General features: G+C 45.7%; 2 protein-coding genes across 5 annotated transcripts; both read right to left on the reverse strand.

Annotated features, from left to right (window-relative positions):
• Positions 1-8050: 8050 nt before the first annotated feature.
• LOC106590468 (D(3) dopamine receptor) lies at positions 8051-56145 on the reverse strand. Of its 2 annotated transcripts, none has more exons than XM_014181529.2 (8): positions 55692-56145; positions 51378-51713; positions 50781-50893; positions 39275-39411; positions 36210-36457; positions 32321-32386; positions 17778-18147; positions 8051-9613 (listed from the first exon to the last, which is right to left on the reverse strand). In XM_014181529.2, the coding sequence occupies exons 2-8, from the start codon at positions 51669-51671 to the stop codon at positions 9417-9419; spliced, it is 1425 nt and encodes a 474-aa protein (XP_014037004.2). In that variant the 5' UTR covers positions 51672-51713; positions 55692-56145; the 3' UTR covers positions 8051-9416. The 2 variants fall into 2 exon arrangements, with proteins under 2 accessions (XP_014037004.2, XP_045566975.1); XM_045711019.1 differs by having other exon boundaries at positions 39266-39411.
• Positions 56146-62566: 6421 nt separating this feature from the next.
• Positions 62567-70514, reverse strand: si:ch211-161h7.8 (thiosulfate sulfurtransferase KAT). 3 transcript variants are annotated; one of them, XM_045710496.1, is made up of 4 exons: positions 70454-70514; positions 63386-63508; positions 63089-63251; positions 62567-62944 (listed from the first exon to the last, which is right to left on the reverse strand). In XM_045710496.1, exons 1-4 carry the CDS (start codon positions 70497-70499, stop codon positions 62890-62892), a joined length of 387 nt encoding a protein of 128 aa, XP_045566452.1. In that variant the 5' UTR covers positions 70500-70514; the 3' UTR covers positions 62567-62889.
• Between the last annotated feature and the right edge of the window lie 1575 nt (positions 70515-72089).

The following is a 72089-nucleotide window of genomic DNA, read 5'->3' on the forward strand; positions in this document are numbered from 1 at the left end:
CAGTAAACTACACTAAAGGGAGATGGAGGGGGGGAGAGATGGAGGAGGGGGAATGCATTTCATGGGTTAATGGGCGAAGAGGGTGTATAGGCATTCCACAGTTATAGAGCATGTCTTGATGTACATAGCTAGAGGGCTCCCAGCAGGATAGCACTGACTGCCACTGTAGATAACCCTAGTCTAGTCAAGGCTACACTACTGCTGCACAACAGCACCATGATCACAGCACAGCGCCACGGCAACTGCGCTATGGTTACCATGCCATGGTTACGAACATGGAGCAGCTCCAGCATACTGATTTGTTGTAATTTTTTTTTAAGTTCTGCTTTTTTATTGAAGTTCCGCCAAGTTCTAAACTTTGTAGAGTGCAGTGACTATGTACACTGAATGTATATGTGGAGCTGAGTAGTTACTGTTACTGTAAATATAGCTGTGTGAGAGAACTTAGAAGAACATTTACTATATTCAAAGCCGTATATAGGCATGCAATGGTTCCCAGTCCACTGCTCTGTTTCTATTCACAACTGTTACAATCATTAAAGAGGAAATCTCTGGGACCGTAATCCTCATCTCACACCATTATGCCAGAAATCTGCACATACTTTATATGCAGACACAATTTACGTTAACTGTGTGACTGTTTTTGTGAGAATGTGTCTGTGTGTGTATGTATGAAGAACACAGAGTATGGGTGTGTGTGTGACTGCATGTGTGACTGCTCTGTGACAGTGGTGGGAGGAAACAGTGAGTGCTAGTGGGTGGAGAGAGGGACACAGTGAAATGCAAAGGAATAAAAGTTATCCCACACCTGCATTCCTTTTATCACCATTAGAGGTGCCATAACTGTCCTTCAGCTCTATTTATTTGCCCAAGGTTGGATGCTAACACACACACACACACACACACACACACACACACACACACACACACACACACACACACACACACACACACACACACACACACACACACACACACACACACACACACACACACACACACACAGTTTGTCAAGGCTCTGAGTTTTTGTTGGATGATAGAGGGAGCGAGATAGAGAGCATGTGAAGAAGAAAGAAGAGAAGCGAGAGCAGAGGGAGGGAAACAGAAGAGGAAAGGGAAAGAGAGAGGTGGAATGGGAAGGAGAGAGAGAGAGGAGGAGGGGAAGGGGTGTGTGTGAGTGTCTACATAGCTGGCCCAGTCTAGATAGCTTTAGCCTCAGTCTACACAGCGTGGAACGTGAGACACTTCACACAGTAAAGTTAGAACTACAGGAGAACATCAGACCACCCAGGAGTCTGAACAAACACTCAGTCAGTAGAAACACTCAGTAAGTAGAAACACTCAGTCAGTAGATACACTCAGTAAGTAGAAACACTCAGTCAGTAGAAACACTCAGTCAGTAGAAACACTTAGTAAGTAGAAACAGTAAGTAGAAACACTCAGTCAGTAGAAACAGTAAGTAGAAACACAGTAAGTAGAAACAGTAAGTAGAAACACTCAGTCAGTAGAAACACTCAGTAAGTAGAAACACTCAGTCAGCAGAAACACTCAGTTAGTAGAAATGTAGAGAGAAACACACACACACACACACACACACACACAATTTCTAGCAGACGCACCATATTTTCCACACATTATGGCAGCACATGTTGCAGAATGTAGATATCAATATTCAGATATCAACATGCAGATATCAAAATCAAATTTGATTTGTCACACGTGCTGAATACATCAGCTGTAGACCTTACTGTACTGTGAAATGTTTATAATCCAGTTTTAAGAAAATTGAGTTAAATAATAAAATTGAGTTACCAAATAAACAAAAGTAGAAAAAAAGTGACACAATAAAAGAACAATAACGAGGCTATATACAGGGGATTCCAGTACTGAGTCAATGTGCGGGGTGCAAGTTAGGGGGGGTCACTGCAAATAGTCTGGGTGGCCATTTGATTATTTGTTCAGCAGTCTTATGGCTTTGGGGTAGGAGCTGTTAAGGAGCCTTTTGGACCTAGACTTGGTGCTCCGGTACTGCTTTCCATGCAGTAGCAGAGAGAACAGTCTATGACTAGGGTGACTGGAGTTTTTGACAATTTTTTGGGCCTTCCTCTGACACCGCCTAGTATAAAGGTCCTGGATGGTAGGAAGCTTGGCCCCAGTGATGTACTGGGCCGTACGCACTACCCTCTGTAGCGCCTTACAGTCGGGTGCCAAGTACATTTACATTTACGTCATTTAGCAGACGCTCTTATCCAGAGCGACTTACAAATTGAGTAGTTGCCATACCAGGCGGTGATGCAACCAGTCAGGATGCTCTCAATGGTGCAGCAGTAGGAACTTTTTGTGGATCTGGGGACCCATGCCAAATCTTTTCAGTCTCCCGAGGGGGAAAAGGCATTGTCGTGCCCTCTTCATGACTATCTTGGTGTGTTTGGACTGTGATAGTTTGTTGGTGATGTGGACACCAAGGAACTTTAGATTCTTGACCCGCTCCACTACAGCCCTGTTGTTGTGAATGGGGGCCATGTTCAGCCCTCCTTTTCCTGTAGTCCACGATCAGCTCCTTTGTCTTGCTCACGTTGAGGGAGAGGTTGTTGTCCTGGCACCACACGGCCAGGTCTCTGACCTCCTCCCTATAGGCTGTCTTATCATTGTGATCAGTTGTGTCATCAGCAAGCTTAATGATGATGTTGGAGTCATGCTTGGCCACGCAGATGTGGGTGAACAGAGAGTACAGGAGGGAACTAATCCTGCACCCCTGAGTGGCCCCCATGTTGAGGATCAGCGTGGCAGATGTGTGGTTGGGATATGCACGTATGGTCACTGTGGTGACGACGTCGTCGATGTATTTATTGATGAAGCCTTTGACTGATGTGGTGTATTCCTCAATACCATTGGATGAATCCCGGAACATATTCCAGTCTGTGCTAGCAAAACAGTCCTGTAGCATAGCATCCGCGTCATCTGATCATTTCCGTATTGAGATGAGTCACTGGTACTTCCTGCTTTACTTTTTGCTTGTAAGCAGGAATCAGGAGGATATAATTATGGTCAGATTGGTCAAATGGAGGGCGAGGGAGAGCTTTGTATGCGTCTCTGTGTGTGGAGTAAAGGTGGTCTAGAATTTGTTTTCCTCTGGTTGCACATGTGACATGCTGGTAGAAACGGATTTAAGTTTGCCTGCATTAAAGTCCCTGGTCACTAGGAGCGCCGCTTCTGGATGAGCATTTTCTTGTTTACTTATGGCCTTATACAGCTTGTTGAGTGTTTTCTTGGTGTCAGCATCGGTTTGTGGTGATAAATAGACAGCTACAAAAAATATAGATGAAAACTCTTGGGAGATAGTGTAGTCTACAGCTTATCATGAGGTACTCTACCTCAGGCGAGTAATACCTCGAGAATTCTTTAATATTAGACATCGCTGTCACGACTGTCTAGGACCAGTGGAGAGGTGGAATCAGGAGCAGGAGACAGAGGGCCGCAGCAACGGTGTTTTAATAATATGATTTACACGCAATAGCCGTAGGGCACCAGGCGCGTGGCGAAGTCTGCCAGGGGAAAAACACCTTCCCAAAATACGCGCACTGGAAACGAAAAGCGCACGGGGCGCAGCCCGGCAATAATAATCTATACTAACAATTTATAAACACAACTGTCCTGAGTGGACAATAAACAATCCCGCACGAGAACCCCAACTGAAAATACACACTAAATAACCCCCCACTAATGACAAACACAAAACAGGTGCGAGATAGACAGACAGACAAAACCAAAAGACACAGAAACAACGATCGGTGGCAGCTAATAGGCCGGCGACGACGACCGCCGAGCGCCGCCCGACCGAGGAGGGGCGCCACCTTCGTTAGATACTGTGACAATCGCACACCAGCTGTTATTGACAAATAGACACACACCACCACCCTTCATCTTATCGGACGTAGCTGTTCTGTCCTGCTGATGCATGGAAAACCCAGTCAACTGTATATTATCAGTGAAACACAAGATATTACAGTTTCTAATGTCCCGTTGGTAGGATAGTCTCGAACGGAGCTCATCCAGTTTATTCTCCAGTGATTGCACGTTGCCCGATAGAACGGATGGCAGACGCGGGTTACCCACTCGCCTACAAATTCTCACAAGGCACCTAGATCTGCCCCCCCCGTATCTCCGTCTTTTCTTCATGGGAATGTCGGCAATTTGGGCCTGGTCCGGGAGAAACAGTATATCCTTTGCGTCAGACTCATTAAATAAAACACCTTTGTCCAGTTTGAGATGAGTAGTCGATGTTCTGATATCCAGAACCTCTTTTCAGTCATAAGATTAGGTAGTAGCAACATTATGTACAAAAGAAGTTACCTATGCGAAAAAACACAGAAAATAGCACACTTGGTTAGGAGCCTGTAAAACGGCAGCCATCCCCTCCGACGCCATTCTGTTCACCATGCAGAGGTAGATATCAATATGCAGATATCAGTATACAGATAACATGCAGATATCAATATGCAGATATCCATATGCAAATATCAATATGCATATGTATACACACAAACACATATGGTCTCATCCTCTCTATTACATCAATATGCTTTATGCTCTCTCTCTCCCTCTCTCTCTCTCTCGGACGCACACATGCACGCACAAACACACAGACGTACACAATTAGTCTGAGGTGTGAGGTGATGTGTGGGTTGTGGTAGGGGAACAGGTGCAGATCTCTCTAAGTGGAGCGAGTGTCACTGGTGTTCTTTCCACTGAGACACACCTGACTGACTGGCTCCACTCTCCATCTATCCCCTGCTAGCCTCTCTCTCTCGTTCTCTTTCTTTCTTTCTCTCTCCTTCCTTTTGTCTTTGTCTTTCTCTTTGTAAAAATATTTAGCTCTGTTCATATTTCCTCTCCTTTTGTATCTTCAGCCCTCCATCCATCTTCTCATTTTTTTCTATATCTCTACATGTTTCTGTGGTTCTCGCAGGGCTCAGCTGGGGTACAGCTGTGATACTGCCCCAGATCCCAATCTGCCTCTCCCTACTAGACATACCGCTCATGATCTCTCTCCACACACACATCAAATCTAATTTTATTCTTCACATGCTTCATAAACAACAGTTGTAGACTAACAGTGAAATGCTTACTTCCCAACAATACAGAGAGAAATAATAGAAAAGTAATAACACGTAATAATAAATACACAATGAGTAACAATAACTTGGCTCTGAGTGGATGTGCAGGGATACGAGGTCATTGAGGTAGATATGTACATATAACTAGGAATAAAGTGACAGATAGTTAACACTAGCAGTAGAGTATGTGATGAGTCAAAAAGAGTTAGTGCAAAAAGGGTTAATGCAGATAGTTAAATAGTTAACCAAATAGCTACCCAGACTAACTATTTAGCAGTCTTATGGCTTGGGGGTAGAAGCTGTTCAGGGTCCTGTTTGTTCCAGACTTGGTGCATCGGTACCGCTTGCCGTGCGGTAGCAGAGAGAACAGTCTGACTGAGTCTTTGACCATTTTTAGGGCCTTCCTCTGACACTGCCTGGTATAGAGGTTCTGGATGGCAGGGAGCTCGGCCCAAGTGATGTACTGGGCCGTACGCACTACCCTCTGTTGTGGTCAGATGCCAAGCAGTTGCCATACTAAGAGGTGATGTAGCCAGTCAAGATGCTCTCAATGATGCAGCTGTAGAATTTTTTGAGGATTTGAGGGCCCATGCCAAATCTTTTCAGCGATCCAAACATCTCTGTGTGTGTGTGTGTGTGTGTGTGTGTGTGTGTGTGTGTGTGTGTGTGTGTGTGTGTGTGTGTGTGTGTGTACAGATGACAAGCAGCCCATGAGAAGTGCTTCATTTAGCTTTTATTTACCACAACACAGAGAAGCTTTTCCTATCCGTTACAGCCCCGCCCACTTCGCCATTCACACCCGTGTCCGATTCGCTGGCACCACAAAGCCCCGCCCCCTAAGGACGCCACAATTAAAGGAACTTTCCAGGTCGCTATTAATCACTGAAATGAAAGCTAGACAGTTAGGGAGCATGGATAGAGGACTAAGTTTAAACGATGGATAGAGGACTATGTTTTGCCAATTTTGAGGGCAAGGAAATATAACCAAATAACCAAATATAGCCCTCCGGACCTCGTTGAAGACTGAATGCGGCCCCCAGGGCAAAATGAGTTTGACACCTCTATTCTGAAGTCTTGTCAATTTCTTTTACAGTGGCACCATTTCAAAATGCATCCTCTGTGATCCATAAGTGTTCACATCGATTTAAACGACTCCAACAGCAATCCAAACATCTCCCACATCCACAGATATAAAATGTGTTCATAGTGATTCAGATGGACGGAGCCTTTAAGCGACTGAAATATAAAACAGCCTGATAACGCTGACAAGCATGCAGGGGCGGGTGACTGTTGGAAGAGGGGTGGACGATGTCACTAGTAACAGTAAATACTGCTGCTCTGAATATATAATGGCCCAATAACCTCAGTGACCATTTGAACAAATGACAGTGAAGTCATGACCCTTGCTACAGTAATAGCTGTGAGTCATCAACTGGAGTAGTGTGTAAGAAATAGAACAGGGTCTGTGTCTCAAATGGCACCCTAAGTCTGGTCAAAAGTACTGCACTATAAAGGGAAGAGGGGGCCATTTGGGAGGCATGCTGTATCTGTGATTGCGTTAGGAGTTGTAGACTCATATCCACTGAGGCAAAACCCTGTGGTGTTGATTGACACATGACGTCGGCATAAGTGGCCTCTGGTGGCCAGTATAGATGATTGGTCATTACACTGTTCCAGCATCATCAAACGGAGGATTGTGACTCTGGTCTGATCTGTGTAGCTGAGTATTAGTGAAGGTCTTTCTTCATATGTCACCAGTTAACCTGTCTGGGCTAGGGGGCAGTATTTTCACGGCCAGATGAAAAACGTACCCAATTTAAACAGGTTACTACTCTGGCCCAGAAACTAGAATATGCATATAATTAGTAGATTTGGATAGAAAACACTCTGAAGTTTCTAAAACTGTTTGAATGGTGTCTGAGTATAACAGAACTCATATGGCAGGCAAAAACCTGAGAAAATTCCAAGCAGGAAGTGGAAAGTCTGAGAATTGTAGTTCTTCTTTTGATTCTCTATCGAAGCTACAGTGTCTGTGGGGGACGTTGCACTTCCTAAGGCTTCCATTGGCTGTCTAAAACCTTCAGAAAGTGGTTTGAGCATTTTCCTGTCACTGGGCAGATAATAGGAGCTCAGTTACTGAGTGGTCTGCCTGGGAACAAAGGGATTGGATATGTGCGGTCACGAGAGCACGCTGTTCCTTCTTTTTCTTCTTGAATGAATATGCTATTTTCCGGTTGGAATATTATCGCAATTTTACGTAAAAAATACCACAAAGATTGATTTTAAACAGCGTTTGACATGCTTCTAAGTACGGTAATGGAACATTTTGACTTTTCGTCTCTCGTTCCGCGCTCGCGCGTTATGCCTTTGGATAAGTGATCTGTACGCACGAACAAAACGGAGGTATTTGTACATAAATATGGATTATTTCGAACAAAAACAACATTTCTTGTGGAAGTAGCAGTCCTGGGAGTGCATTCTGACGAAGATCAGCAAAGGTAAGAGAATATTTCTAATACTAATTCTGAGTTTAGGTTGCCCCGAACTTGGCGGGTGTCTGAATAGCTCACCGTGATGGCTGAGCTATGTACTCAGAATATTGAAAAATGTGCTTTCTCCGTAAAGCTATTTTAAAATCTGACACAGCGGTTGCATCCAGGGGTAGTCCATCTATAATTCTTTAAATAATTGTTATATATTTTGTCAACGTTTATGATGAGTATTTCTGTAAATTGATGTGCACATTCACCGGGCATTTTGGTGGGAATACATTTTCTGAACATCACGCGCCAAAGTAAAATGCTGTTTTTGGATATAAATATGAACTTTATCGAACAAAACATACATGTATTGTGTAACATAATGTCCTAGGAGTGTCATCTGATGAAGATCGTCAAAGGTTAGTTCTTCATTTAGCTGTGTTTTGGGTTTTATTGACACATGTCCTTGCTTGGAAAATGGCTGTGTGATTATTTTTGTCTATGTTCTCTCCTAACATAATCTAATGTTTTGCTTTCGCTGTAAAGCCTTTTTGAAATCGGACAATGTGGTTACATCAAGTAGAAGTGTATATTTAAAATGGTGTAAAATAGTTGTATGTTTGAAAGTTGAATTATGACATTTTGTTGTTTTTGAATTTGCCGCCCTGATATTTCACTGGCTGTGTCCCGCAGGTGGGACTAGCGCAGGTGGGACTAGCGTCTATGGGCTAGCGTCCCACCTAGCCCATAGAAGTTAAACTAGCGTTATATTTGATCCAACAAATGTCTAAAACACCAAACCCAGGACAGAGTATAATCCCTTGTTTCTTGAAACAAAGATCGCATTAGGCAAGAACAAACCGTAAGAGGACATTCAGGTTCTTTTTGATGGCTGTACATTGTGTCCAGCTCCTGTGCCATATAGATGTGCAGAACACTTATTTTTATTTCCTTTTCATCATTTGTCCAAATTTTAAAAGTATTTTTTCCATCTCTGAATCATCAGTATTGTAGCGTCATTTTTATGGTTTGAATTTCGCTCCCATCCCCTCCCTTCATGTCTCCTGCCCCCTGTGTGCAGTATAACACAGGTGAAGGAGGTCCTTTCCCAGCCAACTGGAAGCCAAGCCAGATGTAGTACTTGTAGTTCAGCTCAGGTGTGCTGGGCCTGAGGTACCGTCAGGAGGCAGCCAGAGAGTCCTTGCTCAGATGTGCTCCCGTGTGTTGAGAGGTCCAGTGTGCTGAGAGGTCCAGTGTTCTGAGAGGACCAGTGTGCTGGGAGGTCCACTGTGCTGAGAGGACCAGTGTGCTGGGAGGACCAGTGTGCTGGGAGGACCAGTGTGCTGAGAGGTCCAGAGTGCTGAGAGGTCCAGAGTGCTGAGAGGACCAGTGTGCTGAGAGGACCAGTGTGCTGAGAGGACCAGTGTGCTGAGAGGACCAGTGTGCTGGGAGGTCCAGTGTGCTGGGAGGACCAGTGTGCTGAGAGGTCCAGTGGAAGAGAATGGTCAGACATGGTCTTTATGGACCTATCCTCTCGGCAGGAGATGGTTTCAATGAAGACGAGTCATTGACCCTGAAGATGGACGGTCATGGCTCATGTATCCATGCTCAGGTGTGGCTGGCCTGAGGTCCAGTACAGCTCAGAACCCTGGCCTGACAATGATCTCGATAAAGGACAGTCATTGCCCTGATAATTGGTACTCAGGCTGAGGCCATGGCTCATGTATCTTATCCATACTCAGGTATGCCGGGCCCAAGGTCCAGTCCAGTACAGGTCAGGAGCATGGCTATGACCCGGTCATGGTGGACCATGGTGTTCTCAACAGCTGAGGATCTTGATGAAGGCGCGTCTGAATTCGATGTTGAAGGTGGTGTATATGACGGGGTTGAGGGCACTGTTGACGTAGCCCAGCCAGGTGAAGGCGCTGTAGAGCTCCGGGGGAATACGACACGTCCTGCAGTGGGTGTTCAGGATGTGGGTCACGAAGAACGGCAGCCAGCAGATCAGGAACACCGCTGGAAGATGGAACGAGAAAAGGATGGAGAGAGAGGGGGAGACAGAACAAGAGATCAAGTGTGACAGAGGGAGAGAGAGAGGGAGCATGATGGAGGGAGAGAGAGGGGGAGACAGAACAAGAGATCAAGTGTGACAGAGGGAGAGAGAGAGAGGGAGCATGATGGAGGGAGAGAGAGGGGGAGACAGAACAAGAGATCAAGTGTGACAGAGGGAGAGAGAGAGAGGGAGCATGATGGAGGGAGAGAGAGGGGGAGACAGAACAAGAGATCAAGCGTGACAGGGAGAGAGAGAGAGAGAGGGAGCATGACGGCAGGAGAGAGAGGGGGAGACAGAACAAGAGATCAAGCTTGACAGAGGGAGAGAAAGAGCATGGCAGAGGGAGTGAAAGAGTAAAAGTAAAAGAGAGAGGGAGTACATTAGTAACATTAATAATAATAATAATAATAATATGTTTTAACACACATCAACTTCAACACCCTAGCAGAATTCCAAGTAGATCAATACCCCTATAGATGTGTTATGTTGTAGGATCTTAATTTGACCAGTTTTGTCACAGGAGTAAAATAATCCTGCAGCAGGAGGATTTTAATATTCTCATAAAATTGATCATATAAAATGGGAAATTTGTTTTGATAGGCAACACTAGGCTATATTTTAGTTGTAGCATGAGGCTGCATTTCGGATACACTTGTATGTCGTAATGGAGATCAATATCTATCTTGTGTTATTAAGTTATATGAAAGGACAGTTGTTGATGTGTATGGCTGCATTTCAGATTTAAAAAAATACATTTGAATGTCGCAGTAGTAGAACCTACAGTAGCAGGACATGTATTCTACTTGGTGCTTCAGCATTTGAGCGAGAGAGAAAGAGAACTGCAGGTTTTCAGTGAATTTATGTAAATCACTTGGCTCATTAGAATTTTCTGCTGCGCAGGAAGATTCTTAGCAACAACAGAGTGATCAAATTAAGATATGATATCTGTAGATTTTGAAGAATCAGATAGATTTAAGCAGTGTAGTACTTGGCTCGCTTACACCTTCTCATAGTTTCAGATCCACAGGAGTTCTTAGAGTGTAGAGTGTTGGGGGGGGAGTTCTTAGATGGTAGAGGCAAAGATTTGTATAAGTAAACCAAGATAGACCACAGCCTGTCGTTTCCAATGGGAACAAATGAGTCATAGTGGGCAAAATAAGCAAGGAGGTGGGCAGAGCCAAACACGAGCTAGCGAGATCCTATTGGCCCGTTCTAACACACGTGTATATTTCCGTTAGAGAACGCCTACTTTGTGAAGTGCACATGTGCAATAACTGAATTCGCCTTGGCACTCCTTCTAAACAACGCTAAACAAGTCTACAAAACTTAGTCCACTCTGTTCATAGCATATTCTAGTTTTGGGAGCAGAAAACTGTATTGAGATCAAATGTTTTATCGATGAGAACATTTGCAGAATGTCGGACATCTCCTTCCATCTTCTCCCACTGCCGGCCACTGGCCTTCCTCTCACTGCCATATATGGTAGTGAGTGGAAATGCCAAGCGGATGCTTCACATTTATACATACGGTGAAATATCTGTCTCATTGTTCTAGCTGTGGTAGAGGGGTGGGAGGAGGGTGTGCTTAGAGGGTAGAGGGGTGGGAGGAGGGTGTGCTTAGAGGGTAGAGGGTTGGGAGGAGGGTGTTCTTAGAGGGTAGAGGGGTGGGTGGAGGGTGTGCTTAGAGGGTAGAGGGTTGGGAGGAGGGTGTGCTTAGAGGGTAGAGGGTTGGGAGGAGGGTGTGCTTAGAGGGTAGAGGGTTGGGAGGAGGGTGTGCTTAGAGGGTAGAGGGGTGGGAGGAGGGTGTTCTTAGAGGGTAGAGGGGTGGGAGGAGGGTGTTCTTAGAGGGTAGAGGGTTGGGAGGAGGGTGTGCTTAGAGGGTAGAGGGTTGGGAGGAGGGTGTGCTTAGAGGGTAGAGGGTTGGGAGGAGGGTGTGCTTAGAGGGTAGATGGGTGGAGGGGGTGGTTAGAGGCTAGAGGGGGTAGAGGGTTGGGGGGAGGGTGTGCTTAGAGGGTAGAGTGTGCTTAGAGGGTAGATGGGTGGAGGGGGTGGTTAGAGGGTAGAGGGGGTAGAGGGTTGGGGGGATGGAGTGCTTAGAGGGTAGAGGGGTGGGGGGGTGCTTAGAGCAGGGATGTCAAACTGTCAGCGCACAGGCCATATTGAAAAAAATAATGAATTTACGGGCCAGATATAGCTTATTATGTTTGTTTTTACAAACAAGGTGCATACAACTGGCCCAAACTGGCTGTTGTTTTGTTTGGACAATTATGTCCCTTTATAATGTCCACTGATGTATATAGGATGCTGTATATAGCATTGTAACATATTAATAGAGAGAAATCATTTGTCCAGCCTTTGCTGCTATGCTTGTGACAACAATTTTGGACCCCCTTGTGGCCCCCCTAAATGTGGAGTATGACGTTATTAGACAGTGGCAACGATGATGATTATGAACATGGTCTTTTGCCTGCTAATGCCCGCAATGCAGTGAAAAAAACAATATGACAACAATAACGTCTAATGTAACTGGCCCCTCTAACAGTACAACTGGCCCCAGCTTGGCCCCCCCAGTTGAAATGGTCTAGAACCGCCACTGGCTTGCAGATGTGCATAATATGCTTCAACCCTAATCAAAAAGTTGAATGAAAAAAAAAACGTACAGTAACTTTTAAATGTAAAACCTGTTTTTTTACGTTGTCGCACTGCATGGATCACGGGTGCAGTTGAGTGCAGCATTACTACGTGGGCCACTCAACATCTATAGTAGTTGAGGAGCCAGCCTAGGCTATTGCTTAAATGTTGCTGTAATAGGCCTACATGTTTCCCATTTGTATTGTGTCTTGTTGCAGGTTTAGTTTTTGGGTTATTCATTGTCAAGCTTTAAAAACTGAAGGCAGACTGCAACATTTTAGTAGCCTTGTTACGACTGGCATGTGTCTGAACACTTTCCCTCTGCTGCGCGCTGTAAACCGGACACGAACTGCGCAATTGACGCTGAATTCAGCAAAGTGAGCGCATCAGGTTGTAATTTCATAAAGTAGATGACTCAACTGTTGACTTATTTATACTGGCAGTCGCTTGTGTGCCCTATTCTCCTTTAGTAGTAACTTATGCTCGCATGTGAATAATCCTTGATCTTATAACTTTTTGACTACCAATATGACATTTTCTGTAGGCAACAGCAATGACCCGTTGGAACCGAAACTTGGCACGGACATTTAGCCTACAACACGTTTTAACTTTCGGTTCGGTAGAAGATCCGGCCAGTGCTATTAGTGATGATATGATACAGCGCACTGACTGAGTTCTTAGGGTAGTGGGCTGGGGGGGTGTTGGAAGGGAGTGAGTGCTTAGAGGGTAGAGGGCTGGGATGAGGCTAAGGGTCGATGTGGAATTTAGAAAGTGTCTCCCCCACAGTTCAAAGACCAATCCAATTCTCTCATGGCCAGAGAAGCTAGGGAGTGTGTGAGGCCGAGGACATCTGCTCTGTGTGTGTGTGTGTGTGTGTGTGTGTGTGTGTGTGTGTGTGTGTGTGTGTGTGTGTGTGTGATTCCTCTGTCTAATTAAGTAGACACCTCTGATTAGCTTCAGTGTCACTCAGTAGGGCCTGAACTCACCAACATGTCAGCTCTCACAGTGAACAGCCTGGACCAATGGCCGTCAACACCACCGCTAATCATTACTGTGTGTGTGTGTGTGTGTGTGTGTGTGTGTGTGTGTGTGTGTGTGTGTGTGTGTGTGTGTGTGTGTGTGTGTGTGAAAAAGAGATGTTTGGTAGCAGGTGTTTGGTCTCATAGAGTGGATATCTATCTTTGGATCCACCCATCCATTTTACATTTGAGCTTGCCAATGGTTTGTTCTGATTGACTAAAGACTCACTAAAGCTGCAGACTAGCTAGTGCTAGGCACCCAGCAGTGAAGAGAATGAATTGTAACTGATATCTCACATAGGCAATATATTGGCTTTGTAGTGCACTGCAGACATTGCTCTATTGTGCTGTAGAGTATAATGGTGTTATAATGGCGGTAATAGATCTGCGAGGGAAAGTGATTCTGTCCTCTGATTCCCATGGCCGTAACCTCAGTATTGTACAACAGTGTTCACAGTCTATCATCCCCCACACTGTTGAAATAGAAAGACTCAAAACACCATCGTTGTGTCGTAAAACCATGAAAAGTAGTGCATCTAAACCGACATCTGGTGTTATGATACAATGAATGTACTTCAAAACAGAATGGAAGTACTCTGAAACACCCAAAATGGCTCTTCAATCTGAGTCATTGTGTTTTTTAGAGAGTGTTGTGAAAACCCTTTCTGGTGTTTCAGTGCATGTAAAAGGCAGCACAAAAACACTAAAATAAATGTCTCTCATACAATCCAATGCTTTTAAATTACATATGATTTATAGCATAAATATTGAATGATTGTAAATATGGAATGTTCTGTCAATATTTTCATTATGATTGTAAAGAAGACAATGCGATGTATGCTTTTCCTAAGGTAGACTTTGGCACTAATTATAGGCTACAGTTTCCAGGCAACTTTGCGAGATTATAAATCATGTTACAATCAAAATGTTTAGGGCTATGGAAGTTATAGCAGAGGTAACATTTATAAAGTGGGCCTTCATCACTGCTATTCTTGTGAGAAGGTGGATGTGAACCCGGTTATCCTGCTTGTCAAAACCCTGCCTTAGTCCACTCAGCCAGTCTTCCGGGTTCCACACAACTAAACTGGTGTGCTGAACCACACTTGTTACACTGAGCACATGGGGCTTCATTCAGACTTGGCATAAGTAGACTTAACATGGACTGAATAAATGTTTTACTAAAGTCCATTTTTATTTATTTATTCATTCCACGTTAAATCAACTCATCTCAAGTCTGAAAAGGGCCTAGGGAGAATTTTCATTTGTGAAATTCCCCCTTTATTTTTTCAGACCTTCATATCAGAAGAAAAATGTATAGATTAAAGGCAAAATGTGAACTTCAGACATTGTGCTTCTGTAGTGTTCAGAATTCCCCCAGTCTGAGGCATGGAGGAAGATGGAGGGCATTCACGGCAGGTTTGCCCTCTAGCATGGTCAAGTACAAAAACAAGTTTGCAGGCACCTCCCCTGTATTTAGGTCCTTCACCAACTCAGACAGGTGAGAGCACACCAAATGCTCAGCTGAAACAACCCAAGAAAGCATGGGTCAATGAAAACGTGAGCACAAAATGTTATCACATTGAAGAACGAAACAGAAAAGGAATTCAGTCAAATAAAAACATTAGGTTTGTGTAACATTTCGGCCATGGGCCTCCCGGGTGGCGCAGTGGTCTAATGTGATAACATTTTGTGCTCACGTTTTCATTGACCCATGCTTTCTTGGGTTGTTTCAGCTGAGCATTTGGTGTGCTCTCACCTGTGCCACCAGAGATTCTGGGTTCAAGCCCAGGCTCTGCCGCAGCTGGCCGTGACCAGGAGGCCCATGGTGCGACGCACAATTGGCCCAGCGTCGTCCGGGTTAGGGAGGGTTTGGCCGGCAGGGATATCCTTGTCTCATCGCGCACTAGTGACTCCTGTGGCGGGCCGGGTGCAGTGCACTCTGACCAAGTCGCCAGGTGTACGGTGTTTCCTCCGACACATTGGTGCGGCTGGCTTCCGGGTTGGATGTGCGTTGTGTCAAGAAGCAGTGTGGCTGGTTGGGTTGTGTTTCGGGGGACGCATGGCTCTTAACCTTCGCCTCTCCCGAGTCCGTACAGGAGTTGCAGCGATGAGATAAGACAGTAACTACCAATTGGATACCACGAAATTGGGAAGAAAAAGGGGTAAAATGATTTTTTAAAATAAAATAAAAAATAAACATTTTCGGCCACAAATGCTAATAGTCCAAGTAAAACAGCTACATTGATCTTGATGCTACATGTACTGTAGTTAACTGACACGTAATGTATTTGCACCTTTCGTGCACTTTTTTTTTAATGCAAACTGTCACGTCCTGGCCAGTATAAGGTTAATTGTTTTTGTAGTTTGGTCAGGACGTGGCAGAGGGTATTTGTTTTATGTGGTTCGGGGTGGTGTGTTTGTGTAAAGGGTGTTTGATTTAGTATTTCCGGGTTTTTGGTTGATGGTCTATGTGTTTGTATTCTATGGTTAGTCTGGTGTGTGTGTTTCTATGTTTGGTTAATTGGGGTTGGGACTCTCAGTTGAAGGCAGATGTTGTCTATCTGCCTTTGATTGAGAGTCCCATATATTAGGGGTGTGTTTGTGTGTGTGATTTGTGGGTGATTGTTCTGTGTTGAGCTTTGCTTTGCCAGACTGTTTGTTAGTTGTTCGTTTTTCCGGTTTTGTTATTTTGTATGTTCATTTTTGAAGATAATTAAAAATCAAGATGAGCATTCACGTACCTGCTGCGTTTTGGTCCTCATTCACCGACGACAACTGTGACAGCAAACGAAGGCCTGCTTTTTAGTTAATACTAGCTTCGTGAGTTGTATCTACTGTTTTGATGTATACCCCACATGCTATATGCTAAACTAATTAGCCACTGCCATTTTAGCCTGCTCTGGCTTTGGCCTACAGCATCCTACTTGACATTCATATTAGTATCTTGATGCTATATTTGCATAGCTTAATCACATATTATTTTTACATTGTTATTTATATTTAACTGTATTAATATTATAGCATTTGATATCCTAATTATGCATTCATGTACATTCATTATTGCTTGTCATTATTATTAGCCATCTCTTTCCCTGCAGAAAAACACTGTCTGGCCAATCCTAACCACAGCCAGGATCACAGACTAATGCCAACTCAACTGTCAATCATATCCTCTAACTCAACTGTACTGTGATTCAATTCATCTGTACAACCTTCCATGTACCATCACCTTAATATAAAGACTCAGGTCTGGACATTATCATAATGGATGACTGGTGGATTGCATTGAGACGGGGCTGAAGTTTTGTATGACTGCTCCTGCTAACATTAGCAGTCATTGTCTGTATTTTTTAATTCCATGAATGTGAAATATAATGTCACATTTCTGTTGATTTTGGAAGAATATGATAAATACCTTACAGATCAATGTAAAAATGAGACCTGTTAATGTTTTGTTGTCATTTGATCATTTGCTAATAAGAAAGCATTTGAAGCTTCAATCTCGTCTTGAAAAACACATTTTGTACTCATTATTATCCTGGACAAACTTATTAACAAAACTGTATTTTCTCGTGTCCTTTGTTTGAGCATAATACTGTCCATTTGACCTTTTGGAATTACTGATGAGGCGTTTATCAGCACACCATATAAGAGCAGGGACTCCCATTCACAGTATTTGGAAACACCAGAAGAAGGGATCTAATTCTGCACTAGACAGGACTCAAAACACCAGAAGAAGGGGTCTAATTCTGCACTAGACAGGACTCAAAACACCAGAAGGGGTCTAATTCTGCACTAGACAGGGCTCGAAACGCCAGTGTTTTCAACCTTTTGTGCGTTAGTGTTCCCAGTCCCTGGCAAGGTGTTGCGCAACTCTTAATTAAGTGGTGTTACAACACACCATGTCATGTTTCAGAAAGCCTCAGGATGAACGTTTCAGTACACCTTAAATCTGTCCCAATACCCTCAGAACCATGTGTTTCAATACTCCAGAAAAGTCAAGGTTTCGTTTCTAAGGTGGTGGCAGCTCAGTTGCCAATAGTTTTTGTGTTATAGAGCACTACATTTTAACAGTGCACTACCATTTGACCTTTTTGTTAAAAAAATACATAATCACTCACTAGATCCCTAAAGTGCATTCCATCAATGCACATCACAAGAGGTTGGTGGCACCTTAATTGGGGAGGACGGGCTCTAGGTAATTACTGCCCAGGAATGGTATCAAACATATGGTTTCCATGCCATTTCCTTTGCTCCATTCCGGCCATTATTATGAGCCGTTCTCCCCTCAGCAGCCTCACTGATACACATGTAATGTCCTTTAGCAATAGCTTAACAATTTTTTTTCTATGTTCTACTAATTACTGGTCCATTCTCATGGTCAACGTGTTCTCAGTCAAATCACATGGTAGAGTTAATAGAGCTAAGTACATTATACAGATGGTGATAGGCCTAATACAAACAGTAGTGCTACTCACCAAGCACAATGGCCAGCATCTGCGTAGCCTTCTTCTCCCTGTTCTGCATGCTCCTGACTCGATGTTGTTGTTGGCTGGTCAGGGACTGGGAGTGGGGGGCGGGACGGAGTACCGTGTGAATGCGTCCATTGGACAGCTCCTTGACCTCGCAGCTCCTCTGCACAGGAATAGTCTCTTTCTCTTTGGCCACCTCTTCCTCGGCGCAGTCGTGCTCAGTGTGGCAGCAGGAGGCGTGGCTGATGCTGCAGTAGTCCTGGATGTCCACCGGGGGCAGCAGAGTGTTCTCCACAGGGGCCATCCGGGGACGCTTACGCCGCAGACACCCTGACAGGAGGTGAGCTTTAGGGGGCCCTGCCGGCTCTATACACTCCTGAAAGGAACACAGTCAGTCACATCTGAAGGTGCTGAGCAATGACCTTACTGTTGATCCGGTCCATAGGCAAAAATACTGTTGATCTGGTCCATAGACAACCTTACGGTTGATCAAATCAAATTTTATTTGTCACATGCGCCGAATACAACAGGTGTAGACTTTACAGTGAAATGCTTACTTACAAGCCCTTAACCAACAATGCAGTTTTAAGAAAATACCCCCAAAAAAGTAAGAGCTAAGAATAATAAATAATTAAAGAGCAGCAGTAAAATAACAATAGCGAAGCTATATACAGGAGGTACCGGTACAGAGTCAATGTGCGGGGGCACCGGTGTCGAGGTAATATGTACATGTAGATAGAGTTATTAAAATGACTATGCAGCGTAGAAGGGCGGGGGGGGGCAATGCAAATAGTCTGGGTAGCCATTTGATTAGATGTTCAGGAGTCTTATGGCTTGGGGGTAGAAGCTGTTTAGAAGCCTCTTGGACCTAGACTTGGCCCTCCGGTACCGCTTGCCGTGTGGTAGCAGAGAGAACAGTCTATGACTAGGGTAGCTGGAGTCTTTGACAATTTTTAGGGCCTTCCTCTGACACCGCCTGGTATAGAGGTCCTGGATGGCAGGAAGCTTGGCGTACGCACTACCCTCTGCAGTGTCTTACGGTTGGAGGCCGAGTAGTTGCCATACCAGGCAGTGATGCAACCCATCAGGATGCTCTCGATGGTGCAGCTGTAAAACCTTTTGAGGATCTGAGGACCCATGCCAAATCTTTTCAGTCTCCTGAGGGGGAATAGGTTTTGTCGTGCCCTCTTCACGACTGTCTTGGTGTGCTTGGACCATGTTAGTTTGTTGGTGATGTGGACACCAAGGAACTTGAAGCTCTCAACCTGCTCCACTACAGCCCTGTGGATGAAAATGGGGGCGTGCTCGGTCCTCCTTTTCCTGTAGTCCACAATCAACTCCTTTGTCTTGATCACATTGAGGGAGAGGTTGTTGTCCTTGCACCACACGGTCAGGTCTCTGACCGCCTCCCTATAGGCTGTCTCATCGTTGTCGGTGACCCACTGTTGTGTCATCGGCAAACTTAATGATGGTGTTGGAGTTGTGCCTGGCCATGCAGTCATGAGTGAACAGGGAGTACAGGAGGGAACTGAGCATACACCTTTGAGGGGGCTCCAGTGTTGAGGATCAGCGTGGCAGATGTGTTGTTACCTACCCTCACCACCTGGGGGCGGCCCATCAGGAAGTCCAGGATCCAGTTGCAGAGGGAGGTGTTTAGTCCCAGGGTGCTTATCTTAGTGATGAGCTTTGAGGGCACTACGGTGTTGAATGCTGAGCTGTAGTCAATAAATAGCATTCTCACATAGGTGTTCCTTTTGTCCAGGTGGGAAAGGGCAGTGCGGAGTGCAATAGAGATTGCATCATCTGTGGATCTGTTGGGGCGGTATGCAAATTGGAGTGGGTCTAGGGTTTCTGGGATAAGGGTGTTGATGTGAGCCATGACCAGCCTTTCAAAGCACTTCATGGCTACAGACGTGAGTTATAGTCAATGAACTAATCACTGATCATAATCTTGATGTGACTGGCCTGACTGAAACATGGCTTAAGCCTGATCCCGTGCATCCCCCGTGCATCCCGCAAAGGCGGAGGTGTTGCTAACATTTACGATAGAAAATTTAAATTTACAAAAAAAAACTACGACGTTTTCGTCTTATGAGCTTCTAGTCATGAAATCTATGCAGCCTACTCAATCACTTTTTATAGCTACTGTTTACAGGCCTCCTGGGCCATATACAGCGTTCCTCACGGAGTTCCCTGAATTCCTATCGGACATTGTAATCATAGCAGAGAGTATTCTAATTTTTGGTGACTTTAACATTCACATGGAAAAGTCCACAGACCCACTCCAAAAGGCTTTCGGAGCCATCATCGACTCAGTGGGTTTTGTCCAACATGTCTCTGGACCTACTCACTGCCACAGTCATACTCTGGACCTAGTTTTGTCCCGTGGAATAAATGTTGTGGATCTTAATGTTTTTCCTCATAATCCTGGACTATCGGACCACCATTTTATTACGTTTGCAATCGCAACAAATAATCTGCTCAGACCCCAACCAAGGAGCATCAAAAGTCATGCTATAAATTCTCAGACAACCCAAAGATTCCTTGATGCCCTTCCAGACTCACTCTGCCTACCCAAGGACATCAGAGGACAAAAATCAGTTAACCTGTCACGTCCTGACCAGCAGAGGGCGTATTGCTTAGTCTAGGTCAGGATGTGGCAGGGGGTTTGTGTTTGTTAAATGTTGGGTTGATGATTGGGACTTCCAATTGAAGGCAGGTGTGTATAGTTGCCTTTGATTGGAAGTCCTATATAGGTGTGTGTGTTTGTCTTTGGGGTTGTGGGGAATTGTTCTGTGTTGAGCCTATGCTTTGCCAGACTGTTGGTTGTTCGTGCATTCTCGTGAGTTCGTTTTGTTGTTTTGATGTTCATTTAGTCTGTAAATAAATACACACATACCTGCTGCGTTTTGGTCCTCTTCTCTCCAGTACGACATTTTTAAGGATGAGTACGACTTATTCTATGACAGAATTCCCCACCAACAAAGGACCAAGCAGCGGAAGAAGGCTGGCGAGGACTGGGAGACACAACGGGTAAGGGAGACCGAGAGGCACCCCCAATAATTTTTTAGGGGGGGCACAAGGGCTGTTTGACGGGGCAAGAGCTGCCCGCCAGTCAACAGTCGCCGTCAGAGCTGCCCGCCAGTCAACAGTCGTCGTCAGAGCTGCCCGCCAGTCAACAGACGTCGTCAGAGCTGCCCGCCAGTCAACGGTCGTCGTCAGAGCTGCCCGCCAGTCAACGGTGGTCGTCAGAGCTGCCCGCCAGTCAACGGTCGTCGTCAGAGCTGCCCGCCAGTCAACGGTCGTCGTCAGAGCTGCCCGCCAGTCAACGGTCGTCGTCAGAGCTGCCCGCCAGTCAACGGTCGTCGTCAGAGCTGCCCGCCAGTCAACGGTCGTCGTCAGAGCTGCCCGCCAGTCAACAGTCGCCAGAGAGGCCAGACTGCGCTGAACTGCCGGAGTGGCCAGACTGCGCTGAACTGCCGGAGTGGCCAGACTGCGCTGAACTGCCGGAGTGGCCAGACTGCGCTGAACTGCCGGAGTGGCCAGACTGCGCTGAACTGCCGGAGTGGCCAGACTGCGCTGAACTGCCGGAGTGGCCAGACTGTCCCCAGTTGCCAGACTGCCCAGACTGTCCCCAGTTGCCAGACTGCCCAGACTGTCCCCAGTTGCCAGACTGCCCAGACTGTCCCCAGTTGCCAGACTGCCCAGACTGTCCCCAGTTGCCAGACTGCCCAGACTGTCCCCAGTTGCCAGACTGCCCAGACTGTCCCCAGTTGCCAGACTGCCCAGACTGTCCCCAGTTGCCAGACTGCCCAGACTGTCCCCAGTTGCCAGACTGCCCAGACTGTCCCCAGTTGCCAGACTGCCCAGACTGTCCCCAGTTGCCAGACTGCCCAGACTGTCCCCAGTTGCCAGACTGCCTGGAACGGCCTGCACCTGAGCCACCTCCAGGATAGGTGGGTTGGGGAGGGAGGGTGTAGCACAGTGCCGTCGTTGATGGCAGCCACCCTCCCTTCCCTCCCTTATGGTTTAGGGGTTATTGTTTATTGGGTTTTTGTTGGGGTATTGGGGACTTTCTTGTTTTTCTTTTTTAGGTGCATCCTGGAGTCTGCACCTTGAGGGGGGGGTACAGTCACGTGCTGACCAGCAGAGGGCGTATTGCTTAGTCTAGGTCAGGATGTGGCAGGGGGTTTGTGTTTGTTAAATGTTGGGTTGATGATTGGGACTTCCAATTGAAGGCAGGTGTGTATAGTTGCCTTTGATTGGAAGTCCTATATAGGTGTGTGTGTTTGTCTTTGGGGTTGTGGGGAATTGTTCTGTGTTGAGCCTATGCTTTGCCAGACTGTTGGTTGTTCGTGCATTCTCGTGAGTTCGTTTTGATGTTCATTTAGTCTGTAAATAAATACACACGATGAGCATACACATACCTGCTGCGTTTTGGTCCTCTTCTCTCCAGTACGACATTTTTAAGGATGAGTACGACTTATTCTATGACATAACCACCTAACTGAGGAACTCAATTTAGCCTTATGCAATACCCTAGATGCAGTTGCACCCCTAAAAACTAAAAACATTTGTCATAAGAAACTAGCTCCCTGGTATACAGAAAATACACGAGCTCCGAAGCAAGCTTCCAGAAAATTGGAACGCAAATGGCGCCACACCAAACTGGAAGTCTTCCGACTAGCTTGGAAAGACAGAACCGTGCAGTATCGAAGAGCCCTATCATCCTATTTTTCCAACTTAATTGAGGAAAATAAGAACAATCCGAAATTTATTTTTGATACTGTCACAAAGCTAACTAAAAAGCAGCATTCCCCAAGAGAGGATGGCTTTCACTTCAGCAGTAATAAATTCATGAACTTCTCTGAGGAAAAGATCATGATCATTAGAAAGCAAATTACGGACTCCTCTTTAAATCTGCGTATTCCTCCAAAGCTCCGTTGTCCTGAGTCTGCACAACTCTGCCAGGACCTAGGATCAAGGGAGACTCAAGTGTTTTAGTACTATATCTCTTGACACAATGATGAAAATAATCATGGCCTCTAAACCTTCAAGCTGCATACTGGACCCTATTCCAACTAAACAACTGAAAGAGCTGCTTCCTGTGCTTGGCCCTCCTATGTTGAACATAATAAACGGCTCTCTATCCATCGGATGTGTACCAAACTCACTAAAAGTGGCAGTAATAAAGCCTCTCTTAAAAAAGCCAAATCTTGACCCAGAAAATATTTTAAAAAACTATCGGCCTATATCGACTCTTCCATTCCTCTCAAACAATTTAGAAAAAGGTGTTACGCAGCAACTCACTGCCTTCCTGAAGATGAACAATGTATACGAAACGCTTCAGTCTGGTTTTAGACCCCATCATAGCACTGAGACTTCACTTGTGAAGGTGGTAAATGACCTTTTAATGGCGTCAGATCGAGGCTCTGCATCTGTCCTCGTGCTCCTAGATCTTAGTGCTGCTTTTGATACCATCGATCACCACATTCTTTTGGAGAGATTGGAAACCCAAATTGGTCTACACGGACAAGTTCTGGCCTGGTTTAGATCTTATCTGTCGGAAAGATATGTTTGTCTCTGTGAATGGTTTGTCCTCTGACAAATCAACTGTAAATTTCGGTGTTCCTCAAGGTTCCATTTTAGGACCACTATTGTTTTCACTATATATTTTACCTCTTGGGGATGTCATTCGAAAACATAATGTTAAATTTCACTGCTATGCGGATGACACACAAAATTGCCCTCGCTAGAAGCCTGTGTTTCAGACATAAGGAAGTGGATGGCTGCAAACTTTCTACTTTTAAACTCGAACAAAACAGAGATGCTTGTTCTAGGTCCCAAGAAACAAAGAGATCTTCTGTTGAATCTGACAATTAATCTTGATGGTTGTACAGTCGTCTCAAATAAAACTGAAGGACCTCGGCGTTACTCTGGACCCTGATCTCTCTTTTGAAGAACATATCAAGACTGTTTCAAGGACAGCTTTTTTCCATCTACGTAACATTGCAAAAATCAGAAACCTTCTGTCCAAAAATTATGCAGAAATATTCATCCTTGCTTTTGTTACTTCTAGGTTGGACTACTGCAATGCTCTACTTTCCGGGTACCCGGATAAAGCACTAAATAAACTTCAGTTAGTGCTAAATACGGCTGCTAGAATCCTGACTAGAACCAAAACATTTGATCATATTACTCCAGTGCTAGCCTCCCTACACTGGCTTCCTGTTAAGGCAAGGGCTGATTTAAAGGTTTTACTGCTAACCTACAAAGCATTACATGGGCTTGTGCCTACCCATCTTTCCGATTTGGTCCTGCCGTACATACCTACACGTACGCTACGGTCACAAGATGCAGGCCTCCTAATTGTCCCTAGAATTTCTAAGCAAACAGCTGGATGCAGGGCTTTCTCCTATAGAGCTCCATTTTTATGGAATGGTCTGCCTACCCATGTGAGAGACGCAGACTCGGTCTCAACCTTTAAGTCTTTACTGAAGACTCATCTCTTCAGTAGGTCCTATGATTGAGTGTAGTCTGGCCCAGGAGTGTGAAGGTGAATGGAAAGGCTCTGGAGCAACGAACCGCCCTTGCTGTCTCTGCCTGGCCGGTTCCCCTCTCTCCACTGGGATTCTCTGCCTCGAACCCTATTACAGGGACTGAGTCAGTGGCTTATTGGTGTTCTTCCATGCCGTCCCTAGGAGGGGTGCGTCACTTGAGTGGGTTGAGTCACTGACGTGGTCTTCCTGTCTGGGTTGGCGCCCCCTCTTGAGTTGTGCCGTGGGGGAGATCTTTGTGGGCTATACTCAGCCTTGTCTTAGGATGGTAAGTTGGTGGTTGAAGGTATCCCTCTAATCATCCAGCGATCATACACTGTTTACCAGGGGGCAGGGCTACCGACGTTAAGGCTAATCTAAAGACGGTGCTGGCTAAAGCTAAAACTGGCGAGTGTAGAGAGTATAGAGATATTGTTATCCACGTCGGCACCAACGATGTTAGGATGAAACAGTCATAGGTCACCAAGCGCAACATAGCTTCAGCGTGTAAATCAGCTAGAAAGATGTGTCGGCATCGATTAATTGTTTCTGGCCCCCTCCCAGTTAGGGGGAGTGATGAGCTCTACAGCAGAGTCTCACAACTCAATCGCTGGTTGAAAACTGTTTTCTGCCCCTCCCAAAAGATAGAATTTGTAGATAATTGGCCCTCTTTCTGGGACTCACCCACAAACAGGACCAAGCCTGGCCTGTTGAGGAGTGACGGACTCCATCCTAGCTGGAGGGGTGCTCTCATCTTATCTACGAACATAGACAGGGCTCTAACTCCTCTAGCTCCACAATGAAATAGGGTGCAGGCCAGGCAGCAGGCTGTTAGCCAGCCTGCCAGCTTAGTGGAGTCTGCCACTAGCACAGTCAGCGTAGTCAGCTCAGCTTTCCCCATTGAGACCGTGTCTGTGCCTCGATCTAGGTTGGGCAAAATTAAAAATGGCGGTGTTCGCTTTAGCAATCTCACTAGTATAAAGACCTCCTCCATTCCTGCCATTATTGAAAGAGATTGTGATACCTCACATCTCAAAATTGGGTTACTTAATGTTAGATCCCTCACTTCCAAGGCAGTTATAGTCAATGAACTAATCACTGATAATAATCTTGATGTGATTGGCCTGACTGAAACATGGCTTAAGCCTGATGAATTTACTGTGTTAAATGAGGCCTCACCCCCTGGTTACACTAGTGACCATACCCCCCGTGCATCCGGCAAAGGCGGAGGTGTTGCTAACATTTACGATAGCAAATTTCAATTTACAAAAATAAAAACAATGACGTTTTCGTCTTTTGAGCTTCTAGTCATGAAATCTATGCAGCCTACTCACTCACTTTTTATAGCTACTGTTTACAGGCCTCCTGGGCCATATGCAGTGTTCCTCACTGAGTTCCCTGAATTCTTATCGGATCTTGTAGTCATAGCAGATAATATTCTAATTTTTGGTGACTTTAACATTCACATGGAAAAGTCCACAGACCCACTACAAAAGGCTTTCGGAGCCATCATCGACTCAGTGGGTTTTGTCCAACATGTCTCTGGACCTACTCACTGCCACAGTCATACTCTGGACCTAGTTTTGTCCCATGGAATAAATGTTGTGGATCTAAATGTTTTTCCTCATAATCCTGGACTATCGGACCACCATTTTATTACGTTTGCAATTGCAACAAATAATCTGCTCAGACCCCAACCAAGGAGCATTAAAAGTCGTGCTATAAATTCTCAGACAACCCAAAGATTCCTTGATGCCCTTCCAGACTGCCTCTGCCTACCCAAGGATGTCAGAGGACAAAAATCAGTTAACCACCTAACCGAGGAACTCAATTTAACCTTGTGCAATACCCTAGATGCAGTTGCACCCCTAAAAACTAAAAACATCTGTCATAAGAAACTAGCTCCCTGGTATACAGAAAATACACGAGCTCTGAAGCAAGCTTCCAGAAAATTGGAACGGAAATGGCGCCACACCAAACTGGAAGTCTTCCGACTAGCTTGGAAAGACAGTACCGTGCAGTATCGAAGAGCCCTTACTGCTGCTCGATCATCCTATTTTTCCAACTTAATTGAGGAAAATAAGAACAATCCGAAATTTATTTTTGATACTGTCGCAAAGCTAACTAAAAAGCAGCCTTCGCAAATGGAGGATGGCTTTCACTTCAGCAGTAATAAATTTATGAACTTCTTTGAGGAAAAGATCATGATCATTAGAAAGCAAATTACAGACTCCTCTTTAAATCTGGGTATTCCTCCAAAGCTCCATTGTCCTGAGTCTACACAACTCTGCCAGGACCTAGGATCAAGGGAGATACTAAAGTGTTTTAGTACTATATCTCTTGACGCAATGATGAAAATAATCATGGCCTCCAAACCCTCAAGCTGCATACTGGACCCTATTCCAACTAAACTACTGAAAGAGCTGCTTCCTGTGCTTGGCCCTCCTATGTTGAACATAATAAACGGCTCTCTATCCACCGGATGTGTACCAAGCTCACTAAAAGTGGCAGTAATAAAGCCTCTCTTGAAAAAGCCGAATCTTGATCCAGAAATTATAAAAAACTATCGGCCTATATCGAATCTTCCATTCCTCTCAAAAATTTTAGAAAAAGCTGTTGCACAGCAACTCACTGCCTTCCTGAAGACAAACAATGTATAAGAAACGCTTCAGTCTGGTTTTAGACCCCATCATAGCACTGAGACTGCACTTGTGAAGGTGGTAAATGACCTTTTAATGACGTCAGACCGAGGCTCTGCATCTGTCCTCGTCCTCCTAGATCTTAGTGCCGCTTTTGATACCATCGATCACCACATTCTTTTGGAGAGATTGGAAACCCAAATTGGTCTACATGGACAAGTTCTGGCCTGGTTTAGATCTTATCTGTCGGAAAGATAACAGTTTGTCTCTGTGAATGGTTTGTCTTCTGACAAATCAACTGTAAATTTCGGTGTTCCTCAAGGTTCCGTTTTAGGACCACTATTGTTTTCACTATATATTTTACCTCTTGGGGATGTCATTCGAAAACATAATGTTAAATTTCACTGCTATGCGGACGACACACAGCTGTACATTTCAATGAAACATGGTGAAGCCCAAAAATTGCCCTCGCTAGAAGCCTGTGTTTCAGACATAAAGAAGTGGATGGCTGCAAACTTTCTACTTTTAAACTCGGACAAAACAGAGATGCTTGTTCTAGGTCCCAAGAAACAAAGAGATCTTCTGTTGAATCTGACAATTAATCTGGATGGTTGTACAGTCGTCTCAAATAAAACTGTGAAGGACCTCGGCGTTACTCTGGACCCTGATCTCTCTTTTGAAGAACATATCAAGACTGTTTCAAGGACAGCTTTTTTTCCATCTACGTAACATTGCAAAAATCAGAAATTTTCTGTCCAAAAATGACGCAGAAAAATTTATCCATGCTTTTGTTACTTCTAGGCTGGACTACTGGAATGCTCTACTTTCCGGCTACCCGGATAAAGCACTAAATAAACTTCAGTTAGTGCTAAATACGGCTGCTAGAATCCTGACTAGAACCAAAACATTTGATCATATTACTCCAGTGCTAGCCTCCCTACACTGGCTTCCTGTTAAGGCAAGGGCTGATTTCAAGGTTTTACTGCTAACCTACAAAGCATTACATGGGCTTGCTCCTACCTATCTTTCCGATTTGGTCCTGCCGTACATACCTACACGTACGCTACGGTCACAAGACGCAGGCCTCCTAATTGTCCCTAGAATTTCTAAGCAAACGGCTGGAGGTAGGGCTTTCTCCTATAGAGCTCCATTTTTATGGAATGGTCTGCCTACCAATGTGAGAGACGCAGACTCAGTCTCAACCTTTAAGTCTTTACTGAAGACTTATCTCTTCAGTAGGTCCTATGATTAAGTATAGTCTGGCCCAGGAGTGTGAAGGTGAACGGAAAGGCTGGAGCAACGAACCGCCCTTGCTGTCTCTGCCTTGCCGGTTCCCCTCTTTCCACTGGGATTCTCTGCCTCTAACCCTTTTACAGGGGCTGAGTCACTGGCCTACTGGTGTTCTTCCATGCCGTCCATGGGAGGGGTGCGTCACTTGAGTGGGTTGAGTCACTGACGTGGTCTTCCTGTCTGGGTTGGCGCCCCCCTTGGGTTGTGCCATGGCGGAGATCGTTGTGGGCTATACTTGGCCTTGTCTTAGGACAGTAAGTTGGTGGTTGGAGACATCCCTCTAGTGGTGTGGGGGCTGTGCTTTGGCAAAGTGGGTGGGGTTATATCCTGCCTGTTTGGCCCTGTCCGGGGGTATCATCGGATGGGGCCACAGTGTCTTCTGATCCCTCCTGTCTCAGCCTCCAGTATTTATGCTGCAGTAGTTTATGTGTCGGGGGGCTAGGGTCAGTCTGTTACATCTGGAGTATTTCTCTTGTCTTATCCGGTGTCCTGTGTGTATTTAAATATGCTCTCTCTAATTCTCTCTTTCTGTCTTTCTCTCGGAGGACCTGAGCCCTAGGACCATGCCTCAGGACTACCTGGTATGATGACTCCTTGCTGTCCCCAGTCCACGTGGCCGTGCTGCTGCTCCAGTTTCAACTGTTCTGCCTGCGGCTATGGAACCCTGACCTGTTCACCGGACGTGCTTGTTGCACCCTCGACAACTACTATGATTATTATTATTTGACCATGCTGGTCATTTATGAACATTTTAACATTTTAACATCTTGACTATGTTCTGTTATAATATCCACCCTGCACAGCCAGAAGAGGACTGGCCACCCCTCATAGCCTGGTTCCTCTCTACGTTTCTTCCTAGGTTTTTGGCCTTTCTAGGGAGTTTTTCCTAGGGAGTTTTTCCTAGCCACCGTGCTTCTTTCACATGCTTTGCTTGCTGTTTGGGGTTTTAGGCTGGGTTTCTGTACAGCACTTTGAGAATATCAGCTGATGTACGAAGGGCTATATAAAAATAAATTTGATTTGATTTTGATTTGTGTGGGGTCTGTGCTTTGGCAAAGTGGGTGGGGTTATATTATGCCTGTTTGGCCCTGTCCGGGGGTATCATCGGATGGGGCTACAGTGTCTCCTGACCCCTCCTGTCTCAGCCTCCAGTATTTATGCTGCAGTAGTTTATATGTTGGGGGCTAGGGTCAGTCTGTTATATCTGGAGTATTTCTCCTGTCTTATCCGGTGTCCTGTGTGAATTTAAGTATGCTCGCTCTAATTCTCTCTTTCTTTCTCTTTCTTTCTTTCTCTCTCTCAGAGGACCTGAGCCCTAGGACCATGCCTCAGGACTACCTGGCATGATGACTCCTTGCTGTCCCCAGTCCACCTGGCCGTACTGCTGCTCCAGTTTCAACTGTTCTGCCTGCGGCTATGGAACCCTGACCTGTTCACCGGACGTGCTACCTGTCCCAGACCTGCAGTTTTCAACTCTCTAGAGACAGCAGGAGCGGTAGAGATACTCTGACTGATCGGCTATGAAAAGCCAACTGACATTTACTCTTGAGGTGCTGACTTGTTGCACCCTTGACAACTACTGTGATTATTATTATTATTTGACCAGGCTGGTCATTTATGAACATTTGAACATCTTGGCCATGTCCTGTTATAATCTCCACCCGGCACAGCCAGAAGAGGACTGGCCACCCCTCATAGCCTGGTTCCTCTCTAGGTTTCTTCCTAGGTTTTGGCCTTTCTAGGGAGTTTTTCCTAGCCACCGTGCTTCTACACCTGCATTGCTTGCTGTTTGGGGTTTTAGGCTGGGTTTCTGTACAGCACTTTGAGATATCAGCTGATGTAAGAAGGGCTATATAAATAAATTTGATTTGATACCTTAGTGTTATTTGGCACAGGGACTATGGTGGTCTGCTTGAAACATGTTAGTATTAAAGACTCAGACAGGGAGAGGTTGAAAATGTCAGTGACGACACTTGCCAGTTGGTCAGCGCATGCTCGGAGTACACGTCCTGGTAATCTGTCTGCCCCAGCGGCCTTGTGAATGTTGACCTGTTTAAAGGTCTTACTCACATTGGCTGCGGAGAACGTGATCACACAGTTGTCCGGAACAGCTGATGCTCTCATGCATGTTTTAGTGTTACTTGCCTCGAAGCGAGCATAGAAATTATTTAGCTCGTCTGGTAGGCTTGTGGCACTGGGCATCTCTCAGCTGTGCTTCCCTTTGTAGTGTGTAATAGTTTGCAAGCCCTGCCACATCAGGATGAGCGTCAGAGCCGGTGTAGTATGATTCAATCTTAGTCCTGTATTGAAGCTTTGCCTGTTTGATGGTTTGTCGGAGGGCATAGCGGGATTTCTTATATGCTTCCGGGTTAGAGTCCTGCTCATTGAAAGCGGCAGCTCTACCCTTTAGCTCAGTGTGAATGTTGCCTGTAATCCATGGCTTCTGGTTGGGGTATGTACGTACAGTCACTGTGGGAACGACGTCATCGATGCACTTATTGATGAAGCCAGTGACTGGGGTGGTGTACTCCTCAATGCCATCGGAAGAAGTCCGGAACATATTCCCGTCTGTGCTCGCAAAATAGTCCTGTAGTTTAGCATCTGCTTCATTTGACCACTTTTTTATTGACCGAGTGACCGGTGCTTCCTGCTTTAATTTGAGCTTGTAAGCAGGAATCAGGAGGATAGAATTATGGTCAGATTTGCCAAATGGAGGGTGAGGGAGAGCTTTGTACACGTGTCTGTGTGTGGAGTAAAGGTGGTCTAGAGTTTTTTTCCCCTCTGGTTGCACATTTAACATACTGATAGAAATTCGGTAAAACTGATTTAAGTTTCCCTGCATTAAAGTCCCTGGCCACTAGAAGCACCGCCTCTGGATGAGCATTTTCCTGTTTGCTTATGGCGGTATACAGCTCATTGAGTGTGGTTTTAGTGCCAGCATCGGTCTGTGGTGGTAGGTAGACAGCTACGAAAAATACAGCTAATCATGAGATACTCTACCTCCAGCGAGCAAAACCTCGAGACTTCGTAGATATTGTGCACCAGCTGTTGTTTACAAATATACATAGGCCGCTGCCCATAGGCCCTGATCCTCACAAAGCACCCCAATCTCTTTCAGCAAAATCTAAATTTCTTTCTCCAGCAAATGACGGGGATGAGGGCCTGTTCGGGTTTTTGGAGTATATGCTTCCCTAGTCATTAAAGAAAAAGCCTTCGTCCAATTATTGGTGAGTAATCGCTGTTCTGATGTACAGAAGCTCTTTTCATAAGAGACAGTAGCAGAAACATTACGTACAAAATAAGTTACAAACAATGCGAATAAAAAGTTACAAGTTAGCATGGTTAAGAGCCGATAAAACGGCAGTCATCCTCTCCGGCGACATCTTCGCCATGATCTGGTCCATAGACAACCATACTGTTGATCAGGGCCCGGTTTTCCAAAAGCATCTTAAAGCTAACTTCATTTTATAGGTTCTAAGATTAACTTAGCCTTAAGATGCTTTTGGGAAACCGGCCCTGGTCCAAAGACAACCCTTTGCCTGATATTTAGATGTAGCTGTTCGCTTTCATATTTCCCCTATAATCAGGGATTGATTCAGACCTGGGACACCAGCTGACCTGACTCTCTGACATTTAGTCATGATTCCACATGTCTCTGTCCTGATCTCCTCCCCACCCTGTCAGGGACCCTGCCCCTTCCTGGTTCACCGCTTCTTCCTTCCTGTTCCTCATGTTTCCGCCTGTCAGTCTAAACTCGCGTATAACAGCCGAGCCTCGCAGCCCTGTTTACAGGGGGGAATTAAAGCTTGTCATTTGCTTCATCTTTGAAGTCATTTGTGGATTGGTGTGACAAATAAAGCGGGACACCCTGAGCCTGGCAGTGAGGCGAGGAGAGGAGCCCGGTATCAGAATTCAGATTTTCAGCTCCCTCACAGCCCGGGGGCAAGCACAGAGTAATGACATGGACACACGCAGGCACGCACACACACACACACACACACACACACACACACACACACACACACACACACACACACACACACACACACACACACACACACACACACACACACACACCTCTTACCACTTTGATCCTGATGGGGGACAGGTCTCTGTTCTCCTTGGGGGACTCCTCCTGCAGACACTTCTCCTGGGAGAGAGAGATGAAGGGAGAGATAGAGGGATTGAGAGAGAGATACAAATGATGACTGACTCATCCTTCAACAGGTAAACACACGAGGCGAGAGGGAGAGAAAGATGGGGAGAGGAGGTAGAGAGGGGTGGCAGAGAGGAAATATCACACCTAACTCACCCTTCAAAGGGTAAACAACTTTTTTCCAGCAGTCAGCACCCTCCCATCCGACCACCCATCCATCATCTACCCAACCGTCCATCTACCCATCCATCCACCCACCCACCCACCCACCCATCCAGCCATCCACCCACGCACCCACCCACCCACCCATCCATCCATCCATCTACCCATCCATCCACCCACCCATCCATCTATCCATCCACTCACTCACTCACTCACTCATCCATCCATCCATCCATCTACCCACCCACCCACCCACCCAAACCATCCATCCATCCATCCACCCATCCATCCACCCACCCATCCATCCATCTATCCATCCACTCACTCACCCATCCATCCATCCATCTACCCACCCACCCACCCACCCACCCACCCACCCATCCAGCCATCCACCCACGCACCCACCCACCCACCCACCCACCCACCCACCCATCCATCCATCCATCTACCCATCCATCCACTCACTCACTCACTCACCCATCCATCCATCCATCCATCTACCCACCCACCCACCCACCCATCCATCCATCCATCCATCCATCCATCCATCCACCCATCCATCTATCCATCCACTCACTCACTCACCCATCCATCCATCCATCTACCCACCCACCCACCCACCCACCCACCCACCCACCCACCCACCCACCCATCTAGTAGCTGTTAACTAAACCGCCTGTGTCACAGGGCCCTCCAATAACTTAAACCGGATTCTCAATATCTTTGCCTGCTGTGTTGCTGATGATCTTGAGGTAAACTCTGCTTGAGGTGAGAAAAAACGACATTCTTTAATACAAAAATAAACAGGGGCTCTTGTCTCCATATCAAATGTTGCTCCAGTTAGCTGGAACTAAACCCCGTTGTAACATTCCCAAACAGCACTCTACTCCGTTAGTTCCCTCATCCCAGATGTCTCCTGGGATGTGACCTGACTACACAACCATCGCATAATGAATATGATCCAAACCTGGGCTTAAAGACTGGAAATGATCCCACAATCCGCCACTCAAATGAAGGATTTGATTTCATAACCAGCATGTCAGTAATACAATCCTAGTTATTTGACTTCCTTCCAGATGGTGTTGCTTGGTTACTAAGACAATTATCTGGTAACAATTGGCACTTTTTGTAACTAAAAATAATTTAATGGCCTATTTTACTGAAACCCAATTAAACAAAATAGTAATTTGTTTATAATTATCATGTAATTACCATTTGTTTGACAATGTGATTTCTAAGTAAATTGAACAAAAATATAAATGCAACATAAAGTGTTGGTCCCATGTTTCATGAGCACAGAGTAATGACATGAACGCACGCAGGCCCGCCCGCCCGCAGGTGCACCTTGTGCTGGGGACAATAAAAGGCCACTTTAAATTTAGCAGGTTTGTCACACAACACAATGCGACAGATGTCTCAGGTTTTGAGGGAGCTGACTGCAGGAATGTCCACCAGAGCTGTTGCCAGATAAGTGAATGTTAATTTCTCTACCATAAGCTGCCTCCAACGTCGTTTTAGAGATTTTGGCAGTACGTCCAACCGGCCTCACAACCGCAGACCATGCCAGCCCAGGAACGCCACATGCGTTTTCTCAAGCCCTTTTGTGGGAGAAAACTCATTCTGATTGGCTGGGCCTGGCTCCTCAGTGGGTGGGCCTGGCTCCCAAGTGGGTGGGCCTATGCCCTCCAAGGCCCACCATTGGCTGCACTCCTGCTCAGTCATGTGAAATCCATATACTAGTGCCTAATGAATTCATTTCAATTGACAGATTTTCTGATATGAACTATACCTCAGTAAAATCTTGAAATTGTTGTATGTTGCGATTATATTTTTGTAAAGTATAAGTCAAAAATGGACTGTAACATAGTGTGTCCTACAATCTTTCCACCTGCTACCGTCACATCATGGATATGACCTTAGTCACCTCTAGTGTAACGTAAATGACCCTGAAACCTCTAGTGTAACGTAAATGACCCTGAAACCTCTAGTCTAGTGTAACATAAATGACCCTGAAACCTCGAGTGTAACATAAATGACCCTGAAACCTCTAGTGTAACGTAAATGACCCTGAAACCTCGAGTGTAACGCAAATGACCCTGAAACCTCGAGTGTAACGCAAATGACCCTGAAACCTCCAGTGTAACGTAAATGACCCTGAAACCTCGAGTGTAACGTAAATGACCCTGAAACCTCGAGTGTAACGTAAATGACCCTGAAACCTCGAGTGTAACGTAAATGACCCAGAAACCTCGAGTGTAACGTAAATGACCCTGAAACCTCGAGTGTAACGTAAATGACCCTGAAACCTCGAGTGTAACGCAAATGACCCTGAAACCTCGAGTGTAACGTAAATGACCCTGAAACCTCTAGTGTAACGTAAATGACCCTGAAACCTCTAGTCTAGTGTAACATAAATGACCCTGAAACCTCGAGTGTAACATAAATGACCCTGAAACCTCTAGTGTAACGTAAATGACCCTGAAACCTCGAGTGTAACGCAAATGACCCTGAAACCTCGAGTGTAACGCAAATGACCCTGAAACCTCCAGTGTAACGGAAATGACCCTGAAACCTCGAGTGTAACGTAAATGACCCTGAAACCTCGAGTGTAACGTAAATGACCCTGAAACCTCGAGTGTAACGTAAATGACCCAGAAACCTCGAGTGTAACGTAAATGACCCTGAAACCTCGAGTGTAACGTAAATGACCCTGAAACCTCGAGTGTAACGCAAATGACCCTGAAACCTCGAGTGTAACGTAAATGACCCTGAAACCTCGAGTGTAACGTAAATGACCCTGAAACCTCGAGTGTAACGTAAATGACCCAGAAACCTTGAGTGTAACGTAAATGACCCTGAAACCTCGAGTGTAACGTAAATGACCCTGAAACCTCGAGTGTAACGTAAATGACCCTGAAACCTCGAGTGTAACGTAAATGACCCTGAAACCTCGAGTGTAACGGAAATGACCCTGAAACCTCGAGTGTAACGGAAATGACCCTGAAACTGACTGATCGTGACTGCAATGATCAAAGAAACTCCCCAAGCCTACGGCTCCTCAGATCCCACATTATCATATAACCTGAACTGACAGGTGAATAGAACTGAGCCTGTTCAACTCTCACATCACAGATACATTCCCCTATCTACATCACATGGAGCCAGGTCACCTAGACAGCAGAGCGGAGCTCACAGCAGCTCCTTGGAGAGGTTTTATCATTGTCACAACTGTAACGACGCCAACCTAATATCTGGATAATCGCCTCTCTCCATTTCCATGACAATTGTGCACGTTTTATACAATGGTGGTGGACATTGACATCCCCATGACAGATGCCACTTGTGACATTGGCTATTCATGAGTGAAATGTTGATGTGAGCGTGCAGGGTTTATTATTTATTTTTCAATGTCACATTGAGCTTGCTATCCCTTCTATAAGGAAATCCTTACATTTTACCAGACGCTCTTATCCAGAACGACTTACAGCAGCAATTAGGGTTAAGTGCCTTGCTCAAGGGCACATTGGCAGATTTTTCACCTAGTTGGCTTGGGGATTCGAACCGGCAACCTTTCGGTTACAGGCCCAACACTCTTAACCGCTAGGCTGATGCATGCATATGTGTTTGTGTGTTTTATGAGATTGAATGCACTCACTTCCATGTTCATTTGCACAGTCACTGTGGGACCATATGGCTGTGTTCTCACCGCGGAGGGCTGGGCCGAACCTGGCTGGACCTTCCCGCTGCTGGCCTGGCGGAAGGCGATCCTCTTCCTCCTCTTCCTGAGGAAGACGTAGATGCGGATGTACACCAGCAGGGTGACGATGAAGGGCAAGTAGAAGGACACCACCGACGAGTAGATGACAAAGTCAGGGTTGGAGATGGAGCACACCGTCGGGTCGTCTGAGAGAGGAAGAAGAGAACCACAGTGAGGAGAAAACCACTATGTTCAAATTACTAAACAATACACATCAACAACACGTCTCTTTTCAGCACCGCTCGTACGGCCTTCTAGCAAGATAACTCATCTGTTATTGACACACTTCATTTAAAAATGTTTGATACACATTGGTAAAATGCTACCTGCTCAAACCATGTAGCATTGACACATTTAGTTAAATCTCCACTTAAATTCATGGGTTGAGAAGCCTTCCATATTCTGAAAAATGGCCCATGTCGATTAGTGACATTGACCCCTTGTTGTGGAGTATGCAAATTGCATGTTAGCTCTGTTCATTTGGACGTGATTGAACACTGTTTGCTCCGGATCAATAGTGCATGCTTCACCACACAAGGACCCTAGGAGGGAGATTGACTGACTGAGACTGGAGCTCCTCTCCTTCCCAGCCTAGTACTACTACCAAACCCTGACTGGAGCACCTCTCCTTCCCAGCCTAGTACTACTACCAAACCCTGACTGGAGCTCCTCTCCTTCCCAGCCTAGTACTACTACCAAACCCTGACTGGACCTCCTCTCCTTCCCAGCCTAGTACTACTACCAAACCCTGACTGGAGCTCCTCTCCTTCCCAGCCTAGTACTACTACCAAACCCTGACTGGAGCTCCTCTCCTTCCCAGCCTAGTACTTCTACCAAACCCTGACTGGACCTCCTCTCCTTCCCAGCCTAGTACTTCTACCAAACCCTGACTGGATCTCCTCTCCTTCCCAGCCTAGTACTACTAGTAAACCCTGACTGGACCTCCTCTCCGTCCCAGCCTAGTACTACTACCAAACCCTGACTGGACCTCCTCTCCTTCCCAGCGCAGTACTACTACCAAACCCTGACTGGAGCTCAGCAAGTCCCCTGTTCTGGTGTAGTTCACCTGTGGGGTCTAATATCTCACCTGTTCTTAACCTGTTATGGCTAGGGGGCAGTATTTTCACGGCTGGATAAAAAACGTACCCGATTTAATCTGGTTACTACTCCTGCCCAGTAACTAGAATATGCATATACTTATTGGCTTTGGATAGAAAACACTCCAAAGTTTCTAAAACTGTTTGAATGGTGTCTGTGAGTATAACAGAACTAAAATGGCAGGTCAAAACCTGAGAGATTCCTTTACAGGAAGTGGCCTGTCTGACCATTTCTTGAACTTCTTTGCCATCTCTATCTTTTACAAAGGATCTCTGCTCTAACGTGACACTTCCTACGTCTTCCATGGGCGCTCAGAGCCCGGGAAAAAACAGAATGTCCTCATCCCAGCCCCAGGCTGAAACACATTATCGCCTTTCTCAAGTGGCCGATCAAGGGACTGTGGGCTTAGGCGCGTGCCCTGGCTGCCCCCGTCTTTGTGATTTTTCCTCTGTTTGCCGAAAAGGAGATTCCCGGTCGGAATATTATCGCTATTTTACGAGATAAATTGCATAAAAATTGATTTTAAACAGCGGTTGACATGCTTCGAAGTACGGTAATGGAATATTTAGAAATGTTTTGTCACGAATTGCGCCATGCGCGCGACCCTTCTTTACCATTCGGATAGTGTCTGGGACGCACGAACAAAACGCCGCTATTCGGATATAACGATGGATTATTTTGGACCAAACCAACATTTGTTATTGAAGTAGCAGTCCTGGGAGTGCATTCTGACGAAGACAACAAAAGGTAATCAAACTTTTATAATAGTAAATCTGATATTGGTGAGTGCTAAACTTGCCGGGTGTCTAAATAGCTAGCCCGTGATGGCTGGGCTATGTACTTAGAATATTGCAAAATGTGCTTTCACCAAAAAGCTATTTTAAAATCGGACATATCGAGTGCATAGAGGAGTTCTGTATCTATAATTCTTAAAATAATTGTTATGCTTTTTGTGAACGTTTATCGTGAGTCATTTAGTAAATTGTTAGCAAATTCCCCGGAAGTTTGCAGGGGGTATGCTAGTTCTGAACGTCACATGCTAATGTAAAAAGCTGTTTTTTGATATAAATATGAACTTGATTGAACAAAACATGCTTGTATTGTATAACATAATGTCCTAGGTGTGTCATCTGATGAAGATCATCAAAGGTTAGTGCTGCATTTAGCTGTCTTCTGGGTTTTTGTGACATTATATGCTAGCTTGAAAAATGGGTGTCTGATTATTTCTGGCTTGGTACTCTGCTGACATAATCTAATGTTTTGCTTTCGCTGTAAAGCCTTTTTGAAATCGGACAGTGTGGTTAGATAAAGGAGAGTCTTGTCTTTAAGATGCTGTGAAATAGTCATATGTTTTTGTATTTTTGAGGAATTTGTAATTTGCGCCACGCCTATCATTGGATATTGGAGCAGGTGTTCCGCTAGCGGAACGTCTAGATGTAAGAGGTTAACCTGTGAAGTCTAATATCTCACCTGTTCTGTGGTGTCTTTATAGCAGTATCGAACAGAATTCTACTTCCATGACCTAATCTTTAAGGTGTGTCTCATCTGTTCCGTTGACTGTTGCCTGTTCCAAAATCAGTCTCAATAGCCACAACGGCCTTGACATGTCCTGTAGATGTCTAAAAGGACTGGATGGGCGAAAGCAATGTGATGATAACACTCCCAAGCCAACCAGAGGATTTGGTGGTGCAGCTACCATATTATACCCACACGATCCTTCCAGATCTATGAGGAAGTAGCACAGGGTTATAGGGCCTTGCTGGCTAGGGGTTCATTTCAAACTGGGTATCCATCTCATCAACACTGGCATGTTTGACATGCGTAAGGGGGTGTGGGCGCGTCTCACCTGTACTCACGTGTCTCACCTGATGTGTTGAATCCGAACAGAAGGGGGCAGGAGACAGCGAAGGCCAGGATCCACACTGTCGCGATCATGGCCGAGACCCGCTTCCTGGAGCTGTGTGTGGTGTTGTAGAGGACAGGCATCACCACCGCTGTGTACCTGGAGATGGATCACACAGACAATTTGTAAGAGGGAGTAGCCAAAGAAGTTGAAAAGTTAGAGGAAGAAACAAAAGGGAGAGGAAAAAAGTTTGTAAAAGACAGACGCCAAAAAAGTTAGATAAATTAGAAGTTAACAGAAAGAGAAGGAAGCACTAAGACTGTGATGTCAAGACCCACAATGGAACAGCAAACGAAGAGCTTTTATATTGAAACTGTTTCGCAATTACTCAATTTGACTATTCAGCAATATGACCAGTAAAGCTTTGATTAAAACCTGTATCAACCTTGTGTTATATGCCAATAATGCGTAACGAACATGTGCAAACAGAGAGAGTAGAGGCGGCGACGGAGAGGGAACAGTAATTAGGGGGCAAACCGATTCAGACACTGATGAGACAACACGTTTCATTACAACCAGCTTACTGCCATCACCATTGTTTAACCACATCAACGTAATTATTCATTTTCTTCTCACGCCGAAAGTAAAGGGGTGAGGAGGAAAGGGAAATGGAAAGGGGGACACCTAGTCAGTTGTACAACTGAATGCATTCAACTAAAATGTGTCTTCCACATTTAACCCAACCCCTCTGAATCAGAGAGGTGCGGAGAGCTGCCTTAATCGACATCCACGTCTTCGGCGCCCGGGGGACATTGGGTTAACTGCCTTGCTCAGGAGCAGAACGACAGATTTTTACCTTGTCAGCTCAGGGATTCGATCCAGCAACCTTTCGAGGTAGGGTAACATAGCACAAAAACACGAGAGAAACAATCAGAGACTAAAAATAATACTATCCCATTTTCTCTCTCTTACTCTCTCTCTCCCTCTCTTTTTGCTCATTTTCAAGCTGATCCTAGGACAGGTCAAAAAATGATGTGTGGAAAACAATTTAAAATAACTACATGTCAACAGTGAAGAAGCATTGGGCAAGAGGAATTGGAGCACTTCAGAACACTTCAGGGTTGATCCATGTTGAACTCTGACCCCTGGGCATGCACCATCACATTATCAATCAGGTTGTATTAATTTTTATATCTTCATACTCTTGGTTTCTCTTAATATCTTTTATTACTAAACACCATAAACTATGTGACATTATGAATGTCCTGCATTTACTACAAATGCATTGCAATACCACTGTATTTTTGTGCTTTGAATGGCACTCTATCAAATGCCCAAAACATACAGTACGAGTCAAAAGTTTGGACACACCTACTCATTCAAAGGTTTTTCTTTATTTGTACTATTATCTACATTGTAGAATAATAGTGAAGACATCAAAACTATGAAATAACACACATGAAATGTAGATTCTTCAAAGTAGCCACCCTTTGCCTTGATGACAGCTTTGCACACTCTTGGCATTCTCTCAACCAGCTTCATGAGGTAGTCACCTTGAATACATTTCAATTAACAGGTGTGCCTTGTTTAAAGTTAATTTGTGGAATTTCTTTCCTTCTTAATGAGTTTGAGCCAATCAGTTGTGTTGTGCCAAGGTAGGGGTGGTATACAGAAGATAGCCCTATTTGGTAAAAGACCAACTCCATATTATGGCAAGAACAGCTCAAATAAGCAAAGAGAAACGACAGTCCATCATTACTTTAAGACATGAAGGTCAGTCAATCCGGAAAATGTCAAGAACTTTTAAAGTTTCTTCAAGTGCAGTCGCAAAAACCATCAAGCGTTTTGATGAAACTGGCTCTCATGAGGACCATCACAGGAAAGGATGACCCAGAGTTACCTCTGCTGCAGAGGGTAAGTTCATTAGAGTTACCAGCATCAGAAATTGGAGCCCAAATAAATGCATCACAGAGTTCAAATAACAGACACATCTCAACATCAACTGTTCAGAGGAGACTGCGTGAATCAGGCCTTCATGGTCGAATTGCTGCAAAGAAACCACTACTAAAGGACACCAATAAGAAGAAGAGACTTGCTTGCGCCAAGAAACACGAGCAATGGACATTAGACCGGTGGAAATCTGTCCTTTGGTCTGGAGTCCAAATTTGACCACCATGTCTTTGTGAGACGCAGAGTAGGTGAACGGATGATCTCTGCATGTGTGGTTCTGTTGGAAGACTGTTGGAAAAGCATTACAGGTGAAGCTGGTTGAGAGAATGCCAAGAGTGTGCGTAGCTGTCATCAAGGCAAAGGGTGGCTACTTTGAACAATCTCAAATATGAAATATATTTTGATTTGTTTAACACATAATTGGTTACTACATGATTCCATATGTGTCATATCATAGTTTTGATGTCTTCACTATTATTCTACAATGTAGAAAATAGTAAAAATAAAGAAAAACACTTGAATGAGTAGGTGTGTCCAAACTTTTGACTGGTACTGTATATGCCCCCAGTTGCAAAGTCTATTCTCTCTGGATAAAAAATACATGATAATAATAAATTTGCAATGTTTCCTGGGAGAGCAATGATAAATCATTGGGACCGCCGCTGTACTGCATCATTACAATACATACAGTGTACACATGATGCACACTGGACATTTAAACAGACTCTCTCTCTCTCTCTCACTCTCACTCACTCACAAACACAAACCACACACACACAAACCAATGTTCAAACGCCCACACACACGCACGGCCGCATGCATACAAACATCCTTCCCACCGAGGTGTAAATGATTCACCTGTCAGGACTAAGCTGCTAATCAGTGATTCTCAGTACAAAGGCACACACCTACAGAGAATAACCATACGCCTTCACTCTAAACAAACAAAAACACACACACACAATGTATTCTGGCCCCTGTTTTCCTATTTATTTGATGATTAAGAGCATGTTGTGCCCAATGGTCGTGTGGGTTCAGCCCCCATAGAGTTGTTAAATATGAACCATAACGTGAGCTGGAAAACTAAGCAAATAAATAATGTACTTACCCAATGCACATCCACAGTAAACACGATTAAGTTATTTACAATATCATACTGCACGCTAACCTAGAGGGTACAGGCACCTCCATACAGCACGCTAACCTAGAGGGTACTGGCACCTCCATACAGCACGCTAACCTAGAGGGTACAGGCACCTCCATACAGCACGCTAACCTAGAGGGTACTGGCACCTCCATACAGCACGCTAACCTAGAGGGTACTGGCACCTCCATACAGCACGCTAACCTAGAGGGTACTGGCACCTCCATACAGCACGCTAACCTAGAGGGTACAGGCACCTCCATACAGCACGCTAACCTAGAGGGTACTGGCACCTCCATACAGCACGCTAACCTAGAGGGTACAGGCACCCATACAGCACGCTAACCTAGAGGGTACTGGCACCTCCATACAGCACGCTAACCTAGAGGGTACAGGCACCTCCATACAGCACGCTAACCTAGAGGGTACAGGCACCTCCATACAGCACGCTAACCTAGAGGGTACTGGCACCTCCATACAGCACGCTAACCTAGAGGGTACTGGCACCTCCATACAGCACGCTAACCTAGAGGGTACTGGCACCCATACAGCACGCTAACCTAGAGGGTACTGGCACCTCCATACAGCACGCTAACCTAGAGGGTACAGGCACCTCCATACAGCACGCTAACCTAGAGGGTACTGGCACCTCCATACAGCACGCTAACCTAGAGGGTACAGGCACCTCCATACAGCACGCTAACCTAGAGGGTACAGGCACCCATACAGCACGCTAACCTAGAGGGTACAGGCACCTCCATACAGCACGCTAACCTAGAGGGTACAGGCACCTCCATACAGCACGCTAACCTAGAGGGTACAGGCAACTCCATACAGCACACTAACCTAGAGGGTACTGGCACCTCCATACAGCACGCTAACCTAGAGGGTACAGGCATCCATACAGCACGCTAACCTAGAGGGTACAGGCACCTCCATACAGCACGCTAACCTAGAGGGTACAGGCACCTCCATACAGCACGCTAACCTAGAGGGTACAGGCACCTCCATACAGCACGCTAACCTAGAGGGTACAGGCACCTCCATACAGCACGCTAACCTAGAGGGTACAGGCACCTCCATACAGCACGCTAACCTAGAGGGTACAGGCACCTCCATACAGCACGCTAACCTAGAGGGTACTGGCACCTCCATACAGCACGCTAACCTAGAGGGTACAGGCACCCATACAGCACGCTAACCTAGAGGGTACAGGCACCTCCATACAGCACGCTAACCTAGAGGGTACTGGCACCTCCATACAGCACGCTAACCTAGAGGGTACAGGCACCTCCATACAGCACGCTAACCTAGAGGGTACAGGCACCCATACAGCACGCTAACCTAGAGGGTACAGGCACCTCCATACAGCACGCTAACCTAGAGGGTACTGGCACCTCCATACAGCACGCTAACCTAGAGGGTACAGGCACCTCCATACAGCACGCTAACCTAGAGGGTACAGGCACCTCCATACAGCACGCTAACCTAGAGGGTACAGGCACCCATACAGCACGCTAACCTAGAGGGTACTGGCACCTCCATACAGCACGCTAACCTAGAGGGTACAGGCACCTCCATACAGCACGCTAACCTAGAGGGTACAGGCACCCATACAGCACGCTAACCTAGAGGGTACAGGCACCTCCATACAGCACGCTAACCTAGAGGGTACAGGCACCTCCATACAGCACGCTAACCTAGAGGGTACAGGCACCTCCATACAGCACGCTAACCTAGAGGGTACAGGCACCCATACAGCACGCTAACCTAGAGGGTACAGGCACCTCCATACAGCACGCTAACCTAGAGGGTACAGGCACCTCCATACAGCACGCTAACCTAGAGGGTACTGGCACCTCCATACAGCACGCTAACCTAGAGGGTACAGGCACCTCCATACAGCACGCTAACCTAGAGGGTACAGGCACCTCCATACAGCACGCTAACCTAGAGGGTACTGGCACCTCCATACAGCACGCTAACCTAGAGGGTACAGGCACCTCCATACAGCACGCTAACCTAGAGGGTACAGGCACCTCCATACAGCACGCTAACCTAGAGGGTACAGGCACCTCCATACAGCACGCTAACCTAGAGGGTACTGGCACCTCCATACAGCACGCTAACCTAGAGGGTACTGGCACCTCCATACAGCACGCTAACCTAGAGGGTACAGGCACCTCCATACAGCACGCTAACCTAGAGGGTACAGGCACCTCCATACAGCACGCTAACCTAGAGGGTACTGGCACCTCCGTACAGCACGCTAACCTAGAGGGTACAGGCACCTCCATACAGCACGCTAACCTAGAGGGTACAGGCACCTCCATACAGCACGCTAACCTAGAGGGTACAGGCACCTCCATACAGCACGCTAACCTAGAGGGTACAGGCACCTCCATACAGCACGCTAACCTAGAGGGTACAGGCACCTCCATACAGCACGCTAACCTAGAGGGTACAGGCACCCATACAGCACGCTAACCTAGAGGGTACAGGCACCTCCATACAGCACGCTAACCTAGAGGGTACAGGCACCTCCATACAGCACGCTAACCTAGAGGGTACAGGCACCTCCATACAGCACGCTAACCTAGAGGGTACAGGCACCTCCATACAGCACGCTAACCTAGAGGGTACAGGCACCTCCATACAGCACGCTAACCTAGAGGGTACTGGCACCTCCATACAGCACGCTAACCTAGAGGGTACAGGCACCTCCATACAGCACGCTAACCTAGAGGGTACAGGCACCTCCATACAGCACGCTAACCTAGAGGGTACAGGCACCTCCATACAGCACGCTAACCTAGAGGGTACAGGCACCCATACAGCACGCTAACCTAGAGGGTACAGGCACCTCCATACAGCACGCTAACCTAGAGGGTACAGGCACCTCCATACAGCACGCTAACCTAGAGGGTACAGGCACCTCCATACAGCACGCTAACCTAGAGGGTACAGGCACCTCCATACAGCACGCTAACCTAGAGGGTACAGGCACCTCCATACAGCACGCTAACCTAGAGGGTACAGGCACCTCCATACAGCACGCTAACCTAGAGGGTACAGGCACCTCCATACAGCACGCTAACCTAGAGGGTACAGGCACCTCCATACAGCACGCTAACCTAGAGGGTACAGGCACCTCCATACAGCACGCTAACCTAGAGGGTACAGGCACCCCATACAGCACGCTAACCTAGAGGGTACAGGCAACTCCATACAGCACGCTAACCTAGAGGGTACAGGCACCTCCATACAGCACGCTAACCTAGAGGGTACAGGCACCTCCATACAGCACGCTAACCTAGAGGGTACAGGCACCTCCATACAGCACGCTAACCTAGAGGGTACAGGCACCTCCATACAGCACGCTAACCTAGAGGGTACAGGCACTCCATACAGCACGCTAACCTAGAGGGTACAGGCACCTCCATACAGCACGCTAACCTAGAGGGTACAGGCACCTCCATACAGCACGCTAACCTAGAGGGTACAGGCACCTCCATACAGCACGCTAACCTAGAGGGTACAGGCACCTCCATACAGCACGCTAACCTAGAGGGTACTGGCACCTCCATACAGCACGCTAACCTAGAGGGTACAGGCACCTCCATACAGCACGCTAACCTAGAGGGTACAGGCACCTCCATACAGCACGCTAACCTAGAGGGTACAGGCGCCTCCATACAGCACGCTAACCTAGAGGGTACAGGCACCTCCATACAGCACGCTAACCTAGAGGGTACAGGCACCTCCATACAGCACGCTAACCTAGAGGGTACAGGCACCTCCATACAGCACGCTAACCTAGAGGGTACAGGCACCTCCATACAGCACGCTAACCTAGAGGGTACAGGCACCCATACAGCACGCTAACCTAGAGGGTACTGGCACCTCCATACAGCACGCTAACCTAGAGGGTACAGGCACCTCCATACAGCACGCTAACCTAGAGGGTACAGGCACCTCCATACAGCACGCTAACCTAGAGGGTACAGGCACCTCCATACAGCACGCTAACCTAGAGGGTACAGGCACCTCCATACAGCACGCTAACCTAGAGGGTACAGGCACCCATACAGCACGCTAACCTAGAGGGTACTGGCACCTCCATACAGCACGCTAACCTAGAGGGTACAGGCACCTCCATACAGCACGCTAACCTAGAGGGTACAGGCACCTCCATACAGCACGCTAACCTAGAGGGTACAGGCACCTCCATACAGCACGCTAACCTAGAGGGTACTGGCACCTCCATACAGCACGCTAACCTAGAGGGTACTGGCACCTCCATACAGCACGCTAACCTAGAGGGTACAGGCACCTCCATACAGCACGCTAACCTACAGGGTACTGGCACCTCCATACAGCACGCTAACCTAGAGGGTACAGGCACCTCCATACAGCACGCTAACCTAGAGGGTACAGGCACCTCCATACAGCACGCTAACCTAGAGGGTACAGGCACCTCCATACAGCACGCTAACCTAGAGGGTACAGGCACCTCCATACAGCACGCTAACCTAGAGGGTACAGGCACCTCCATACAGCACGCTAACCTAGAGGGTACAGGCACCTCCATACAGCACGCTAACCTAGAGGGTACTGGCACCTCCATACAGCACGCTAACCTAGAGGGTACAGGCACCTCCATACAGCACGCTAACCTAGAGGGTACAGGCACCTCCATACAGCACGCTAACCTAGAGGGTACAGGCACCTCCATACAGCACGCTAACCTAGAGGGTACAGGCACCCATACAGCACGCTAACCTAGAGGGTACAGGCACCCATACAGCACGCTAACCTAGAGGGTACAGGCACCTCCATACAGCACGCTAACCTAGAGGGTACAGGCACCCATACAGCACGCTAACCTAGAGGGTACAGGCACCCATACAGCACGCTAACCTAGAGGGTACTGGCACCTCCATACAGCACGCTAACCTAGAGGGTACAGGCACCTCCATACAGCACGCTAACCTAGAGGGTACAGGCACCTCCATACAGCACGCTAACCTAGAGGGTACAGGCACCTCCATACAGCACGCTAACCTAGAGGGTACAGGCACTCCATACAGCACGCTAACCTAGAGGGTACTGGCACCTCCATACAGCACGCTAACCTAGAGGGTACAGGCACCTCCATACAGCACGCTAACCTAGAGGGTACTGGCACCTCCATACAGCACGCTAACCTAGAGGGTACAGGCACCTCCATACAGCACGCTAACCTAGAGGGTACAGGCACCTCCATACAGCACGCTAACCTAGAGGGTACAGGCACCTCCATACAGCACGCTAACCTAGAGGGTACAGGCACCTCCATACAGCACGCTAACCTAGAGGGTACTGGCACCTCCATACAGCACGCTAACCTAGAGGGTACAGGCACCTCCATACAGCACGCTAACCTAGAGGGTACTGGCACCTCCATACAGCACGCTAACCTAGAGGGTACAGGCACCTCCATACAGCACGCTAACCTAGAGGGTACAGGCACCTCCATACAGCACGCTAACCTAGAGGGTACTGGCACCTCCATACAGCACGCTAACCTAGAGGGTACTGGCACCTCCATACAGCACGCTAACCTAGAGGGTACTGGCACCTCCATACAGCACGCTAACCTAGAGGGTACAGGCACCCATACAGCACGCTAACCTAGAGGGTACTGGCACCTCCATACAGCACGCTAACCTAGAGGGTACTGGCACCCCATACAGCACGCTAACCTAGAGGGTACAGGCACCTCCATACAGCACGCTAACCTAGAGGGTACAGGCACCTCCATACAGCACGCTAACCTAGAGGGTACAGGCACCTCCATACAGCACGCTAACCTAGAGGGTACAGGCACCTCCATACAGCACGCTAACCTAGAGGGTACTGGCACCTCCATACAGCACGCTAACCTAGAGGGTACAGGCACCTCCATACAGCACGCTAACCTAGAGGGTACAGGCACCTCCATACAGCACGCTAACCTAGAGGGTACAGGCACCTCCATACAGCACGCTAACCTAGAGGGTACTGGCACCTCCATACAGCACGCTAACCTAGAGGGTACAGGCACCTCCATACAGCACGCTAACCTAGAGGGTACAGGCACCTCCATACAGCACGCTAACCTAGAGGGTACTGGCACCTCCATACAGCACGCTAACCTAGAGGGTACTGGCACCTCCATACAGCACGCTAACCTAGAGGGTACTGGCACCTCCATACAGCACGCTAACCTAGAGGGTACAGGCACCTCCATACAGCACGCTAACCTAGAGAGTACAGGCACCTCCATACAGCACGCTAACCTAGAGGGTACAGGCACCTCCATACAGCACGCTAACCTAGAGGGTACAGGCACCTCCATACAGCACGCTAACCTAGAGGGTACAGGCACCCATACAGCACGCTAACCTAGAGGGTACTGGCACCTCCATACAGCACGCTAACCTAGAGGGTACTGGCACCTCCATACAGCACGCTAACCTAGAGGGTACTGGCACCTCCATACAGCACGCTAACCTAGAGGGTACAGGCACCCCATACAGCACGCTAACCTAGAGGGTACAGGCACCTCCATACAGCACGCTAACCTAGAGGGTACAGGCACCCATACAGCACGCTAACCTAGAGGGTACAGGCACCTCCATACAGCACGCTAACCTAGAGGGTACAGGCACCTCCATACAGCACGCTAACCTAGAGGGTACTGGCACCTCCATACAGCACGCTAACCTAGAGGGTACTGGCACCTCCATACAGCACGCTAACCTAGAGGGTACTGGCACCTCCATACAGCACGCTAACCTAGAGGGTACAGGCACCTCCATACAGCACGCTAACCTAGAGGGTACTGGCACCTCCATACAGCACGCTAACCTAGAGGGTACAGGCACCCATACAGCACGCTAACCTAGAGGGTACAGGCACCTCCATACAGCACGCTAACCTAGAGGGTACTGGCACCTCCATACAGCACGCTAACCTAGAGGGTACTGGCACCTCCATACAGCACGCTAACCTAGAGGGTACAGGCACCTCCATACAGCACGCTAACCTAGAGGGTACTGGCACCTCCATACAGCACGCTAACCTAGAGGGTACTGGCACCTCCATACAGCACGCTAACCTAGAGGGTACAGGCACCCATACAGCACGCTAACCTAGAGGGTACAGGCACCTCCATACAGCACGCTAACCTAGAGGGTACTGGCACCTCCATACAGCACGCTAACCTAGAGGGTACAGGCACCTCCATACAGCACGCTAACCTAGAGGGTACTGGCACCTCCATACAGCACGCTAACCTAGAGGGTACTGGCACCTCCATACAGCACGCTAACCTAGAGGGTACTGGCACCTCCATACAGCACGCTAACCTAGAGGGTACTGGCACCTCCATACAGCACGCTAACCTAGAGGGTACTGGCACCTCCATACAGCACGCTAACCTAGAGGGTACTGGCACCTCCATACAGCACGCTAACCTAGAGGGTACAGGCACCTCCATACAGCACGCTAACCTAGAGGGTACTGGCACCCATACAGCACGCTAACCTAGAGGGTACAGGCACCTCCATACAGCACGCTAACCTAGAGGGTACTGGCACCTCCATACAGCACGCTAACCTAGAGGGTACAGGCACCTCCATACAGCACGCTAACCTAGAGGGTACTGGCACCTCCATACAGCACGCTAACCTAGAGGGTACTGGCACCTCCATACAGCACGCTAACCTAGAGGGTACTGGCACCTCCATACAGCACGCTAACCTAGAGGGTACTGGCACCTCCATACAGCACGCTAACCTAGAGGGTACTGGCACCTCCATACAGCACGCTAACCTAGAGGGTACTGGCACCTCCATACAGCACGCTAACCTAGAGGGTACAGGCACCTCCATACAGCACGCTAACCTAGAGGGTACTGGCACCTCCATACAGCACGCTAACCTAGAGGGTACTGGCACCTCCATACAGCACGCTAACCTAGAGGGTACTGGCACCTCCATACAGCACGCTAACCTAGAGGGTACTGGCACCTCCATACAGCACGCTAACCTAGAGGGTACAGGCACCTCCATACAGCACGCTAACCTAGAGGGTACAGGCACCTCCATACAGCACGCTAACCTAGAGGGTACAGGCACCTCCATACAGCACGCTAACCTAGAGGGTACAGGCACCTCCATACAGCAAACGCACATAACAAGGTGATCAGAGCCAGCAAAGTTTTATGAATGCAATGTTTCTCGTGAGAGAGTTTATAATCAAATATTTAAGGCACACACACCTCACTCCTACTGTATATGTCCATTTCAACACACTTTCAAAACAACAAAAAATAACTCAAAACATGCACACACACTCTCTTACACACACACTCACAAACAAACACACAGACACACAACTAGCCCCTTACCTGTCGATACTGATGGCACACAGGTTGAGAATGCTGGCGGTACACATCATGACGTCCAGGGTGACAAAGACGTTACAGTACATCCTGCTGAAGAGCCACGCCCCTCCGACCACCTGGACAGGAAACACAGGGTCACATGACACACATTCACACAGCTTCATCATCAATATCAATCATCATCATTCATAAACACACACAACATCAAATATATGATTCTCTCTCTCTGTGTCTCTCCCCTCCACAATACAACATGACCGACAAAAAAACTCACACACAGTTCAATTATGCCCTCACATTCACACCCTCCACAAGGACAATTACACACCCCCAGTTCCAGCCCGCATCAGCCAGATCAGCAGATAGTGCAGCTCAGACAGGCCTTCCCTTAGGCCCTATAATACGTGGTAACAACTGTCTGACAGAGATGTGTTCTGAGCTGCATCGCCTGACTGCTGGATCTCCTGGTCTTAGATGGGAACACACACAATCACACCCATCCACATGCACCCTTCCTCTCCTTATGGGGTCCAGTCAAACACCCTATGTGACGCTCAGCTCCCTCCCTCCCTCCCCCAACCAACCCAGGTGGACCCTCACCTCCAGGTAGACAGCCCAGGGCATGACCAGCGAGGCCACCAGCAGGTCAGCTACAGCCAGGCTCACCACCAGGTAGTTGGTGGTGGTCTGGAGGGACCTCTCCCGCACCACAGCCAGACACACCAGCACGTTGCCAAACACGATGGCCAGGATGAGTAGGGAGTACAGCATGGCGTAGTAGTTATGCTCCGTATCCACCTCCCAACCACCAGAGGAATTCCCATGGAGGAGGTCTTCCCGAAGCCCTTCCGAGTCATTCCAGAAGAATTGTTCAGAGACGCTAAACATCGCCATGGAGACGTCTCGGTGACATGGGAGAGGGGCTGGGTGAGAGACCTGTATAGGAGAGAGGGACAGGGATGGAGCTGATCCCATTACAACCACTAAGAGAAAGATCCATACACGTCATATGAGATGTACTCCCCATAGGGAAGCCCTGAGTCACATCACCATCTAATCTGATACATCGACATGATCAAGATCTACCCTCAGTGGCCAGTTTATTAGGTACACCACCCCGTTCACGAAAAGGGTTGTTCCTACAGACGTAGCCGTGGCTTGCTATATAAAGCAGGCAGACAGGCATCAAGGAATTCAGTTACTGTTTGACTGAACGTTAGAATGGGCAAAACAGGTGACCTAAGCGACTTTGAGCATGGTATGATCGTCGGTGCCAGGCGCGCCAGATCCAGTATCTGAGAAACTGCGGCCCTCCTGGGCTTTTCACGCACAACAGTGTCTAGGGTTTCCTGAGAATGGTGCGACAAACAAAAAACATCCAGCCAGTAGCAGTCCTGTGGGCTCGTTGATGAGAGAGGTTGAAGGAGAATGGAATGAATCGGACAAGCTAACAGGCGGGCCACAAACAGACAAATAATGGCGCAGAACGGCATCTCAGAACACACAACTCATCAGTCCTACTGCAGCAGACGACCACACCGGGTTCCACTACTATCAGCTAAAAACTAAAAGAAGTGTCTCCAGTGAGCACACGATCACCAACACTGGACAATTGAGGAGTGTAAAAACATCCCCTGGTCCAACGAATCCTAGTTCCTGTTGCATCATGCTGAGTCAGGATTTGGTGCAAGCAGCATGAGTCCTTGGCCCCATCTTACCTGGTGTCAACAGTACAGGCTGGTGGCGAAGTGTAATGGTGTGGGGAATGTTTTCCTGGCACACATTAGTTCCCTTGATACCAACTGAGCAACGTTTCCATGCCCTGAACAATTCAGGCTGTTCTGGAGGCAAAGGAGTGGACCTGATAAAGTGGCCACTGAGTGTATATACAATATTGAATACACATAAGGTTGACGTTTGTTGTCATAAGTCTTGTCCTGGAGGCAGAACTGAGCGATTTCCACTAAATGGGCCAGCTGCAAAGCCAAAATTGGCTAGATCTTAAAAATGTGCTTAATTTAAGGTTAGGCATTAGGGTTAGCAGTGTGATTAGGGTTTGGTTTAAAATGAGATTTTATGACTTTGTGGCTGTGCCAGCTAGTGCTCACTCTGCAGAGCTGCCTCCATCTCAAAAAATGCCACCCTGCACAAATATATGGCAACCATTCCCCATTCAGAACACACTATCCCTCTCACATCTGATATAAAGCCATCACATATGATAGTGTCACCTACACAATGAGGCCATCGCAGCAAACACAAAACACAATATCCTCCAGAGACTGACAGGCCATGGTCAGAGGGCTGGAGACAGAGGGACGTAATCTCAGACTCCCAGCACAAATTTTACCGTCTTAATGACAAAATAAATGAGTTCTCAGTCTTTACAATAAAACGTTACTGTCGTTATTCACTTTATATTTCCGGCAGTATCACAGCTTAATGTCAAAGATGTGTATTTAATGAAGGCTGGTAGAGGTTAAGAGGTTAAGTTATTGTTTTCTGCTGGACCACTGCAGCAGACATAGTCGGTTGGCACCATCATCAATCTCATCTTATTGAAACTATTCACTTTTTAATTAAAAAAATGACGATTTCCCACTCATCTCAAACAGTCATGTCTTATTGCCTTTGGCCTGTTACGGTAAATCCTCGCCATCAGAGAGAGCTAATCACTCCCTAGATTGCGTTGTCTCTCTCTCTCTCTCTCTCGCTCTCAGCAAAATGGTAATGCCTACACCCGTGCAGTCCAAATCCACACTCCAAGCATGAAGTACCTTTGTTGTACCTGGCCCTGTGGTAGGTAGATTAAGTTAACCTATAAAAACCTTTCGGCTATATTCATTTAACCTATCCAGACCTTTCAGATCAGCAGGGGGTGTGCACAAGGGCAAAAGGAAGGGAGTGGATTGGAAGTTGGAAACTTACAACTTGTCTCCTTCCTGGTGATGCCTCTTCACCCCTCCTCTCCCCTCATATTCCTTCCTCCTTTCCCCTCGTATTCCTCCCTCCTCTCCCCTCGGATTCTTATCTCCCCTCCTCTCCCCTCCCTCAGATTCTTATCTCCCCTCCTCTCCCCTCCCGCGGATTCTTATCTCCCCTCCTCTCCCCTCCCGCGGATTCTTATCTCCCCTCCTCTCCTCCCGCGGATTCTTATCTCCCCTCCTCTCCTCAATACTCTCCTCCCGCGGATTCTTATCTCCCCTCCTCTTCCCTCCCCTCGTATTCTTTCCTCCCCTCCCCTCGTATTCTTTCCTCCCCTCCCCTCATATTCTTTCCTCCCCTCCCCTCATATTCTTTCCTCCTCCCCTCTTCTCCCCTCCTTTCACCTCCCCTCCTCTTCCCTTCTCTCCCTTCCCTCTTCTCCTCAAGTTTTGTAGTCCCACAGAGCTCCCACTACTCCCCATCCCCACCAAACTAGCCTTGCTGTTCTAGACTCATATTTGCGTATGCTACTCTCTACAGCTGTATTAAGCACCCTCGAAGCCGGTGTTTAGAGGATATTTTGGCACGTTTTGCCGGCCCTCGATGAACAACACCCATGCCAATATATCCTCCAAACACCGGCTTCTCTGGCATTATCACTTAATTATGTCTATGGTCTAGTCCCTGATCATGTACTGAGATATAACAGACCCAACCAGTCTACCGGGAGGGAGATCTTCCATCAGCATGTAGACATGGTGACTCAGAGTGCTCATGGTGACTGGGGCTGCACACTTCCTGTTCTCTGATAATAAACACCTCTATCATGGGAAATGTGGAACGACAATACAGCAATGCAGCGTGGGTCTGCGTGTGTTCGAGACAGAGAAAAAGAAAGACATATTTTGGCAGAGTGTATGTGTCTCTTTCACACACATGCACACACACCCCTGGATTCACGCACGCACACACACACGCTTGGGAACAGAGCAGTGCATGTTTGTCCTGTTGTTGGCTCAGGTTGTGCTTATGGTGCCAATGTACTTGGACGTGTAGCAATAACACCGACCTCCATCAGACAGCCCACACACACTGCAAACACACTTTACATAAAGGGTTTGACCTGAGAAAAATAACTGGACTTACAGAGCAGTAGGAATCAAAATCATTTATCCAAGAATACATTGCTAATAGACATATGTAATCTGGTCATCAAAAATAAAGGTGTTACAAGTTATTCTAATAGCCTATATCACAATGATTGACTCCTAATCAGTCAGTATCACTGAAAATGTGCAATTATCAAATCAGTTTGACTGTACAAATTTGGGGATGCTATCTCTCACCTGCAGTTCTGGAAGTAATGTGTGTTTATCTGAACAATTTTCCCTGTTGTTAAGACATCCTCATGCCTGTTAGAAATATGCACAATTCGGAGAAATTCATTCTAACATATTAAAGTTAATATACATATTATGCCAATTGAAATGTTGTCACGCTGCCTTTCCTTCAACTTTTGTGAATGAGAAAATCCGTTCCATTTTGCGCGAAAGGTAGACGACACCTTCGATACGCCTCCTTCGATACGCCTCTCGTGAACCACTGGGCACACACTGGTTGAATCAACGTTGTTTTCACGTAATTTCAAGGAATTACGTTGAACCAACGTGGAATAGACGTTGAATAGGGGTCAGTCCCTGATACCTAAACCACAATCACGTGTGCGGAGTATATCAAGCCAACATGCATGCCCAAATGATATACCCAAATGGAACACATATAATGAAAATTGGTAATAGTCGGCATAAAGTAAAAAAAATCATTGGAAGTCATGCATCAAGTAGGCTGGGCTAGAATAAACAAACACCAAAATAAATCCTTGATGTAAAACGTTTAAACGCATCAGAACGAGACTTGGCAGGTGACCATAACAGTCCCAACATGAATCTAAACCTGTATTATGTGTGCGCCAAAAACAGACAGTCCTACCTGTTAGGCTTTTCCAACGCAGAATGCACGAGGTGCCATCGCGGAATCTGTCGGTTGTAAGGTAAAAGTTGTCCGGTCTGTTTTTATGCACTCCAACCGTACCCAGAGCTGTGAGGCGCCCATTCTCCGCGCGCTTTGAGTCAGAGAGCCCAGAGACGGAGCCTCATTAATGCACAAGACTATAAATACTCACCCACTCCGATTGACTATTTGTCCCTTGAGTTATTCTAGCAAAGCCACTGGTTCACGTGTCCCCTTTGATCTGATCTATTGAGTTGCGCACGAGACTGCATCTCGGAACGTGATGTAGCCAACTAGGCTCCATGAAAATGAGCTTAAAGTGTGATTAGTAGACTAATGGTGGTGGTTGTTCATCTACCTGGTCATACAAGTCATGTTAAAGCAAATGTACTATTTAGGCCTATATACGTTTTCTTAATGTAATACAGTTATATTGGTGACGCTAATTAGGCTATTGGGATTGAAGAAAACAAATCATAAAATGAACAGTGCCCTATGGGGGCCTAAAGTACATTCATAAACATTAGTCAAACGCCCGTGTAGTAGTCGATGGAAAAATGCATGACAGCTTAGTTTACATCAGCTTGCAGGTCGAAACATCCAATTATTGACAACCGTTGTTTTTTTTGGGGGGGGGCATTTATTGCGCCCGTGACTGTTGGTGCGGGTGCCATTAAAGAGCAAATGTCCGGTAGGGCTCACTTCGTAGAGCATGGCGCTTGCAAAGCGGGAGTTTTTCCCCTAGTTTACATTTGCTCTTCTGCTCATATTTTCCCAATAAACAATGGCTTGGCTTACTTTTGATATATCCTAAAAAAAAGTTAAGAAGCATTTGTGAAGGTTTGGTATGGCTATTATTAAGCTTTGGCTACTGTAGGCCTATGATAAGAAGGCAGTGCACAGTTCAACTGACTGACAGTTGAACTTGAGCTGAGGAAGACTGTTTCAGACCTACCAGAGTTACTCCTATAATCTAACAATAATGGTTATCTTTATACAAAATAGTCAGATGGAAAATTAACCAATTACCCTCCTTCTGTACGTCTTCATCTATATAGCAGACTTAGTAGCCGTCTGACATAAAGAAATGCCTATTGGCATTGTAGCATGCCACCAGCATCTCTCTCTCTCTCTCTGGGGTTAGGCCTAAGCTGCTCTTCCTTTATATAGGATATATATATATATATATATAAAATCAATATATAACAGGAATATCACACAGTGGACACCAGTGGCGGATGCTGAGAGGAGAACAGCTCATAATAATGTCTGGAACAGAGTGAATGGAATGGCATCAAACCATGTGTTTGATGTATTTGATACCATTCCATCTATTCCACTCCAGCCCTTACCATGAGCCTGTCCTCCCCAATTAAGGTGCCACCAACCTCCTGTGGTGGACACCTAAACCTATAGGCCCTGGCATGTAATGTCCTGATACATTTAGTACTCAAATCACTGACAGCTGAACCGTGAGGTGGACAATTATTGTTTTAGGTAAGTAACCAAAAAATAAAAATAAAAATAGGCTTTAAAGTTTTGCATATATTACACATTGAAACACAAGGAATATTGTTTTTATCATTTGTTATAGGGTCTTTAAGGACACGTAAATGTGGCTCATTTGGCCAACATCCATCTTTTATTAATAAAGCTGGCTGCGCCAGGTTGAATCTGAATGCATATGGATGGCCATAAAATTTCTCAAATGTCTGGTAAATTAAAATGTTCCCTGTCATGTTGTCCGGCACCAACTTTTCCTAAAGTACACTCTGAAATGGCATATTGTTTTTATGAAGATTTTAGAATATCCACATTAAAATCTGTCGCCAATTGGATGGAAACCTAGCTATAGACACACCAAGCAAGTGTGCTAGTCCACTGTCACGTTGATTATGCCTGCTCATCATGGTTAAGGATAAGCTACCAGACAAAAAAGCTTGTAAGAATTATACTTAAACTCCCCCCTCATACTCATCTGGAGGTTGAGCATCTTTTTGTCTCTATCTATGTAATTGTATATGTATTTATGTAAAAGAATAGGGACCACAATGGAAATAAGTCCCAGACTTTATTGTGCAATCTCTGCCACTTAAAAAATATGTATTTTTTTTTTACTGACAAATAAAATCAATCAATCAATCAATCCAAACTGTGCAGCGGCCAATTGATGAATGGAAAGAGACATCTGTAACAAAACACCAAAAAGTTGAATGACATTGAGAGATTGTCAAGCCAAGCCTTCTATACTGGGTAAGCCTACAAGGTAGGGAGGGATGTATTTTCTGTTAGTCCAGATTGACAGACGACTTATTGTGCTGTTGAAAACACAAACCATGATATTGAAGTGCCCGAAGTTGGTATGCTTTGTTTATTGGTTTTGTGGTACATTGGCTCAGAAATCTGTTGGTGGAAAATTTGTTGCATATATTTTACACAATTATAAATATGGCATCAAAAATGTTGAAAATCTGATTTCCCCCTAGCTGATCATTGTCTGCAACCGGCTCTGATCGTAGTGTAATAAACCTGCAGTGAGAGTGAGCTCTTTGGTGGTGGTCGGCAAACCCTCAACCTTCTGGCCCGTAGCCCTGCGTGGCATTGGCTGTGCCACAAAAGCATGCTGAAGAGAGAAAGAAGATATACACATTTATAAACACAGGGTCGCTACAGTTATTATTTGTGGTCGTAAACATTATTTTTGGTTAATTCTATTTACATTTAAGTCATTTAGCAGACGCTCTTATCCAGAGCATACATTTTTTCTCCGTACTGGTCCCCGTGGGAATCGAACCCACAACCCTGGTGTTGCAAACACCATGCTCTACCAGCTGAGCCACACGGGACCACCATGAGGGGGGAGGGTGTTCAATTTGGGGAGGGGGCGGTTCATTTTTTAAATGACACCTTGAGTTGTACCAGCCTCCCCAGTACATTTTGATCTGTCCCTAAAGGGGAGGAGTGGGAATCCTATTCATAAGAGGATGAAGCTTTAGCTGACTAGTAACCTCAACTCCCAACAAACGACAAGTTGATGAGTTTATTTACAGTAGAACGTCACATTGACACTTGTGCATTAATTAAGCGCAATGCGTCCTTGAGGATTGACATCAATTTGTTCCTGTGCATCGCTACTAAGGTGCATCCACATCAGTCTTCCATACAGGCATGAAAAACATGAGTGGATTATTGGGTTAGCCTAATTGTTAGAACTGACTGAAACAAAAGTTACCAGAACCTTCTAGCAAAATGTTCTGTCTGTGTGAGGTGTGTGTTCTGTTAGAAACACAAGAGAGAAGTAGCCAACCTGAAAAGCTCAAGGTCTTTTCAGGACATGCAGAACAGGGTATGCAGCGTCAGTATAACTCTAGAGCAAATAGTTGATCATTTTTTGTCCGCTAATTCAAGACTGATAAAGGCCTAGTGCATTGCTTGTGATTTATTTTTCTTCTAAAAAAAATAATTTAAATGTTTATTTGAATTTTTCTGCACCCTCAGCACCCTACTTCCTGCAGCCTCATGCAGTAAATGATGAATCTTTTTCCCCCCCCTTATTACACACCATCACTATGTATTAGAGGAAATGAGCAGGCTTCAACCCTAAATGAATGGGTATGAGAAAGATTGACAGCATCTAATTATATTTTCAGAGGCCTTTTGTCCTGATGATGAATTATGCTGTATTCCGCACACCAGTGGTCTATGAGTGGGAGGTGAGACGAGAAAGACAGGAGCCAAGGAAAGAGAAAAGAGAATTGGAAAAGACATTTTAGCGTCTAGAGCCAGATCCACACTTGATACATGTACTGTAGACTATCAGCCCCCAAAGCAGCGAGAGAGAGGTAGAGAGAAAGAATCTTCTCCAACATGGTTTTCAAATCAAATTTGATTGTCACACACATATTTAGCAGATGTTATTGTGGGTGTAGCGAAATGCTTGTGTTCCTAGCTCCAACAGTGCAGTAATATCTAACAATTCACAATAATACACACACACAAAAGTAAAATAATGGAATTAAGAAATATATAAATATATTAGGACAAGCAATGTCAGAGTGGCAATGACTAAAATACGGTAGAATGGGACACAGTATATACATATGAAATGAGTAAAGTAGTACGTAAACATTATTAAAGTGACCAGTGATTCCATGTCTATAGGGTAGCAGCCTCTAAGGTGCAGGGTTGAGTAACCGGGTGGTAGCCGGCTAGTAATGGCTATTTAACAGTCTGATGGCCTTGAGATAGAAGCTATTTTTCAGTCTCTCGGTCCCGGCTTTGATGCACCTGTACTGACCTCGCCTTCTGGATGATAGCGTGGATAGGGTTTTGCTCCCTCTGCTTTATAGAATCTCTGCAGAACTGTGGACTATCGCAGCTGCTCAGTGTCAGCCAGCATTAGAGCAGACTAGCAGGAGACTGTGGGAATGAAAGGCTCAATCAACAGTAAGTCGGAGCGGAGGGAGAACAACTTCATGTCACCAAGGCCAGCATCTATCCTGACTCCCTTCCAGCTGGGAGAGACTACTATCACGTCCTTCAAATGGTGGGATTATGTCCCCCCTATACGCCATGTTCCTCCCCACAGTAAAAATCTGCAGTGTAGTTTGTAATGTTTACTATGTCCTGATACATTTAATGATCAAATCGCTGACAGCTGAACCGGGAGGCGGACAATTATTGTTTTAGTTAAGTAGTATATGTATTTATGTTCCTCCCCCCAGTAAAAATCAGCAGTGGTTAGTAAACATTACAAGAGGGAGGGGGATCACACTGTCTACTGTACTGACATTGACCGGCAGACACATAATGAGATGAGGGAGAGAAAGAAAAACAGCGAGAGAAAAGAAAGAGAGAAAAGAGAAATGACAGAGAAAGAGAGAGAAGAAAAAAAAGGGAGAGAGACAGAGCTGGGAGCAGCTTTCCTACTGAATGGGTGATGCAGAGACCATGAGCTGACCCTGTGTTTGACAGCTGTTGAGAAGTCTGGCTGTTATTCACAAGCTGCATCCCTGTCAGCATAATGCAGGTTTGAACAGCATCAATGGCCGTGAACGCTCAGGGGACCATCATAAACAACAATATAATTGACTAAGAAGAGCATGGTTATCAGTGGAGATGTTAAAGCTATGGGGTACATAACACTGCTGCCATCTTATGGCTGAACAGTTGAATTGTAAACTTTCACTATTGTTTTGATAACAGAGGTGCACACCTACTGTACCAGTCAAAAGTTTGAACACAGCTAGCTACTCATTCAAGGGTTCTTTATTTTTACTATTTCCTACATTGTAGAATAATAGTGAAAACATCAAAACTATGAAACACATATGGAATCATGTAGTAACCCAAAAAAAGGTGTTAAAACAAAATATTAAATATTTGAGATTTTTCAAAAAGTAGCCACGTTTTGCCTTGATGACAGCTTTGCACTCTCTTGGCATTCTCTCAACCAGATTCTTGAGGTACTCACCTGGAATGCATTTCAATTAACAGGTGTGCCTTGTTTAAAGTTAAGTTGTGGAATTTCTTTCCTTCTTAATGCGTTTGAGCCAATCAGTTGTGTTGTGCCAAGGTAGGGGTGGTATACAGAAGATATCCCTATTTGGTAAAAGACCAACTCCATATTATGGCAAGAACAGCTCAAATAAGCAAAGAGAAACGACAGTCCATCATTACTTTAAGACATGAAGATCACTCAATACGGAAAATGTCAATAACTTTTCAAGTTTCTTCAAGTGCAGTCGCAAAAACTCTCAAGCGCTGATGAAGAAACGGTCTCTCATGAGGACCATCACAGGAAAGGATGACCCAGAGTTACCTCTGCTGCAGAGGATACGTTCATTAGAGCTACCAGCCTCAGAAATTGCAGCCCAAATAAATGCTTCACAGAGTTCAAGTAACAGACACATCTCAACATCAACTGTTCAGAGGAGACTGCGTGAATCAGGCCTTCATGGTCGAATTGCTGCAAAGAAACCACTACTAAAAGGACACCAATAAGAAGAAGAGACTTGCTTTTGCGCCAAGAAACACGAGCAATGGACATTAGACCGGTGGAAATCTGTCCTTTGGTCTGATGAGTCCAAATTTGAGATTTTTGGTTCCAACCGATGTCTTTGTGAGCTGTAGAGAAGGTGAACGGATGATCTCCGCATGTGTGGTTCCCACCGTGAAGCATGGAGGAGGTTTGATGGTGTGGGGGTGCTTTGCTGGTGACACTGTCAGTGATTTATTTAGAATTCAAGGCAAACCACAGCATTCTGCAGCGATACGCCATCCCATCTGGTTTGTGTTTAGTGGGACTATCATTTGTTTTTCAACAGAACAATGACCCAACACACCTCCAGGCTGTGTAAGGGCTATTTTACCAAGAAGGAGAGTGACGGAGTGCTGCATCAGATGACCTGGCCGCCACAATCCCCCAACCTCAACCCAATTGAGATGGTTTGGGATGAGTATGACTGTAGAGTGAAGGAAAAGCAGCCAACAAGTGCTCAGCATGTGTGGGAACTCCTTCAAGACTGTTGGAAAAGCATTCCAGGTGAAGCTGTTTGAGAGAATGCCAAGAGTGTGCAAAGCTGTCATCAAGGCAAAGGGTGGCTACTTTGAAGAATCTAAAATATATTTTGATGTGTTTAACACTTCTTGGTTACTACATGATTCCATATGTGTCATTTCATAGTTTTGATGTCTTCACTATTATTCTACAATGTAGAAAATAGTAAAAAATTAAGAAAAACCCTTGAATGAGTAGTTGTGCCCAAACTTTTGACTGGTAGTGTACGTCATTGTTTATTGTTAATTTGTCAAGTGTAAAAATTCTGCATAAAATAAACATTAATACAACCATATAAATCCTAAATATTGACTTTATTGATGAAGTCTCTCAGTTTATGATCTTGCCTTTTACATTTCACATCAGTCTTTCAGCCAAATGAGGTAGGAAATAAGGATGCAGAACAACCCATTCCAAGTTAGTTAGTTGTCATAGATAACTGAGGTCAATCAGTCAGGAACAGTAACTGAAAACTTGAGTCCTCTAAATACAATTCCTGTGTAGACGTGTGTTTCGATGTGGGTCTTGGGTCTTTTCTGGTGCAGTACTCAGACTAGAGGAGTTATAGGGCTGGATTAGAACTCCGATACAGGCTTCATGTTATGGATGTAAAGTGACTCACTTTCCCTCATGCGCGGCCCAATCACTGTACCCCCCCTGGTAGTGCCGAGCCCTAGGAGAGAGAAGGGGAGGAGAGAGAGGGGGGGAGGAGCGAGAGATCTTTCAGGTGTCTTCCAGTATGTGTATATGAGAATACTGTATGTCCACACTAATGTACCCTAATAAGGTATCCCAGGTGAGTTAAAGTGTGTTATACCTGTTGAAGCCCAGTTGTCGGGCGATGGCTAGAGCTTCGGCGCTCCTCCGGCCCTTCTGGCAGTGGAACACAATGTTGTCATCATCTTTCCCAGGAGCCTTCACCTCGAACTGCAGCTGGAAGTGCTCTGGTGACAGCTTTAGAGATTCCTCTAGCTGGCCCACTGACAGACACACACACATACACGCTGAACATTAGTAGAGAGATTGCGCGCATGCACAGATACAGATACAGTACACATAAAAACACACACTTTTGATAGGTTAATATACACCATGATTTGTGTAGTCTACTCACATGGGATGTTTACAGAGTCCGGGATGCGTCCAGCCATGAACTCATCTTGGTTGCGGACATCAAACAGCTGGACGTTGTGAGTGGACAACATGTTCTTCAGCTGCTTGTAGCTCACCACCGAATCTGAGGCGAGCACACACACACACACACACACACACCACTATAATGGGTTCACTGCCATTCCATAATCATATCCCCTGTCCCATCAATATACATTGTTGTCTGTTGTTAAAACCTTGATAAACCTGGACTCACCATCCATTGCTTGAAAGAAAGAGTCGTAAACCAGGAACAATTTCAGCCAAAAGGATCCTACTGATGGAATTCAGTGAAACTAAACTGTTCAGGACAGAGGTTTACTAATAGGGGATGAGAGGCAGGCTGTGATACACTGGTTGACTATAGTGCTGGACCCCCAAACACAGTCTATAGTTGAAAAGTATGAATAAGCCTATGAATGAATCACTTGAACCAGGCCCAATCACAAACTGCATGGCAGCAGATCCATTCACACACACACACACACACACACACACACACTTTACTGGAAAGTGCTGATTACCTTTTTTTCCAGTTAGTTCTAACATCTGGGCTAACCAACCAATCCACTCATCAGACTTTCTAATTATGTTTTGTTACTCTAGGTGAGCATTTGAAAACAAGAGCATGTTATGGAGCATGTTATGGAACCAGTCACCAATGTGGCTACAGCAGAAATGCTGCAATTAAATAACCTTTAACTAGTTTCCTTAAAAGGGGAAATCTGCCGTTCAAATGATCACAAAGCAGATACCCCGCCACTGTATTGGTAAAAAGCTGAGGGATGTGGCTGGATAAATGTTTCCACTCTCAAATTCATAGACAGAGTTATGGATGCTAGCACTGACCAACCATGAGATGAAAGTGATAATTGTAAACGGACACTGTTAAAACTACATTACAAACAATGGAGTAAAACAAGCTTATATTTGGGGTTCTGATGGGGCATGACAGTTGTATGGTGTATGACTAAGTTCATGAGGCATTTATAAGTTATATTCTTCAACAATCAATGGGCAGTGCTTAAATTTGTAAATCAGGAGGTGCCGGAACAAAAAGTGAGCGCGAGAGGGGAGTTCTGGTGGTAAAGGAACCAAAAAAATTCCCTTCATAGTAAAGCAATGCATGTCATCGCTTTTGCGTAGTGGCATAGAGCACTCAATGACCAGACATGAGAGCACAGAGCATGGCTGCTTTTCGTCACTCTAAACTCCAACAAAACATTTTCTGTGAAATAATCTCTCCGGTTTTATATTTGACGAGGTTGAAGCCCTTTTGACACCTACGTGTTAAACAAGGTTCAACCCACACACCGCCCACTTCACCTATTTAGAGAGAGGGGAATCTTGGGAGTTGTTGGAATTGACTTAAATGGCCAATTGGGAACATCAGGACATTCAAAGCTAGATATCTAGACTCAGACATTGTTATAAAATAAAAATTTTTGTGAATGTGTTTACAATAGACTAGCGAAAACAACAAAACCACTGTATTACGTGGGTAAAAATAGTCCTTTAACCTGTATATGCAGGGGCGAAACTTTCACATGGGACGGAGGGAACATGTCCCCCCCCCACATTCTGAAATCTCCAGATTAAAAAGTCTTCCCTTTGATCAGCAGGAGCCATATGCTTTACAACCTGTGTTTTCCTGCGATTGTATTTGAAATATTGCGAAAGGCCTGTTTTGGCTGTATGCTGTTCACTGAAAGATTTGCAGCGAGTTCCCGACTGTAGGCTACGCCTTGTGATTGGGCTACACACAATCAACAGCTAGGATCCTCTGTGGCGAAGTTATAAGCCTACTCCTGGTGTAGTATTCTGAAGTGTTTCATTTCTTTCTGAACAGACTGCAGTAATTCTATAACTTTGTCAAATTTATTTCAATGTATCATCCATTTTCTATGATGTTACGAATTACAATTCTGCCATCTCTCACCACAACATTGGCCAGTCGGCCATGAGTTGTTCTCAAACATCAAATCAAAATGTTATTTGTCACATGTGCCGAATACAATAGGTGTAGACCTTACAGTGGGGGTTATTTACAAGCCCTTAACCAACAATGCAGTTTTAAGATTTTTTTATCTAGACTTGGAGATCCGGTACCGCTTGCCGTGTAGTAGCAGAAAGAAAAGTCTATGACTAGGGTGGCGGGAGTCCTTGGCAATTTTTGGGGCATTCCTCTGACACCACTTGGTATAGAGGTCCTGGATGGCAGGAAGCTTGGCCCCAGTGATGTACTGGGCCATACGCACTACCCTCTGTAGTGCCTTGCAGTCGGAGGCCGAGCAGTTGCCATACCAGGTGGTGATGCAACCAATCAGGATGCTATTGATGGTGCAGCTGTAGAAGCTTTTGAGGATCTGAGGACCCATGTCAAATCTTTTCAGTCTCCTGAATTGTCATGCGCATTTCACGACTGTCTTGGTGTGTTTGGACCATGATAGTTTGTTGGTGATGTGGACACCAAGGAACTTGAAGCTCTCAACCTGCTTTATTACAGCCCCGTCAGTGACAATGGGGGCTTGCTCAGACCTCCTTTTTCCCTTAAGTCCACAATCATCTCCTTTGTCTTGATCACGTTAAGGGAGAGTTTGTTATCCTGGTACCACTCTGCCAGGTCTCTGACCTCCTCCCTATAGGCTGTCTCATCATTGTCAGTGATCAGGCCTACCACTGTTGTGTCATCAGCAATCTTAATAATGGTGTTGGAGTCATGCTTGGCCATGCAGTCATGGGTGAACAGGGGGCACAGGAGGGGACTGAGCACGCGCCCGTGGGGAGCCCCTGTGTTGAGGATCAGTGTGGCGGATGTGTTGTTACCTACCCTCACCACCTGGGGGCAGCCCGTCAGGAAGTCCAGGATCCAGTTGCACAGCGAGGTTTAAGTCCCAGGGTCCTTAGCTTAGTGATGAGCTTTGAGGGCACTATAGTGTTGGACGCTGAGCTGTAGTCAACGAACAGCATTCTCACATAGGTGTTCCTTTTGTCCAGGTGGGAAAGGGCAGTATGGAGTGCAATACAGATTGCATCATCTGTGGATCTGTTAGGGCAGTATGCAAATTGGAGTGGGTCTAGGGTTTCTGGAATAATGGTGTTGATGTGAGCCATAGCCAACCTTTCAAAGCACTTCATGGTTACCTTGGTGTTCTTGGGCACAGGGACTATGGTGGTCTGCTTGAAACATGTTGGTATTAAAGACTCAGTCAGGGACAGGTTGAAAATGTCAGTGAAGACACTTGCCAGTTGGTCAGCGCATGCTCGGAGTACAAGTCCTGGTAATCCGTCTGGCCCTGTGAATGTTGACCTGTTTAAAAGGTCTTACTCACATCGGCTACAGAGAGCGTGATCACACAGTCGTCCGGAATAGCTGATGCTCTCATGCATGTTTCAGTGTTGCTTTCCTCGAAGCGAGCATAGAAGTTATTTAGCTAGTCTGGTAGGCTCGTGTCACTGGGCAGCTTTGCTTCCCTTTGTAGTCCGTAATAGTTTGCAAGCCCTGCCACATCCGACGAGCACCGGAGCTGGTGTAGTATGATTCAATCTTAGTCCTGTATTGATGCTTTGTCTCTTTGATGGTTTGTCGGAGGGCATAGCAGAATTAGTATCTGCGTCCTCTGACCACTTCCTTATTAAGCGAGTCACTGGTACTTCCTGCTTTAGTTTTTGCTTGTAAGCAGGAATCAGGAGGATAGAGTTATGGTCAGATTTGCCAAATGGAGGGCAAGGGAGAGCTTTGTACGCGTCTCTGTGTGTGGAGTAAAGGTGGTATAGAGTTTTTTTCTCTTCTGGTTGCACATTTAACATGCTGATAGAAATTAAGTAAAACCGATTTAAGTTTCCCTGCATTATAGTCTGGCTACTAGGAGCATCGCCTCTGGATGAGCATTTTCCTGTTTGCTTATGGCCCTATACAGCTCGTTGAGTGCCGTCTTAGTGCCAGCATCCGTTTGTGGTGGTAAATAGACCGCTACGAAAAATATAGATGAAAACTCTTGGTAAATAGTGTGGTCTACAGCTTATCATGAGATCCTCTACCTCAGGCGAGCAAAACCTTGAGACTTCCTTAATATTAGATTGTGCACCAGCTGTGATTTACAAATAGACCCAGACCGTCACCACTTGTCTTACCGGAGGCAGCTGTTCCATCTTGCCAATGGACCGAAAACCGCACTAGCTGTATGTTATTCATGTCGTCTTCGTGAGTAATTGCTGTTCTGATGTCCAGAAGTTATTTCCGGTCATAAGTGAAGATAGCAGCAACATTATGTACAAAATAAGTTTACAAAAATAAGTTACAAACAACGCAAAAAAACGAACAAAATAGCACAGTCGGTTAGGAGTACGTAAAAATGGCAGACATCCCCTCCGGCACAATTCTGTTCAAAATGTTCCACAAACCATAAACCCAGGCCTCCCAACCAGAATCAATTCTTAGAATAATCAGGCAGCAGCTGAAAATCTACATATTCACATTACGTTTTTTTTTTTAGGGGGCAGGAAATTTTACGAGAAGGCAATTCCAATTAGTTCTGATTGCTTTTATCATAACATTTACACTGCATAGAAAATTATTAAATAGGTTCTGGAACGAAACAGTCCAAAACTGAGAGGTGGCTCAAATTAAAGCTGCAATATGTAACTTTTTGGGCTACCTGACCAAATTCACATTGAAAAGTGGAAGCTACTCTAAGAAGCAGTAGATCTGTTCTAAGTGCGCTATTTCTATGCTTCCCGTTCTTAAGTTTAGGTTTTGCGTCTTTTACTTTGGTTTTGTACACCAGCTTCAAGTAGCTTAATATACAGTCGTGGCCAAAAGTTGAGAATGACACAAATATTAATTTTCACAAAGTCTGTTGCCTCAGTTTGTATGATGGCAATTTGCATATACTCCAGAATGTTATGAAGAGTGATCAGATTAAAGTCCCTCTTTGCCATGCAAATGAACTGAATCCCCCAAAAACATTTCCAATGCATTTCAGCCATGCCACAAAAGGACCAGCTGACATCATGTCAGTGATTCTCTCGAGGACAAGGCTGGAGATCACTCTGTCATGCTGATTGAGTTCGAATAACAGACTGGAAGCTTCAAAAGGAGGGTGGTGCTTGGAATCATTGTTCTTCCTCTGTCAGCCATGGTTACCTGCAAGAAAACACGTGCCGTCATCATTTCTTTGCACAAAAAGGACTTCACAGGCAAGGATATTGCTGCCAGTAAGATTGTACCTAAATCAACCATTTATCGGATCATCAAGAACTTCAAGGAGAGTGGTTCAATTGTTGTGAAGAAGGCTTCAGGTCGCCCAAGAAAGTCCAGCAAGCACCAGGACTGTCTCCTAAAGTTGATTCAGCTGCGGGATTGGGGCACCACCAGTACAGAGCTTGCTCAGGAATGGCAGCAGGCAGGTGTGCGTGCATCTGCATGCACAGTGAGGTGAAGACTTTTGGAGGATGGCCTGGTGTCAAGAAGGGCAGCAAAGAAGTCACTTCTCTCCAGGAAAAACAACAGGGACAGACTGATATTCTGCAAAAGGTACAGGGATTGGACTGCTGAGGACTGGGGTAAAGTCATTTTCTCTGATGAATCCCCTTTCCATCTGGAAAAAAGCTTATCCGGAGAAGACAAGGTGAGCGCTACCATCAGTCCTGTGTCATGCCAACAGTAAAGCATCCTGAGACCATTCATGTGTGGGGTTGCTTCTCAGCCAAGGGAGTGGGCTCACTCACAATTTTGCCTAAGAACACAGCCATGAGTAAAGAATGGTACCAACACATCCCCTGATAACAACTTCTCCCAACCATCCAGGAACAGTTTGGTGACGAACAATGCCTTTTCCAGCATGATGGAGCACCTTGCCATGAGGCAAAAGTGATAACTAAGTGGCTCGGGGAACAAAACATCGATATTTTGGGTCCATGGCCAGGAAACTCCCCAGACCTTAATCCCATTGACAATTTGTGGTCAATCCGCAAGAGGCGGGTGGACAAACAAAACCCCACAAATTCTGACAAACTCCAAGCATTGATTATGTAAGAATGGGCTGCCATCAGTCAGGATGTGGCCCAGAAGTTAATTGACAGCATGCCAGGGTGGATTGCAGAGGTCTTGAAAAAGAAGGGTCAACACAGCAAATATTGACTCTTTGCATCAACTTCATGTAATTGTCAATAAAAGCCTTTGACACTTATGAAATGCTTGTAATTATACTTCAGTATTCCATAGTAACACCTGACAAAAATATCTAAAGATACTGAAGCAGAAAACTTTGTGGAAATTAATATTTGTGCCATTCGCAAAACTTTTGGTCACGACTGTACAATAGTTTTGGTTATGGAAAATATATTTCAGAGGTTTAGATCATGCAATGATGCTCTACTATACTTGCTTGTTTTGTCACAAACTGAAATTAGGCAAACTATTAGTATTTTAGCAACCACGAAATAGCGGAGTGATTTCTGCATAGTGCATACATTTTAAGCACTGTCAATGGGTAGGCTATATATAAAGTAATTCAAAAGTCCAAAATTGATGTATCAATGCAGAGTGCCCTTAAAATAATACTCAAAAGGTGCCTTAGGCTATATGATGACATTGGTAACACATAGGCATTTTAGTTATTACACGGTTTTATATAGCGCAGTCACATTCAACAACAACTAGGTCTTTGTTGGATTCAGGTTGAACAACTGATTAACCAAATTGACAGGCCTCAAGAGGACTGGTGACCGTGAAGCATTATAGCCTACCGGGGTTGGGCAAGGAGGACTCGCTGAATCTGGTTGTTGACGTCGTGAAACCAAACCATTGGCCTCTCGTACCGAGCGAAACGCGGCTGCTGACTTCGGCAACGGTCAGAAATATTCTCCGTAACAGCAGACCGGACACCATGTTGACCAAAGACCGGCTTCCCGTTGTAAGCAAAGGAACAAACTACTTTGTATCATAAATGTATTACACAGTGTTTTCTTTCTGCCCTCAGCCGACAAATACGTGTTAACAATGTTTCAAGAGTGCACGTACCCTAACCATTGTTAAAGTGTTGAGAAATTCGGCCATGCCTATCTCGAGTCATATTATCGAGAAAGATAAGAAAGGGGTTATTGCGTCGATTTATGAGTTCGAGGAATTAGGCCCTTAGTGAATGGGCGCGTTCGAGCAGATCACTTTTGTCAAGTAGGTGACCATCGTTGATCACTGCCTTTCAACATGTGTTGCATTCCGGGAATAAAAATTGCCCGACTTGCGCCTACATGTCGACTGCATGAACTTTACAAAAAAACGTGACGTTTTTTACTGCATGTTTCTGCAGTTCTTCATCAACTTCATCCTGCAGCCATCGCCTGCAGTGTGGGAGGCTCTATTGTTATAACTAATAATTAATGTATTTTTGTTTGACCCACATGAACGTGACCAAAGATAAGTGAGACATCTCACTTGGTAATTTTTTTCTGGACAGACGGAGCACGAGAAAGGGAACGGCCAGACGACAAATTCCCATCTGGCGTGGACTAATAAAGTTCATTTTATCTTATCTTACACAGAAAGGAACCTTGACCATTGTTATTGTTTAGCCTATTTTACAAGCAATATGTTGGGTTCCAGTGCAGTGCATGGGAATTATTTACAGTGCAGGACAAAACATAAAATGCCAAACTTGGCTTGGGCCCTAAAAAGTTACATCGGCTTACTTCTACATCAGCGGTCTGCCAGTGTGCTGATACTGATGGGTTGTCGGGTCTGATGGTTTGTTTATATAGCAGGTTAGGATAATTAATATGTCAGGTTAGGAAAATTCATGTGTCAGGTTAGGAGAATTCATGAGTCAGGTTAGGATAATTAATGTGACAGGTTAGGATAATTAATGTATCAGGTTTGGATAATTAACGTATCAGTGGCGACCCATCATTCATGGCAGGTGGGGCTGTTTTGAGCCCCACATTTTTAAATAAATACCAAAAATTAAATACAAAAAATTGTGTGGGGGGGCTTGCCTGTTTTGCATGTTATTTTTCCATTAATATGTGTCACATATGAGTTTGCAGGTCTTTCAGCTTAGCTCAGTGCTTTCTGTGGTGGTGGGGCAAGCCAGTAGAAAATACGCAGCGTTGCGCCATGATTGGCTCAGTGTTCTGTCACTCGTGGGAACACTACATCACCACCAAGTCAAAGGGTAGAGCTAGAGAATTCTAGCTCCTTGGGTGCTGCCATAGAGTTACATTAGAAGTGCCCATCCAAGAAGGCTCAAGGTTATTGGCTACAGAGAAAATTATGTCAAATCACCTTATATGTACAGTAGCTTTGATTGGACTGATCATGTCAACATCATACTTTAAAAATCTTAGTTTGTAAGCTAGCAGTCATCATCATGAATCAAGTCGACAATCTACTGGCAAATCCTTTTTAATCCTTGTCATATGAAGATAAATAATAAAGAGAAATGATAGATAAACGTATCAGTGCTCATCGGCTATTGGACATAAACATTACACAACAAGTTGGAAATTGTAAATTCAACAATGAATGGTTTGGAAGGAATCAGTGACAGTGGCTAACTGCAAGCATTGCAAATCAATCACTCACCTGCTATTCAGTGGAGTGGCTGTGTGGTCCCAAATCTGGGATTAAGGGGCTCTTTTCCAAGTTTAAAATGATAAACATTCAA

The sequence above is a fragment of the Salmo salar genome, chromosome ssa29 (assembly GCF_905237065.1).
Source record: "Salmo salar chromosome ssa29, Ssal_v3.1, whole genome shotgun sequence".
Classification (NCBI taxonomy): Eukaryota; Metazoa; Chordata; class Actinopteri; order Salmoniformes; family Salmonidae; genus Salmo; species Salmo salar.

What these genes read in the sequence shown, in the direction of transcription:
- LOC106590468 (XM_045711019.1), bottom strand. Translation starts at nt 51,671, where the DNA reads ATGGCGATGTTTAGCGTCTCTGAACAATTCTTCTGGAATGACTCGGAA. An exon ending in CCTGGGCTGTCTACCTGGAG is followed by an intron (nt 50,894 to 51,377) that starts GTGAGGGTCCAC and finishes TTTCCTGTCCAG; the next exon opens with GTGGTCGGAGGGGCGTGGCT. An exon ending in CAACACATCAGGTGAGACAC is followed by an intron (nt 36,458 to 39,265) that starts GTGAGTACAGGT and finishes TTCCTCTCTCAG; the next exon opens with ACGACCCGACGGTGTGCTCC.
- si:ch211-161h7.8 (XM_045710496.1), bottom strand. Translation starts at nt 70,499, where the DNA reads ATGACTCGAGATAGGCATGGCCGAATTTCTCAACACTTTAACAATG. An exon ending in TTCTCAACACTTTAACAATG is followed by an intron (nt 63,509 to 70,453) that starts GTTAGGGTACGT and finishes TGCTCGCCTCAG; the next exon opens with ATTCGGTGGTGAGCTACAAG. An exon ending in CGACAACTGGGCTTCAACAG is followed by an intron (nt 62,945 to 63,088) that starts GTATAACACACT and finishes TCTCTCTCCTAG; the next exon opens with GGCTCGGCACTACCAGGGGG.